Source organism: Panulirus ornatus, chromosome 7 (genome assembly GCF_036320965.1).
Source record: "Panulirus ornatus isolate Po-2019 chromosome 7, ASM3632096v1, whole genome shotgun sequence".
NCBI lineage: Eukaryota > Metazoa > Arthropoda > Malacostraca > Decapoda > Palinuridae > Panulirus > Panulirus ornatus.
In genome coordinates, this window is record NC_092230.1 from 19,714,184 (window position 1) to 19,786,272 (window position 72,089).

The 72,089-nt window shown below is 40.3% G+C and overlaps 1 protein-coding gene and 2 long non-coding RNA genes across 3 annotated transcripts in view; 2 read left to right on the forward strand and 1 right to left on the reverse strand.

The window, feature by feature from the left end:
• The first annotated feature begins 8,511 nt into the window (after nucleotides 1-8,511).
• LOC139749444 (uncharacterized) lies at nucleotides 8,512-14,967 on the forward strand. The gene is made up of 2 exons (XR_011712973.1): nucleotides 8,512-9,651; nucleotides 9,692-14,967. It is a non-coding gene; the product is annotated as an uncharacterized lncRNA (long non-coding RNA).
• Nucleotides 14,968-22,940: 7,973 nt separating this feature from the next.
• On the forward strand, nucleotides 22,941-44,831 carry LOC139749445 (uncharacterized). Its single transcript, XR_011712974.1, has 3 exons — nucleotides 22,941-23,832; nucleotides 23,976-24,188; nucleotides 42,796-44,831. It is a non-coding gene; the product is annotated as an uncharacterized lncRNA (long non-coding RNA).
• Nucleotides 44,832-71,539: 26,708 nt separating this feature from the next.
• LOC139749447 (pseudouridylate synthase RPUSD2-like) overlaps nucleotides 71,540-72,089 on the reverse strand; it is a 623,283-nt gene continuing 622,733 nt past the window's right edge. The window contains exon 14 of the mRNA XM_071663310.1: nucleotides 71,540-72,089. This exon is cut by the window's right edge and continues 5,169 nt beyond it. The gene's annotated coding sequence lies outside the window, so the exon portion shown is untranslated.

Genomic DNA, 72,089 nt, shown 5'->3' on the forward strand with positions numbered 1-72,089 from the left:
CGGCCAATCCCAGCTCGTGATTTTCAGCGGTGACGTGATTGGTCAGTGTGTGTGCACACCCTCTGCGTCAGCCAATCAGAGAGTGTTGCCTGTTACAAAGCTTATTCTCTTTTTTCCAAACATGTTTATTTACATTTTTTAGCATAACTAATCACAAATGTAAATAGATGCATGATTTCCCATGTACTAGAACAAATAACTGAAATGAAGTTTACTTTCGAACAACAAATTGTAAATAATGAACATTCAAGCTCCGCTCCCTAAGAGATAGGCCTTACCTTCCTTCTTTGCACAGAACACTTACAACAGTTTCACGGTGTCCTGTACCACAGTTTTTTTTGTGTGTTTTTTTCCACATCTAATCGTAGAACAATCTACGAATACCTAACAGGCTTCTAGAAACAAAACTGTAACACCAGCACAGAATGAAAAAGGCCAGTCCATATAAGGTGGGGAAAATACATAAATGACCGCCCCCGCACTCTCTCTCTCTCTCTCTCTCTCTCTCTCTCTCTCTCTGTTCACGTTGCTGCGGCCGCTGGACAGACAAACCATCCCTTCCCATCCCCTCCACTTCCCCACCCATCTCCCATAGTTCTAACCCCACAACACACTCCTCTAGCCTCAAACACCTTCTCCATAGACACTCCCCATAACCCCGCAGTAACCCATTCCTGATGACTTCGGTAACCTCATCCCTAATGATAGGCAGCCGCCTTACACACACACACACACACACACACACACCTCCCAGCCTAAGCCAGGTACCCATTTACAGGCCACCCCGAGGGAAGGTTGAACATCTGATCAGGGTTAGGTGTAGGCCGACTGCCACGCCGTGGATTCGAACCTATATTGGCCCAAGCTGACTCATGGTCAGTAACGAGAATCAACCACAGTGACCCGTGTGTGTGTGTGTGAACAATAATAATAATAATGATAATGATTTTCAATTTTCCAAAAGAAGGGACAGAAAAGGGGGCCAGGTGAGGATATTCCCTCAAAGGTCCAGTCCTCTGTTCTTAACGCTACCTCGCTAATGCGGGAAATGGCGAATAGTATAAAAGAAAAATAATAATAATAATGAACTGTATTAAATTCAGGCAGCCACTCGGCTGAAAGTAAATAGTTGATTATTACAGAACTGTGTGTGTGTGTGTGTGTGTGTGTGTGTGTGTGTATGTGTTATTCTATATGTTCTGCTAGAACTAATATATTAATTGATGTCAGTCGATTATTTGAAACTAGCGGGTATTCTACTCGCGTGGAGGGGAGAGTGGTGGTCCTAGACGCCCGCTGGGTGGAGTGTTGGCAAGAAGTATCGTGGCTTGTGTAATGGTTCTGTCTCGGAAGTGCTGAAGCTTCATTGGCCCGGTAGTGGGGAGGGAGGTATGTCAAGGTTGTTTTTTGCCGGTGGGGCGGGGAGAGAAAAAATTTGTGGGGCGATATATAGGAAAAAAAAAAAAAAGGAATGTAGAGGAAAAAATGTGAAGAGATGGATAGGAGTAGAGAAGTGTATGTTGTGACTTGGGATGGTGAGGGATGGCAAAGATGAGGAGTATACACAAGCACCAGGTGAGAAATATATGACGAGACAACTTTATGTCTACCCGGTTTATGATCTTTGAACATCAACGAAAATGTACTAATAGAACAGATGTACTTGAAGGGATAAGGTTAAGTTGTGTAATGAGACGAGTTCAATAAAAGAGGACAAGTATACTGTGCACAACATCGAAAAGATTCTGACGCTGGTGGAGGTAACCTAGGAATCGTGGTAGGTGGCTGCTGGGTGTACCGGGTCCACACGATCAAGGTTAGAGCAGATGGGCGGGTGGTTGGCGCGGCCCGGTGGCCTTCACTCTCTTGTTGACTTGGATGGACTTCGTGGGTACGGGAGAGTCTACTGAGCGCCAGTATAATGCTTTTTTTTTTTTTCTTTTTGTCCTTTGATGCGACAGTGTGACCCTTGGGTATCATGTGCCCTTGATCAAAGACTCGTAGTGTGGTTAGTAAGGGTAGTAGTTCAGTTAATCTGACCAACGTAACGAACCTTGACCAGGGAGGATGAGGAGGGGACTATTTCCCTCACCGAAACCTCTCGTTAACACGAGCAGGGTAGGTGGGTGTCGGGGTTAGCAGCCAATCCTCTCCAGCCAATTAACGTCTTGCTTTCAAATTTCTCGCGTAGCAACAGTGACCCAACTGTCTGACTGAGAGAGCACCTCATTTACGTAGTTATCATGTTGCCACCTGCCTCTGAACAGATGATCTTTACTTCTCACGTCCGCATGTCCAACGACCTATAAGCGAACGCTGTATTTACTGACGGTATCTCAGCGGTCACCCAACTCAGCGTTTAAAAACTCTCCTACGAATAAACTTGCGCACGTCGACGTCTTGCTTCGCATACAGACTCCTGTAAGGATAGCTTTAGCTTAATCAGCAACGCATACATCCTGGCCCTCTCCCTGTACCTTCATCAGGTAATCAGCTCAGTACTTACATCCGTTTTCATGGCGTCAGTGGCCCAAACAGCAGCTCCTCCATGCTGATTCTCACCTGCTTATGGCCACCAATTAGCACCCAATTAGCAGGGTGCTTCAGAACAAACTCTTACATATGATTTATGAACGTACACACTATAAAAAAAATGGGGTGATCTTAACGCTTTATGTGTACAACATTGTGACACCATGGACGAAGTATTTTGAGAAATACCCATCAGTCTGGCCTCAAAATGGTAGCCCTGTAATCATGACATTGCAATATATTGTTAATAAATGTTATCGTCTCCAGCGAAATAACACGAGTCGTATTGATCATTTCGAAATTCATCAGACCCGTCCGGGAAGATACACTTTTTTTTCTATTAACCTTGTGTGAGTAGATGTTGATACGGGCGAGACTCAGAACTAAACCGGTATGTAAAAACGCGTGTTTTAGATACGTCTTGACTTCACGTTTTAGTCCAAACGAACCGAATAAGCCGTGAGCGCCCGAACGAGTCGAGAGTGCACGAACGAACTGAACGAGCAAACAGTGCACGAACGAACCGAACGAACTATTTGATCAGCAGGCTCGCTGTATTCTGCGCGTTCGCCTGTGTTTGCCTTCTTCACGCCACCTTTTCCTCAGGACGAATATGACGGTGGCAGCAGATGCTTTTCTACATTGTTTATTGCTAAGCCAAAAAGTAGAGGAAATAAAGGAGAAAGTCTTTAACACGACAATCTTCTGAACGCAAAATTATGTTGCTGTTGAGTGAAATGGACCATGGAAAATTGACACCTTTACACGAGTGACAGCATAAGATTTTGAAATATACATATTAACCTTGTAGGGCTCAGAATTGTGAAGAATGCACACTTCCGTAGAGCCATAACGGTCATAGGTCGTCTAGCTGGAAAGATACGCTGTTTGGCCTTCGGGAACCCATATAGCAACCTGCAGTGTTTATTCATATCCAAGCAAAGCATTTGTATGATAGTAGTAGAAACATGCAGCACTTTGATTGAAGCAATGATTTCATCAAGATGATAATGATAATAATAATAATAATAATAATAATAATAATAATAATAATAATAATAATAATAATAATAATAACATACTACCTTAATATTAGTAATGTAGTGAATGGAATAAAAAAAAACTAGAATTACAACTTGCAGAATATCAGTCTTATTCTTTTTTAAGAAGACAAAGTAACTCTTTTCAACTCAGTTCTTGTCAGTAAACAATTGACTTTGGGATTCAATCTAAGGCATCAACGGACAGCATGGGCTAGGATTCATCCTGAGATTGGGAAGACGTGGGCGCAGAGGAATGGGCTGTGTGTTTGTCACTTGAGACCAGTGAACCTGGTGAAGGAAAGGTGAAGAAGGTTGAGCTGAAAGTTGCAAAAAAAAAAAAAAAAAAAAAAAAAAAAGTAGTTTCCACATCGAAATTTTCATTATCAGCATCGAATAATTTGTAATAGATGTGATGTTCGAGTTTGGGTCTCCTTCCCTTACTACAGTTTCACAGTTTGTTGGCCACGTAGACGCCGCAGTCATTTGGTTGCGTGGTAGCGCTTGCAGCCGCGAGTTTTAGAATGTTAAAAGCTTGCCCTATCCGTGGGTCCTCTCCTGACTCCTGGACTCAAGCCCGAGTTGTTAGTTGGCGGTGCAATGATTATCTAGGGCGTTTTATCATTGTTTTGTTTATCGTTTTGTAGCGGTGTCGGTATACGTGTCATCAGCTGTTATCTCTTGTTGGCTGACTGTCTCTTCAGGCTTGTCATCAGGTGGAGTACGACCTTAAAACGCGAGCGATAGTTGTCGGAAACATGTGGCACACACACACACACACACACACACACACACACACACACACACACAAAGGGAGAAAGAATACTTCTCACGTGTTCTGTGCGTGTCGAAGAAGGCGACCAAAAGGGGAGGGAGCTGGGGTGGAAATCCTCCTTTCCCGTTTTTGATTTTCCAAAAGAGGGAACAGAGAAGGGGGCCAAGTGAGGGTATTTCCTCTAAGGCTCAGTCCTCTGTTGGTAACACTACCTTGCTAACGCGGGAAATGGCAAATATGTATGAAAAGATTATATATATATATATATATATATATATATATATATATATATATATATATATATATATATATATATATATATATAATAATTTCATACATATTTGCCATTTCCCGCGTGGCATGAGAAGAGTGGGAGGTGGGTTGATTAGAAAGGGTAGTGAGTGGTGGGATGAAGAAGTAAGAGTATTAGTAAAAGAGAAGAGAGAGGCATTTGGACGATTTTTGCAGGGAAAAAATGCAATTGAGTGGGAGATGTATAAAAGAAAGAGACAGGAGGTCAAGAGAAAGGTGCAAGAGGTGAAAAAAAGGGCAAATGAGAGTTGGGGTGAGAGAGTATCATTAAATTTTAGGGAGAATAAAAAGATGTTCTGGAAGGAGGTAAATAAAGTGCGTAAGACAAGGGAGCAAATGGGAACTTCAGTGAAGGGCGCAAATGGGGAGGTGATAACAAGTAGTGGTGATGTGAGAAGGAGATGGAGTGAGTATTTTGAAGGTTTGTTGAATGTGTTTGATGATAGAGTGGCAGATATAGGGTGTTTTGGTCGAGGTGGTGTGCAAAGTGAGAGGGTTAGGGAAAATGATTTGGTAAACAGAGAAGAGGTAGTGAAAGCTTTGCGGAATATGAAAGCCGGCAAGGCAGCAGGTTTAGATGGTATTGCAGTGGAATTTATTAAAAAAGGGGGTGACTGTATTGTTGACTGGTTGGTAAGGTTATTTAATGTATGTATGACTCATGGTGAGGTGCCTGAGGATTGGCGGAATGCGTGCATAGTGCCATTGTACAAAGGCAAAGGGGATAAGAGTGAGTGCTCAAATTACAGAGGTATAAGTTTGTTGAGTATTCCTGGTAAATTATATGGGAGGGTATTGATTGAGAGGGTGAAGGCATGTACAGAGCATCAGACTGGGGAAGAGCCGTGTGGTTTCAGAAGTGGTAGAGGATGTGTGGATCAGGTGTTTGCTTTGAAGAATGTATGTGAGAAATACTTAGAAAAGCAAATGGATTTGTATGTAGCATTTATGGATCTGGAGAAGGCATATGATAGAGTTGATAGAGATGCTCTGTGGAAGGTATTAAGAATATATGGTGTGGGAGGAAAGTTATTAGAAGCAATGAAAAGTTTTTATCGAGGATGTAAGGCATGTGTACGTGTAGGAAGAGAGGAAAGTGATTGGTTCTCAGTGAATGTAGGTTTGCGGCAGGGGTGTGTGAGTCTCCATGGTTGTTTAATTTGTTTATGGATGGGGTTGTTAGGGAGGTAAATGCAAGAGTTTTGGAAAGAGGGGCAAGTATGAAGTCTGTTGGGGATGAGAGAGCTTGGGAAGTGAGTCAGTTGTTGTTCGCTGATGATACAGCTCTGGTGGCTAATTCATGTGAGAAACTGCAGAAGCTGGTGACTGAGTTTGGTAAAGTGTGTGGAAGAAGAAAGTTAAGAGTAAATGTGAATAAGAGCAAGGTTATTAGGTACAGTAGGGTTGAGGGTCAAGTCAATTGGGAGGTGAGTTTGAATGGAGAAAAACTGGAGGAAGTGAAGTGTTTTAGATATCTGGGAGTGGATCTGGCAGCGGATGGAACCATGGAAGCGGAAGTGGATCATAGGGTGGGGGAGGGGGCGAAAATTCTGGGATCCTTGAAGAATGTGTGGAAGTCGAGAACATTATCTCGGAAAGCAAAAATGGGTATGTTTGAAGGAATAGTGGTTCCAACAATGTTGTATGGTTGCGAGGCGTGGGCTATGGATAGAGTTGTGCGCAGGAGGATGGATGTGCTGGAAATGAGATGTTTGAGGACAATGTGTGGTGTGAGGTGGTTTGATCGAGTGAGTAACGTAAGGGTAAGAGAGATGTGTGGAAATAAAAAGAGCGTGGTTGAGAGAGCAGAAGAGGGTGTTTTGAAGTGGTTTGGGCACATGGAGAGGATGAGTGAAGAAAGATTGACCAAGAGGATATATGTGTCGGAGGTGGAGGGAGCAAGGAGAAGAGGGAGACCAAATTGGAGGTGGAAAGATGGAGTGAAAAAGATTTTGTGTGATCGGGGCCTGAACATGCAGGAGGGTGAAAGGAGGGCAAGGAATATAGTGAATTGGAGCGATGTGGTATACCGGGGTTGACGTGCTGTCAGTGGATTGAATCAAGGCATGTGAAGCGTCTGGGGTAAACCATGGAAAGCTGTGTAGGTATGTATATTTGCGTGTGTGGACGTATGTATATACATGTGTATGGGGGGGGTTGGGCCATTTCTTTCGTCTGTTTCCTTGCGCTACCTCGCAAACGCGGGAGACAGCGACAAAGTAAAAGAAAAATATATATATATATATATATATATATATATATATATATATATATATATATATATATATATATATATATATATATTGGAAAGGATCACAATTTTGCGAGTGATCAAGATATTCCTATGAGTCCACGGGGAAAATGAAACACAAAAAGTTCCCAAGTGCACTTTCGTGTAATAATCACATCATCAGGGGAGACAGAAGAGGGAAATATAACAGTCAGTTGATATACATCGAAGAGACGAAGCTAGGACGCCATTTGGTAAACATGTGATTGTCCAAAACATACAACGAGCGTTCATAACCTTATCATTTTACAAATCTTATCAACAATAAAGTTATCTAATTTGTGTAGACCATCACTAATATTAAGATTATAATTCTTTGTGTATTTAATAATAGAAGATTCAATGATATTTCTCTTGGTAATAGAGTTAGAGTTAACAACTGAGATGGTGTTACTCCAGTCAATACAATGATCATAGTTTTTAACATGATTAAACAAGGCATTTGATTCTTGCCCCGTTCTTATCCTATATTCATGCTGCTTAAGTCTAACAAAAAGATCCTTACCAGTCTGACCAACATAAAATTTATCACAGTTTCCACAAGGAACTTTACAGATGCAACCAAGAGAATTTTCTGGTGAATTCCTGATTAAGATATTATTTATAGTATTATTGTTGCTAAAGGCAACATCTACATTAAAGGATTTAAGCAACATGGGAAGCAAAGTGAAATTATTATTAAAAGGGAGAACTAAAAGATTCTTGGTCACAATGAGAGGTTTGGGCTCAACTCTATAAAATGATTTCTTTGCTAACTTATGGAATTTATCAATGAAAGATCTAGGGTACTTTAACTTAGATCCAATAGAATATATCTTCTCAAACTCATCATCAATAAACTCTGGACTGCAAATACGTAATGCCCTAAGGAACATAGATTGAAATGATGATAATTTAACTCTGTCATGTTGAGATGAGTAATAATGGATATATGAGCATACATTGGTGGGTTTTCTGTATATGCTAAACTTAAACTTGTTTCCTTGTCTATGGATCATGCAATCTAAAAATGGTAACATACCATTATTTTCAGTTTCTACAGTAAATTTGATGGAAGGTACTAAATTGTTAAGTATGGGGAGAAATGTTTGTAAATTTTCATTTGTTGGCCAAACACAAAGAACATCATCTACATACCTAAACCAAATTGCATTAGAAGGTAAGATATCCTTTAGTGATTTTGTTTCAAAAAATTCCATATAAAGATTACTTAGTACAGGTGAAAGAGGGTTATCCATTGCAATACCAAATATATATATATATATATATATATATATATATATATATATATATATATATATATATATATATATATATATATATATATATATATATATTCGCCATTTTCCGTGTTAGCAAGGTAGCGTTAAGAACAGAGGACTGCGCCTAAAAGGGAAAATCCTCACTCAGCTCCCTTCTCTGTTCCTTCTTTTGGAAAAGTAAAAACTGGAGGGGAGGATTTCCAGCCCCCCATATATATATATATATATATATATATATATATATATATATATATATATATATATATATATATATATATAAAGTATTTTTTCTGTTCTATCATCGCCAGACCTTCACAATGACCACTGCCAGCTTCCTAACGTGTCTGCGGCTCCCGTCTGACCATCAGTAGCTTTCCTTATCAGAAAGGGATTGAGGAAGGCCTACGTCGTCTATCCAGTTGCATGAATTTGAACGAAATTGCACATTTCTGTTCTTAATCCATATTTTACGGTCGTCACTACCAATACCCCTCTACGGGAGCAGTGGATCGCTTCCGAGTATCCATCTTAGTGAGGTTACGCCCCATTGTCTGGGGTGGTACACCACCCCAGACAATGGGGTTGGGAGGGAAAAAAAATATGCGGCCTTCTTAAAAAGTGTAGACCAGCAACTTACCAGTAAAGTGTATCACAGTAGGGCAGGGCTCACACGCCGAGTTCGCTTCTCCTGCCTACAGTCGGTCAACTCCCAGTGAGAGCAACAGCCTTGTGTAAACTGTCGTCTGCAATTCTGAGATGTACCAATAACTTCCAACACCTTAAGCAAAAAAAAAAGGGGGAAATTGACAGAAAGCACCAACGGGGGGAAAGACAACAGCTAAAACGCGACTATGTCTTCTGGCGCGATCTGTTCAATAGGCCGATGCCATTTTGTTTTTGTTTTTCTGTAGCCCACGAAGCATTTTCTGGAACAACCCGCCTAATGAAGCCTCATTCGGGGAACCATGCGATGGGAACAGATGAATGGTATTCAATATGCACCTCAGTCGGGCAAGATTTTTTGTTTTTCATTTTAATCCCCTCTTCAGTTTTTCGATTTCTGAGAAAACCAGGTCCGGAGGGAAGTGTATTACCGGGGCTGGTGGGTTCCGGGAGTTGGTTAGCGAGGATGTTGTCCCAGGTCTGACGGGAATTAATTGTATTACCGGAGAATTTACCGGCGGCCTTGATGAGCTTGTCAGTGTTCCATTTTGTAAACATTATTAGAAGACTGATTGCGGGGTGTAAGTTAGTGTGGGCAATAAATAGGTTATTAATATTTGTAGACCAGCTCTTGTTAGGAAGTAATCTTACTGACAGATCAAAATATCTTGAACTCCTGACACGCTGGTCTTACCAGCAAGTATCCTTGTATTGAGACAGAGCTGCCTGGCCTCCGAGATGAGTGTGTCATGTCACAAGTGACACACAGTGAGTCAGGTGAAGTGTGTCATGTCACAAGTGACACACAGTGAGTCAGGTGAACTCTCCAGTGTTGTAGTCAAGTAGTAATGACTACAGAGATTTTGAATTCAATATCCTGCCAGATTTTGATTTATCTTTTTGACAAGGAGGTAAAATTTAGTGAGTGGTTTACGTAAACATTTTGCTTTACATCCTCATTTCATAGATAAATTCTCCTCTGGTGGATCAGAAGGGAATGCTACATTGTAAATATAGAATTAGGTTAACTTGTATTTAGGTTATACTGAAGGACCTAATTTCATTGATTTTCCTTTCAACTGGGCAGGTTTGTTATGGCCCTCTCTATTCCCTCTCTCCCTTCATATTACTCTTTCTCTCCCTTTCCTCCCTACACAAGAGTGCTGGGTCGCTGTGTTCATGTAACTTGACCTTTTCCATTAACTTTGGGGTCAGTGATGGGCCCGTATAATACTCTCTCTCTCTCTCTCTCTCTCTCTCTCTCTCTCTCTCTCTCTCTCTCTCTCTCTCTCTCTCTCTCTCTCTCTCTCTCTCTCTCTCTCTCTCGTTGGCGAGGACAGGGAGTCCTCCGGTGCTCGAGACTGGATGAGGTCCTGATCAAGTAAGTTAGTGCATCAGCCCTGTGTGTACGTATATCAGTCCTCAAACATTTTACTTGGTGTTAGTTATTATGATTAACGAGACGTTCCCGCTATGATTATTTGTGATTAATGTTAGCTTACTTTTTGTTTAGGTTAAACAAACTTATAGTGTATATCCGTCATCCTTTTCATGTAAAAGCTAACAACCCTAGGGCAAAATATTTCAGGAAAAAAGGAAAAAAGATAAAGAAATGTCTGTAAGGCAACATTCCAACTATGCGCCAACAGTTCACTTACGCAAGATGCTTCCCCAACCTTTCCACTAACCTTCTACCTCTGTCGTGGCAGACTTCTTATCATCACCTTGAACTAACTCCAACTTTCCTCTAAGCAACACCAAGCCCATCAAGAACCCCACACCATGTATCAAGGTATTCAATGTTATACATTTTGGTCCGGTTTTATTATCATTATTATTATTACGTAAATTATGTCTCAGGCACACAGGAGTAGAATTTGATAAAAGTTTTCAGCATGCCAAGCATCTTGAGAAAGCTAATTGGCTTGTAAATAGAGGAGTCACTAATGGAGTATTAGAATATAGTCTCAACCGTATTGCTTACTATTTGGTAATTGTGGTTTTTGGCATTACTTTTTAATGAAAACGTCTGATTCTCGGATTTTGTGCAGTAGATTTGAAATGCATCATTTCGGAGGAGGAGAGTAGAGTAAGGGGTGATCTGAGCGCAACATGTAAGTTTTTTTTTTATGGAGTAAGTGAAGTAATGGAACTGTGAATGCTGACATCATAAAAAAAAGTTTAAATATTTGTATGATAGAAAACCATCGAATGCAGACCACCTTCCCTGTGTTGCACATGTGGGTAATTATATAAGTAGAATGTGGAGAAGATTTAGGCTCAAAAGTGGACGATAGAAATATAAGTGATAGAGGAATGAACAAGGGTTCCGGGGGACGGAGAGATGGCTAGGAGCTGGTGAAGGATAAGGTGGGAGAGAGACAGAGAGGGAGTGTGGGTGAGGGGATTGTGGAGGGCGCATCTTGGCAGCATCACCCCAGCTACGACTCCCCCACCCTTTCCCCTTGGTATGATAATTGCCTTGAACTTGACATTACAAAACACTCCCACTCCATGCGCTCCACCCACGCAGTAGGTTCATGACGTAACACACTCTTCACTTTCGCACCACACACACTACTACACCCCACATCACACTGTACACTAACCACTCACTGTCTTGTTTGTGGCGCTACCTTGCTAATGCGAAAAACGGCGAAGCATTATATAATATTATTTATTCATTTATTTATTTATTATGCTTAATTGCTTTTTCCCTCATCAGCGAGGTAGCGTCAGGAAACGACAAAGAATAAGTAAGTAACGAGTAAGTAATGAAAGGTAAGAGAGATGTGTAGTACTAAAAAGAGTGTGGTTGAGAGAGCAGAAGAGGGTGTATTGAAATGGTTTGGTCACATGGAGAGAATGAGTGAGGAAATATTGACAAAGAGGATATATGTGTCAGCGGTGGAGGGAAAAAGAAGTGGGAGACCTAATAGGAGTTGGAAGGATGGAGTGAAAAAGATTTTGAGCGATCGGGGCCTGAAGATACAGGAGGGTGAAAGGCGTGCAAGGAATAGAGTGAACTGGAACGCTGTGGTATACCGGGGTCGACGTGCTGTCAGTGAAGCGTCAGGGGTAAACCATGGAAAGTTTTGTGGGGCCTAGATATGGAAAGGGAGCAGTGGTTTCGGTGCATTATACATGACAGCTAGAGACTGTGTGAACGAATGTGGCCCTTGTCTTTTCCTAGCGCTACCCGAGTGCGGGGGGTGGGGGGGGGGGTGCTGTTTTTCATGTGTGGCGGGATGGATGAAGGTAGCAAGTATGTATATATACATGTGTATATATGTTTATGCCTGTGTATGTATATGTATGTATACGTTGAAATTTATAGGTATGTATATGTGCGTGTGTGTGCGTTTATGTATATACATGTGTATGTGGGTGGCTTGGGCCATTCTTTCGTCTGTTTCCTTGCGCTACCTTGCTAATGCGGGAGACAGCGACTAAGTATAATATATACATATATATATATATATATATCATGCAAACCTCCAACAGCCAGGATCGAACCCGGGACCCCAGTGCCACAGGCGGGAATGCTACAGTTAGGATATCCCGCCTGTGGCACAGGGGTTTCCGATTTCGATCCTGGCTGTTGAAGGTTTGTATGTTCTATGAAGGTGCGCGTTCACATGAACTTTATTCGTATATATATATATATATATATATATATATATATATATATATATATATATATATATATATATATATAACATATACACATGTGCAGATTCATACTTGCCTTCATCCATTCTGGCGCCACCCCGCCCACAGGAAACAGCATAGATGGATAGATAGAAATAGGTAGATAGATAGACATTGTTAAGCTAGAGATCTAAGGTCTCGTGCAGAGTGGGATCGAGATGCGTAAGCTGCCATCTGCTAAAAAAGCTGAGCTGGTCCACAATTTTCTTCATCTTTCGAGCCGCGTCAGTGACGGTGGGTTATTATTAACTATTCAAGTAAGGCTAAGAAATTTACCAGTAGATAACGAAGTTTCATTGACGCTCATCTCTACAGTCCTGACAGTTAAGCCTTGAAAAATTTGTGACAAACTTACATTAATATCGTATGATTATAATCCTTGTACAATAGCGTTGTTAAACTGGAAGCGTATCTTACACTTAACCTTCAGCAATATGTACATAGATTGATCTTACCTCACTCTTGTGATTTTCTTGGTTTTTCTTAGGCTGTATTGAGATTTACCCTTGCAGCAATGTTCTGTCGTAAAACATAAAAATATCCTATAAAGGAAAACCCTTGCCGTAGTATCTTTTTACAAATAAAAGCATCCTATCATAAATTAGTTTACCAAAATCATTCGTAAGACCTCGCAGCAATATCCTCTACAGTGTTTGGTATGGTTAAACCTTACAACAATCATATGGATAAGCTTGCTACAGTGCTATGTTGTTTGATTATCTTTGCAACATTTGTTTAGTACTGTTGTTGGCATATGGAGAAGTTTTGGGACCTGGAGCCAAAAGGTCGGATGGCCTTTTCAGCCCCCTCATACTATCGGGCCTTGGAATTATTTGAGAGAAATAAAATTTTCTCATTTCAGGGCCCCAACATTATCGAGCCCTGCAGTAATGGTATTGTGGTATATGAGTATGATGATTTCACTTGTTTCGGTATATAACGTAATCACGTTGGATGTTTATTACCAATACTAGTATTTAGGGGCTTTTCCTACCCTTCCTCAACAGCCAAATTCTTAGGGTTGGACCGTGCTAGATGACTGATGGTCGTTTGAATGAGTGATAAAATGATTGGTGAACTGACTGCCTTAATGAGTCGACGTACGTCCTTGACTGATAAGATGATGTATGGACAAACTATGAGCTGACCAACAGTTTTGATTGTCAAAGTGTTTTTATAAGTAATCTGCGTTTATCGTAGACAGACACCGATATTTCAGTTATCTTATTATTATAACTGGCTAGCTGATAATTCTGATAATAATATGAAGATCCATTGACCAATTGGCGACTCAGAATGATAATGAAATCGTAGGAGCTGACTGATAAGTGACAGGCAGATATATGACTGAGAAATTCTCCAATGACAGTTGAACATTTTTACGAGAATGAGTTAATCGGTGAACTAATTGAAATGGACTTAGTCGCCTGACATAGGCTGTTAAATTGTCCAGTTTAGGAAGTGATTGAGTATGGATTCATAAACTGATTGTAGGGAATTGAATGATTGATAAACTAAATTAGCATAATGTCATTTGGCAGAGCTGTTGACCTGAGTAACATGGCAAGTTGAATGACTAGATAATAAATGATAAGTGTATTCACCCACATTCTTCAATTCTGCTCCCTCTTCTCTCTCGATCTGCATCCTGTGGCAGCTTCCTCAACAAACTCAGCCTTGGACAGGATATCTCAGTGGGATACACAAAATCATGTTAAGTTTAATGCCTCCAAGACCCAATTTCTACCTATCTCCCTATCGAAAACTCCTTACAACTCTCGTCTCTCCTTTGACGGTTGTAATTCCACCTCTTGATTTAATGTACATTTTTGGCATTACTGTAATATCCTCTCTTGGAAACCCAACATTACGGGAATAGCTAAATCTGTCTCTAAGAAACTGGGTGTCCTTTTTAGATGTAGAAACTTCTCTTCTTAACAGTTGCATCCCTCTTAGATCTTATTATTCAAAACAGTTTAAAAATGCTGACTGTAGAGAGCGTTGATAAAATAAACACACATCCAGTTTTACAGGGAAACTAAAACTTGCTATATACATAAAAGCAAATGCATTATACATTGCTTGCAATATGTTGTTTTGAATGTTTCAAGTTTATTAGTGATCCTGACCTATTCATTTATTGAAGTGTGAGAAGTATAAATTTGGGTTTGGTGTTTAGAGATGTCACTGTCGACTTTTACCTAGAGGTAGTGGCGTCTACATAGCTTGGTCCGAGTATATCAAACTAAACAGTTACCCCTGGACATAAGCCTGGGCTAATGTGTTAAGGGGTCGAGACCCATCGTAAATGAAGACGGTTGGGATCGTGACAGAGTATATTCTATAAACAGTTTATATGGAAGAATAGATATAGCCTAGACAGGAACAATATTAGAATAAAAAATTACAAAAACGTATGCGTTTGGTTCTGGTCTATGGAAAGGTTAAGTCTGGATATGGTGAAATGGGGATGACGAGGAGTGAGACTGTGGCAGCAAGTCTTGGAGAAAAATCCCAAGTCAGTAATGACATGAGAGTCGATGCCATGTTGGAGAGTGGTCAACAAGCCAGCATGAAAGAATTCAAGGATAACTTAGCTGACCTAGCGTTTATAATGAAGGTGTTGCAGGAAGATAAGGCTACTCTTCTTAGACAGCTGGAGGCCAGGGCCCCTACGAAATAAAGCACCGGGAAGTGTTGGCCAGAGCTGGAGGGTACCAGATCGGGCTGATAACAGAATGGAACTCATCAGAGCCTCTCCCTCCAACCACCGTCCGTCTACCTCCTCCGGGGAGCAGGGGGCTGTAGCCAGCATAGTCGGGCAGCCTGAGGTGGTATCCACCTTTGTCCTGGCCCGGGCGCCGCCCGTAACTGCTCAAAATCCCCTCCAACCACTGGCGGGCCTGCAGGAGGAAGAGAGAGAGGTAGCCGGTGGTAGGAGTGGTGAGGAATGCTGAGAAGTGGAAAGGGAAGGCAGACACAAAACGTCTGCCTAAAAGTAAGCCAAACAGTCGTCAGAAATCCCGGAGGGTCCTAATTGTTGGTGATAGTTTGGTGAAGTATCAAGATAAGTCTTTTTGTGGGAAGGATAGGGGAAAATAGGATGAGGGTATGTTACCCTGGGGCGAGGATAAGAGATATAGTGGATAGGATGGACGATATCATGTCAAATAATGGGAACAAACCCATTATCTGTCTCAGCGTAGGCAGAAGTGATATCGGCAGAAGCAGATCCACGGAAATTCTGCAGAAATATAAGATAGCGTTAGGTTAGGTTAGGGAGAAGGGAATAATCCCGGTAGTGTGTGGCATTCTTTCTTGGAATAAGGGTAGGGGAGGGATAGTTCGCTCAGAGAAATGGGCGATTGTTGCAAGGATGAGAGCTTGCCTTTCCTGGGTCGTCGACACGTATGCCCGAGATGAGGTACATTTATCAAGGTTGAGGGTTAGTTTTGTGGCGGCTGAATTAGAGGTGAGAGGGTCGTTTCTGGGGTGGCTGCTTTTTTGCGTCGTTGAGGGGGAGTGAAGAAGGAAATATTGGTAATAATGCAAAACAAAAACAAAAAAGCGGGAAAGAGCGTAAGACAATTAAAGGAAAGGAAGACAGGGATCTCGGATGGAGGTTATAACGTATACTATGCAAATTGTAGGAGTTTGCGTAAGTTCGGAAAACATACACATAATATGCTTGACAGAAACTTGAGCAGATAAATAAAACAAAGTTAGAGACCGAGTATCAAAATTAACGTATTCCATCTATTTACGACCGAGAGGAGGGACAGAAAAGGTGGCGGCGTTGCTGTGTATGTGAAAGAGGGAAATGGGTGTTACCAAAATGACTTAAAGGCTGCTGTAGATAAAAAAAAAAAAAAAAAAAACTCTTTAGGTTCAAAAAGAAAATCGTGAAAAAACGGTATTGGGAGTAATATATAGACCACCAAAGCTGGACAGTGACAAATAGAAACTATTGTCGAATCAAATAAGGAAAGTCTGTAAAGTATGTATAGCAGGTGATTTTAACTTCAGTATGATTAACTGGGATATTCATACAGGAATTCAGGAATCAGAGGATTTTATCAAAACTTGAGGGCTGTTTATTAAGTCAGCACATTGACGTAGAGACGAATTTGCTTCTTACGAATGAGGAGGTAAATGATGGAAAGTATAGATGTGGGTGGTGTTTTAGGAAATAGTGATCACTATGAAATTGGATTTTTATTGAAAAGTAGAATTTCCATGACTTAGAGTAAATGAATTGTTCCCGACTTCTGTAAGGCTAATTTTGAAGAATTTAGAAATGGCTTCAGAACCGTTGACTGGATGGGCTTAATGGGGAAGGTGAGGTCACTGGAGGGGGAGGGGTGATAGCGTAGAGGGCGGAGACAGGCTCGAGGAAGGTGAGGTTAGGGATGGACGCTCTTGGAGTGGTGGCAATGTCAGTGTGAGAAGATCGGGAGTCTTGCGGAGGGTGTGTGTGTGTGTGTGTGTGTGTGTGTTGTGTGTGTGTGTGTGTGTGTGTGTGTTGTGTGTGTGTGTGTAGAAATAGGAAAAAAGAATGGTCTATATAAGAGAGCTAGGAAGGGGGAGATCACCCCAGCAGTCAGTTATGACATTAAAAGGAAGTTAAAAGCGAAAACCAGGAAGGTGACAAGGAACTATGAAATAAAAGTAGCAAATGAAGCAAAAACTAACGTAAAGTTTTTTTTCCAGATGTTTATTACTTAGGTGACGGATAAATCTGGACCAATCAAATCATGGGGAAGAGTTAATTAACAATGATTTGGAGATATGCGAGGTATATGATAGGCATTTTTTTGTTAGTGTTTACGAAGGAAGACGAAAGTAACATACCACCTGCTGAGACAATTTGCAAGGGGGATGAAAATGGGAAACTTAGCGACTTTGAAATAACTCAGGAGGATGTGTTCAAGAAATAAAGAGTATGAAGGCAACTAAGTCACCAGCGACAGACAACTTAAATGCGAGGGTGTTAAAGGAATGTAAAGAAGAAATTTGCTCTCCATTACTTTATATATTCAGTAAATCTTTCGAAACTGGTTTCGTCCCTGAACAATGGAAGGGAGATAAGTTATAAGAACACTACAAGTGGCCTGTTGGCCCATGTTAGGCAGGCCCTGAGTCAGACTGGACGTGGGGAAGCACTGATTTAGCAATAGGATGATTGGTATCTGGAATAACTTGCCAGATGCAGTGGTTGGGGCTAGCTAGAACTTTGAATTGTTTTAAGAAGAGGTTGGATAGGTATATGAGCTCTGTGGGGGGTGGTGGTAGGAAGGACATGTTATTGGGCACTGGTGAGGACATGGAAGTGTGTAGATCTGGTTCCAGAAACGAACAGACACACGTAGAATCTTAAAGTATTAGCTAGGTGTTCTTAATGTTCTTTCCTCAGTTCTCGCGTCTGTAGCAAAACAGTTGTGTGTGTGTGCTAGGTACAGTGCGTATTCCTCTTGGGAGTCGATCATCCACATGTAGCCATTTTCGTGAATATTTGTTTTCTTGAGTTTTAGTTTTTATAGGCAATATCTCTATTTTTTTCTTTTTTGTAAGTGATGTGGCAGAATTTATGGTGAAATCAAACCATACGTCGTGGGAAACAGTGTGCTCGCCTTCAAAGATGGTCCTATGATTTAGGTTGCGTTGAATGAGCTAATTTTCCTTGAAAGTTTGAGTCACGCATTCACAAACCACCGCCCATGTAAAATTTTCTTGATTATTTAGGTGAAACTACGAGAATGGCACAGTGTGAAAAAGAAAACATGCCGTAGCAACCATGGATCTTTTTTTCAGATTTAAGCATTATAGTCATAACTACACATGTCATGTGTACTTGATTTTATGTGGATTTGCATACCTACTGTGCAATCATTTCTTTGTGTTTGAATACTCTGCTGATATGACCATTCCATATGATAATCTTTATGCATATAGCATTTATGTGTGAGCTCTTACTTATATTTTCTGTTACTTTTGTTCTTACGTGGACAACTTTTATATATTTATGTTTATGTTTAAGTACTTCAATATTTCTAAGTTTTCGTTAATTTTTTTTTCTATTTTATGTTATTCTACGTTGTGTTGCATTTTCTTCGCTTTATTTTTATAGTGTTATTTTAGTTTATAATAGTGCATGGGTTACATGTATATTTCATCTTTATGTTGTGATTTTTTTTTATTTTACATGTATTATTATTTTTTTCATTAATTTTGTTCATTTCTTTTCTATTTTTCTCTATATGTTAATTTGGAATACACGTAGAGGATTGCACTGTATACTCTTAAGTTCTGTAGTTTACAGTACACGATTTTTCTTTGCAAACGTGTCTTGTGGCATGATCCTTGTACCATGTCCCTCTGAGTTATGGCATAGTGCATTGTTGTCTGTTCTCGGCTTCTGCTTTTCTGTATCATACCACCTATTATGACAGCAGTCTATGAACAAATAAAATCTTACTGAGTTTACTCCCCTTGGTCAGTGATAAATAATATATGATTTATAAAAAGAATACGTATTGCACAAACAAAAATAAATTGCAAATGTGATATATATATATATATATATATATATATATATATATATATATATATATATATATATATATATATATATATATATACCCTTAAAATTGACAGTAATTTTGCGTGGTGTCAAAAGATGACGCTGTACGTTTTTTTCTTTTTATTTGTATAATGTATTGGTTCAATACATTAAATCGATAAAATTTCATAAGTGGGTCTCTGCTTGAATGGTTACGAAAAAAAATAACGATTACATTTGTAATAATCTTTTCCGTAGCCATTCAAATAAAGACCCTATTCAGAAATATTTGTCAAGATTTAATGTACCGTATTCCTCCTCGTCCTTGTACTCCACCCAACCCACGAGAGCCGCCCACCGGTGTCCCCTGGGGCGTGGACATCTGGTGGACGATAACCCCTGTTGACGGGGTCGGACAAAACACAAGTTACCTTCACCTGACCCCTACAACCACCTGCCACCCTTCCACAAACACACCCAGCAGCTTTGTTTGTTTGATCTTTAGGGGTATACGATGGATATGACCGTTTATTATGCATATAAATATTCATTTATCCTTCTGTAGTAGCGACAAGCACTAGCGAGGACATATCATCCTAGTTAGCGATGTTTATACAGTATCTAAAATGAAACTCTTAATCACTTACCTACTTGGTTTATAGGATAATCACAAAGGTCCATATGAAACTCACATGTAAGTATTCGCTGCGTTCATTCCTCTACAATGTCAAAGTAGCGAAAACTTTTGTCAGGGCTTTCCTCATTATATATACCCTGCCAGACCACTTTGGCTCCGCCCATCCCTGCATATAGACGAAGCCAGCCAATAGGAAAGACCTCCTATAACAAAGGTCGGACTTTCTGCCAATAGCCGTCGGTGTTGGTCGCCAAGGGTGAAAGCTTTCAGCTCGATAATTGGTACGCGTCTCGGCCTATTATTATCTGATGACCTTACGCTCGGTAGCTACTGGGGCAGGCCAGACCAGGCCCTGGAATACAGATGTATGTACTTTTAACATAAAAGATATGATTATCTACTAATTTGTGTAGTATTTCGTGTATGAACTCTTCCATATATATATATATATATATATATATATATATATATATATATATATATATATATATATATATATATATATATATTACTAACTCTACTTTGTAAACTTGTGATTTCTTTAGATATAATTTCTAGGCCTAAGAACTTTTGTCTGACCATGACCATATAACCGCATGACAAAGCATATCATTCCAAGTTTTTGCCGTTCAAGAGACGGAGAAATTTTTTATTTCAGAATCAATAGCAATCAGACCTAGAAATTAAATATAATGTAAGGTCGCTGATTTACAACATAGTAATTTCTATAAATAGTTGAAAAGTAAGGTTCCTTAATATAATATATATGTAAAGCAAGTCAAAATACGATATGTATACAAATCACTTGATATATTCAAGTTTCGTACATCTCTGCCGATCTTCGGAAATTTGTTGAAAAAATGTCTTAATATAAGATTTATTAATATAAGATTTAAATGAAAGATGATTCATACAAGTTGATTAGAAAATTAACATGTCTTATGCAAATGAAGTATAATTATAAAACGTAAATGATTGTAAGAATTTCACAGTATTTTTTCATATAACAAAACATAACGTATATATAACTTTTAATCAATGTTATGTATAATTTCATGTGAACATTGAGAGAGGGAGTCGCTTATACTGCTTAAATACTTGCGATTGTTTTATGTGAATATTCTTTGACTTTGCAGCCGTATAATAATTCCCTTCTTGTTTTATGATTACACTTCATGTGGATAAGTTTTATATAACTTTTAAACCACTTGTATGTATCATATTGTATTTCAGTTGCATTATATTTTTTTTTTCAAGAGACTCTTGACGATAGATAGGGGTGCATGAAACGAGTGGAATAGAATGACTGATTTAAATATTGTACTTTGGGGGAACATCAGCTGCTGATATATATATATATATATATATATATATATATATATATATATATATATATATATATATATATATATTTTATACTGTTCGCCATTTCCCGCATTAGCGAAGTAGCGTTAAGAACAGAGGGCTGAGAGAGAGAGAGAGAGAGAGAGAGAGAGAGAGAGAGAGAGAGAGAGAGAGAGAGAGAGAGAGAGAGAGAGAGAGAGAGAGAGAGAGGTTACAGTGGTGCAGATGATCTAGTATAAGTAAAATATCACAAGACAATGAAACACGATAAGTTCTCAAGTGCAATTTCGTGTAATGATCACATCATCTTGGAAGATACAAGTATGAGATAGAAGACGGAGAACAGTTAGTTGATATACAAGGAAGAGACGTAGCTAAGACGCCAGTGGTAAACAAGCTGGAGATATCTTCCTTGTATACCAACTGACTGTTCTACGTCTTCTATCTCATTCTTGTATCTCCCCGACGATATATATATATATATATATATATATATATATATATATATATATATATATATATATATATATATATATATATATATATCCAGTCACGGACAAAAGACTACATTAAGGCCGGACCTTAATTGAAATATAGGGAGTTTAACGATAGGGTCTTAGTTCTGAAACTTTTTCTGTGATCATTAGTAAAATTTTTGACATGGTAACTGAATGGAACTGACATACAGTTTTGGTTGGGCAGTCAGCACACAGATACAGGGTTGCCATGAAGGCTGACCTCAGATTTAAAGTACTGTAGTTGTAGATAATTTTTTTTTTCATTTTTGTTTATAATTTATAATTTTGATGCATAATTTTGTGTGGTGTGGAAATGGGCCACAGAAGGTTTATACTATCGAGTTGAATGATAACATTAAAAAAGTATCATTTCTTATTATTTGGAATATTTTGTGCATCTACTGTGAATACAGAATTGCAAGTGAACTTTGTTCTTTAAATGATTCGAGGAAAATACTGGTAAAGTAGAGATAAAGAAAAGAAATAGTAAGTATTTCAGACGGTATTTTTTTTTAATGTTTTTTGTGCTTCCGTCTCTGCCCAGGTACGCAGGTCTGACCTCACTCTAAGATCATGGTTGATTTGTATATAAAAAAGAAGTCCACATTATTTTAAGATAATTTATTACTACAAGGTTTCGTCTGCTGTTAGCTCTTAGAGGAAAGCACATCACCATGGATTCTGAGGTATTGTTGAACAGTATATTTTACGTATAGGTGATATATTTCATCTGCTCATTAGGTCTGATCGCTTATATGGCGTGTTTTGCAGACTTTGCTTAGAAAGTATATTACTCAGGTAATCGTTCCTGAATATCTCTAATGTGTTTGTTCATATGTTAGGTTTACAAGTAGGACTCTCGTTCTTGCTTGGGGGGTTTAAATTTTCTTTTACCTAGTTTTCATCGGAATCAAATTGATATCATTTACATATCTTAAATCCTCTACAGGAATACCTCAGTCATTCCAGAAGTGATGTTGTGTTTCATTCATCTTGTAATACTGTAATGCTTGTATTCTCCCGGTATGTTCAGAGACGAATTTGTATTTAATGACATTTTCAGATGTTGCTGAAGAAGCGTGCATTAGAAGCAGAAATTTCTTTCCACCGTGAGAGTAACCAATTAACAATGCCATTTTTATTTTGCTGCATTTGTGATCGCGGCTGGGGAAGCTTAGCATGCTCAGTTGACAGAATATTTGGGACTGCTGCCTGATTAACTTGCATAGTATGAGGAAGGTAAACTGTAGAAAGATCCAATCCAATTGCAGACAAGTGTTTGTGATCAATGCCGTGCTCATTCATAATCAATATAGTTAGATCTTCAGAAATGTATAGCTTTCTTGCGTCACTCTTGAAATCATAATCGACATATTTGTCGCGGGTATGATGGGTGAGGTCAGAACGGCTGGAAGGGAGGGATAAGCTGGGCCAGGTGGAGGGATTATTGGTCACCTGGGAGTGATTAGAATGGGAGGGGGCAAGGGTAAGCGTCGTATGGATCTTCTGCTTCTCACCATAGTCTGTTTCTCTGGTGCTGTGACCTTCACTCGCAACTGTTATGACCTTTTCTCTTCCTCCCAACTTCGTCGGCTCATATACTTCCTGGGCCCCATACCCAGAGGACAAATGTGCTGTATTCTTAAGCCCAACCTCTCCTCTCTTTATCCCTCTCCCTCGTGATTTCAATCCTTCTTATCTACTTACTATCCTTCCTGCCTCTATCCCTTTCGTAGTGGTATAAACGAAGGAACCGCAGGGGTTTGGTAAAACAGGGTAGCTGCGTGGCTCTAGTCACTTACAAAGAATAGCTTTGTAATTATTGACCGATATTGGGTATTTGTACCCGTCTTGCCTCTGTTCCCGGAGATGGTATTTCCGGGAGAAGTACGTACGGAGGCGCAGCGCAACGGATATCACGTGTGAAACGTAGGCATTATTAATTAGCGTACCTAAATTTGCAAATTTACAAACTGACCTAATTTTAGTATCTACACACACGCCTAGGTGACATCGCCGGAAGTTATGCAAATTTATTCAATCATTGTCTTGAGAGATTTACATTGTCTACAGCGTTAACTAATTAGGTGACAGATGACATGCGAGCAACTCTGTGTTTGACAGGGCCTGTTGCAGGTACCCTCGCACAGTTATCTGAATTTCCCAAAATTCCATAAAGATGCATCCAGGTTTGTCATTTTGATTGCTTTACAGTTATCAGTAGGTTTCCCACATTGACTTGTATGATCAAAATCACCTGCATAGTAGATTGTAAACATAGGAATGAAAGCATAAATACAACTGGTATTTAGTCATGTCATGTGTGTTACAGATTGGAATACATCTTTAGTATTTCGGATGTTATTGTTGATTAAAAGTCAACACTGCACACCAGAGAACAGCTCATTCATCTCGTCTTGTATACGTGGAACACTTTCCTAAAGATTCCTACAGAAATGGACGCCTTTTACCAACAGAAGAAACGATACCAAGTAATTCAGAATCACCTAAAGAATCTCCACCTCATCGTTTTCTTCTAGTTTAGGTAAGGGTTATTAGTTTTGGTGAATTTAGGTTTGGTGGGTTTGATTGGAGGACAAACCACATTTAACCAAACGTAACTTAGATTCATTAGGTGATCCGTACTTTTGAATAATTTTCTAAAATATGTCTCTTGGAAATGGAAATATCAAAAACTTTTCCTCTAAAGTAAAAGGATATCTCCATTTAAATTTATTTTCACCTATTAGTATGACAATAATCTTGTTTGAGTGGAACTGTTTGAATGTAATGCAATGATCACAATGATATAATTTCCGCCAGAGGTAATGATGTACTTTCGAATAACTTCTAAAAATATGTCTCTTAATGAAATATAAAAATTTTCTTAATATAAAAGATATTATTTAAATTATTTTACTATTAGTATAAATATATTGTTTAGTAAATGTTTAATGTAATCAATGATAATATATTATAATTTCAAGTAATGATGATACTTTCAAACACCACATTCCCACATACTTATAATAAATATATTTAATATTATATTTATCTATTTTATATTGAATAATATATATATATTTATATTTATATTCTATATAATTTATATTATATATATATATATATATATATATATTATATATATATATATATATATATATATATATATATATATATAAGTATATTATAATATAATATATATATTAATATATGTAATCTTTTTTTAAATATGCCATTTGCGTTAGATATATAATACAGAGACTCAATATTTTTGAGAATATCTCACTCATGTTCTTATTGAAATTAAAAAAAAAACGAAGAAGATTTCCAGCCCGTCTCCTTTAGCGTTCTACGTAGCAGGGATACGGGAGTATTCTTATCCCTATCATGGGACATAAATTATATTTTTACAATATTTATATAAATAAAGTTATAATATTGTATATGGAAGGATTCACTAATTTTGAGTATGATAATTCTTTGTAAGAGTACGGAAAATAAACGATAAGTTAATGCTTTCGTGTAATAATACTCAGGGAGAACGAGAGAATTCAGTAGTTATATACACGAAGAATCGTAGCAGGAGCATTGTAAGATGAACTGTAAGAGACGAGGTATCATCAATTATTATGGACAAGAAGTAATTGTTACAATTATCAACAATAAGTTATCCAATTTGTATAGACGACTTCAATATAGATTAATTCTTGTGTATTGATAATAAGATTCAATGTATTTCTGTGGTACTGATTAATAAAGTGCATTACTCAGTCAATAATATCAGTTTACTGATTAACAAGCTTGATTCTTATGTTTATTTTATGTTGCTTAAGTCTAACAGAAATATCCTTACCAGTCTGCCCAACATGAAACTTATCACAATTTCTACATAGCACTTCATGGATGCACCCAGGAGAATTTTTTGGTGAGTTCCTGATTAAGACATTCTTTATAGTATTAATGTTGCTGAAGGCAACCTTTACATTAAAGGATTTAGGCAACATGGGAAGTAGAGTAAAATTATTATCAAAAGGGAAAACTAAAAGATTCTTGGTGTCAACGGGAGGTTTGGGCTTAACTCTATAAAATGATTTCTTTGCTGACTTAAGGGATTTATCAATGAAAGATATAGGGTACTTTAACTTAGATCCAATAGAATGTATCCTCAAACTCATCATCAATATACTCTGGACTGCAAATACGTAATGCCCTAAGGAGCATAGATTGAAATGATGATAATTTAACTCTATCATGTTGAGCAGTAATGGATATATGATACATGAGCATTGGTAGGTTTTCTGTATATGCTAAACTTGTTTCCTTGCCTATGGATCATGCAGTCTAAAAATGGTATCATACCAATATTTTTATTTTCTACAGTAAATTCAATGGAAAGTACTGAATTGTTAAGTAAGGGGATAAATTTTTGTAAATTTTCATTTGTAGGCCAAACACAAAGAAGATCATCTACATACCTAAACCACATTACATTAGAAGGTAAGATATCCTTTAGTAATTTTGTTTCAAAATATTCCATATAAAGATTACTTAGTACAGGTGAAAGAGGGTTACCCATTGCCATACCAAATTTTTGAGCATAATCTCCATTGAATTGAAATACAGTCTTTTATACACAATTTTATCAGTTCAGTGAAAACAGACTTTGAAACAGGTAAATGAATATCATCCAAGACATCAAACAAATATTCTAAAAGGTCATCAACTGGAACTTTTGTGAAAAGTGAGGAAACATCAAAGCTAACAAGTTTGAAATAAAAATTAACATTGATATTGTTAAGTTTGTTAACTAAATCTACATTGTTCATGATATTAGAATTTGATATCTTACCCACTAAGGGCTAAATAAAGAAACTAACCATTTTGACAATTTATATGTGATGGAGCCCACTAAGCTCACAATAGGTCTTGCTGGAAAAGTTTGTTATGTGTTTTGATAAGTCCATACATATATGGCAATGAAGGGGACAAAGATGACAAACTTTTGCTTTAGTAATATGTATATCATTGTCTTTTTTTAAAGTATTGATGCTCTTATAAAACTTTTAGGGCAATTAGGGTCCACTGGTTTTGACAAACAATGATATACATATTACTAAAGCAGATAAGGTTAATACTGTTGTGATTATGGACAAAAGTAATTATTTATCTAAAATGAATGATCTTTGAAATGACACAACATATTCTAAACTCAGTAATAAACTCTGAGAATCCCCTAGAAGCAGTTGATTCCCATTTCAATAAAGAAATGAAGTTGTTGTTGAAAGGTAATGGTTCTCTTATCAACAATTTGTCATCTTTGTCCCCTTCATTTCCATATATGTATGGACTTATCAAAACACATAAACAAACTTTTCCAGCAAGACCTATAGCGAGTTCAGTAGGCTCCATTACATATAAATTGTCAAAATGGTTAGTTTCTTTATAAAGCCCTTTAGTGTAAGATAAATTCTTATATCATTAACAATGTAGATTTAGTTAATAAGCTTAACAATATCAATGTTAATTTTGATTTCAAACTTGTTAGCTTTGATATTTCCTTGCTTTTCACAAAAGTACCTGTTGATGACCTTTTAGAATATTTATTTGATGTCTTGGAAGATATTCATTTACCTGTTCCAAAGTATGTTTTCACGGAACTGATAAAATTGTGTATAAAAGTCTGTATTTCAATTCAATGGAGATTATTATGCTCAAAAAATTGGTATGGCAATGGGTAACCCTCTTTCACCTGTACTAAGTAATTTTTATATGGAATTTTTTGAAACGAAATTACTAAAGGATATCTTACCTTCTAATGCAATTTGGTTTTAGGTATGTAGATAATGTTCTTTGTGTTTGGCCAACAAATGAAAATTTACAAGTATTTCTCCCCATACTTAACAATTTAGTACCTTCCATCAAATTTACTGTAGAAAATGAAAATAATGGCATGTTACCATCTTTAGACTGCATGACCCATAGGCAAAGGAACAAGTTTAAGTTTAGCATATACAGAAAACCTACCAATGTATGCTCACATATCCATTATTACCCATCTCAACATGACAGAGTTAAATTATCATCATTTCAATAATGTTCCTTAGGGCATTATGTATATTGATGATGAGTTTGAGAAGATATATTCTATTGGATCTAAGTTGATTTACCCTAGATCTTTCATTGATAAATCCCTTAAGTTAGCAAAGAAATCATTTTATAGAGTTGAGCCCAAACTCCCATTGACACCAAGAATCTTTTAGTTCTCCACTTTAATAATAATTTTACTTTAATTTCCCATGTTGCTTAAATCCTTTAATGTAAATGTTACCTTCAGCAACAATAATACTATAAAGAATACCTTAATCAGGAACTCACCAGAAAATTCTCCTGGGTGCATCTATAAAGTGCCATTAAGAAATTGTGATAAGTTTTATTATGTTGGACAGACTGGTAAGGATCTTTCTGTTAGACTTAAGAAACACAAATGTAGTGTAAGAACAGGACAATAAATCAAATACCTTGTTTGATCACGTAAAAACTATGATCATTGTATTGACTGAAGTAATGCCATCTCAGTTAACTCAAAATCCAGAACCATGAGAAATATAATTCAATCTTCTATTATTAGATACACAGGGAATTTTAATCTTGATATTAGTGAAGGTTTATACAAATTGGATAACTTTATTGTTGATAAAATTTGTAAACAAATAACCTTCTTGTCTTCATAATAAGTTGATGATATGCTCTTTGTCTGTCTTGGACTATCACATGTTTACCAAATGGTGTCCTAGCTACGTCTCTTCATTGTATATCAACTGACTGTTATATTTCTCTCTTATGTCTCCCCTGATGATGTGACTATTACACGAAAGTGCACTTGGGAACTTATCGAGTTTCAATTTCCCCATGGACTCATAGAATATTCAGTGTATGTATGGCTCATGGTGAAGTGCCTGAGGATTGGCGGAATGCATGCATAGTGCCACTGTGCAAAGGCAAAGAGGATAAAGGTGAGTGTTCAAATTACAGAGGTATAAGTTTGTTCAGTATTTCTGGGAAATTATATGGGAGAGTATAGATTGAGAGGGTGAAGGCAAGCACACAGCATCAGATTGGGGAAGAGCTGTGTGGTTTCCGAAGTGGTAGAGGATGTGTTGATCAGGTGTTTGCTTTGAAGAATTTATGTGAGAAATACTTAAAGAAACAAATGGATTTGTATGTAGCATTTATGGATCTGGAGAAAGCATGTGATAGAGTTGGTAGAGATGCTCTGTGGAAGGTATTAAGAGTATACAGTGTGGGAGGCAATTTGCTAGAAGCAGTGAAAAGTTTATGTTGAGAATGTAAGGCATATGTACGAGTAGGAAGAGATGAAAATGATTGGCTCCCAGTGAATGTCAGTCTGAGGCAGGGGTGTGCGATGTCTCCATGGTTGTTTGATTTGTTTATGGATGGGGTTGTTAGGAAGGTGAATGCAAGAGTTTTGGAGAGAGGGGCAAGTATGCACTCTGCTGTGGATGAGAGGACTGGGGAAGTGTCATTTGTTGTTCGCTGATGATACTGCGCTGGTGGCTGATTCGAGTGAGAAACTGCAGAAGCTGGTGACTGAGTTTGGTAAAGTGTGTGAAAGAAGAAAGCTGAGAGTAAATGTGAATAAGAGCAAGGTTATTAGGTACAGTAGGGTTGAGGGACAAGACAACTGGGAGGTAAGTTTGAATGGAGAAAAACTGGAGGAAGTGAAGTGTTTTAGATATCTGGGAGTGGGTTTGGCAGTGGATGGAACCATGGTAGCAGAAGTGAGTCACAGGGTGGGGGAGTGGGTGAAGGTTCTGGGAGCGTTGAAGAATGTGTGGAAGGTGAGAACATTATCTCGGAAAGCAAAAATGGGTATGTTTGAAGGAATAGTGGTTCCAACAATGTTATATGGTTGTGAGGCATGGGTATAGATAGGGTTGTGCGGAGAAGGGTGGATGTGTTGGAAATGAGATGTTTGAGGATATTTTGTGGTGTGAGGTAGTTTGATCGAGTAAGAAATGAAAAGGTAGGAGAGATATGTGGTAATAAAAAGAGTGTGGTTGAGAGAGTAGAAGAGGGTGTATTGAAATTGTTTGGTCACATGGAGAAAATGAGTAAGGAAAGATTGACAAAGAGGATATATGTGTCAGAGGTGTAGGGAATGAGTAGAAGTGGGAGACCAAATTGGAGGTGGAAGGATGGAGTGAAAAAGATTTTGAGCGATCGGGGCTTGAACATGCAGGAGGGTGAAAGGCATGCTAGGAATAGAGTGAATTGGAACAATGTGGTATACTGGGGCCGACGTGCTGTCAATGGATTGAACCAGGGCATGTAAAGTGTCTGGGTTAAACCATGGAAAGGTTTGTGGGGCCTGAATGTGGAAAGGGAGCTGTGGTTTTGGTGCATAATACATGACAGCTAGAGACTGAGTGTGAATGAATGTGGCGTTTGTTGTCTTTTCCTAGCGCTACCTCGCGCGCGTGTGGAGGGAGGGGGGGTGTCATTTCATGTGTGGCAGGGTGGCAACGGGAATATATATACACATGTACATGTGTATATATGTATATGTCTGTATATATATATATATATATATATATATATATATATATATATATATATATATATATATATGGGAAACAGAAGAAGGAGTCACGCGGGGAGTGCTCATCCTCCTCGAAGGCTCAGACTGGGGTGTCTAAATGTATGTGGATGTAACCAAGATGTGAAAAAAGGAGAGATAGGTAGTATGTTTAAGGAAAGGAACCTGGATGTTTTGGCTCTGAGTGAAACGAAGCTCAAGGGTAAAGGGGAAGAGTGGTTTGGGAATGTATTGGGAGTAAAGTCAGGGGTTAGTGAGAGGACAAGAGCAAGGGAAGGAGTAGCAGTACTCCTGAAACAGGAGTTGTGGGAGTATGTGATAGAATGTAAGAAAGTAAATTCTCGATTAATATGGGTAAAACTGAAAGTTGATGGAGAGAGATGGGTGATTATTGGTGCATATGCACCTGGGCATGAGAAGAAAGATCATGAGAGGCAAGTGTTTTGGGAGCAGGTGAATGAGTGTGTTAGTGGTTTTGATGCACGAGACCGGGTTATAGTGATGGGTGATTTGAATGCAAAGGTGAGTAATGTGGCAGTTGAGGGAATAATTGGTATACATGGGGTGTTCAGTGTTGTAAATGGAAATGGTGAAGAGCTTGTAGATTTATGTGCTGAAAGAGGACTGGTGATTGGGAATACCTGGTTTAAAAAGCGAGATATACATAAGTATAAGTATGTAAGTAGGAGAGATGGCCAGAGAGCGTTATTGGATTACGTGTTAATTGACAGGTGCGCGAAAGAGAGACTTTTGGATGTTAATGTGCTGAGAGGTGCAACTGGAGGGATTTCTGATCATTATCTTGTGGAGGCTAAGGTGAAGATTTGTATGGGTTTTCAGAAAAGAAGAGTGAATGTTGGGGTGAAGAGGGTGGTGAGAGTAAGTGAGCTTGGGAAGGAGACTTGTGTGAGGAAGTACCAGGAGAGACTGAGTACAGAATGGAAAAAGGTGAGAACAATGGAAGTAAGGGGAGTGGGGGAGGAATGGGATGTATTTAGGGAAGCAGTGATGGATTGCGCAAAAGATGCTTGTGGCATGAGAAGAGTGGGAGGTGGGTTGATTAGAAAGGGTAGTGAGTGGTGGGATGAAGAAGTAAGATTATTAGTGAAAGAGAAGAGAGAGGCATTTGGACGATTTTTGCAGGGAAAATATGCAATTGAGTGGGAGATGTATAAAAGAAAGAGACAGGAGGTCAAGAGAAAGGTGCAAGAGGTGAAAAAGAGGGCAAATGAGAGTTGGGGTGAGAGAGTATTATTAAATTTTAGGGAGAATAAAAAGATGTTCTGGAAGGAGGTAAATAGAGTGCATAAGACAAGGGAGCAAATGGGAACTTCAGTGAAGGGCGCAAATGGGGAGGTGATAACAAGTAGTGGTGATGTGAGAAGGAGATGGAGTGAGTATTTTGAAGGTTTGTTGAATGTGTTTGATGATAGAGTGGCAGATATAGGGTGTTTTGGTTGAGGTGGTGTGCAAAGTGAGAGGGTTAGGGAAAATGATTTGGTAAACAGAGAAGAGGTAGTAAAAGCTTTGCGGAAGATGAAAGGCAGCAGGTTTGGATGGTATTGCAGTGGAATTTATTAAAATAGGGGGTGACTGTATTGTTGACTGGTTGGTAAGGTTATTTAATGTATGTATGTATGACTCATGGTGAGGTGCCTGAGGATTGGTGGAATGCGTGCATAGTGCCATTGTACAAAGGCAAAGGGGATAAGAGTGAGTGCTCAAATTACAGAGGTATAAGTTTGTTGAGTATTCCTGGTAGATTATATGGGAGGATATTGAATGAGAGGGTGAAGGCATGTACAGAGCATCAGATTGGGGAAGAGCAGTGTGGTTTCAGAAGTGGTAGAGGATGTGTGGATCAGGTGTTTGCTTTGAAAAATGTATGTGAGAAATACTTAGAAAAGCAAATGGATTTGTATGTAGCATTTATGGATCTGGAGAAGGCATATGATAGAGTTGATAGAGATGCTCTGTGGAAGGTATTAAGAATATATGGTGTGGGAGGCAAGTTGTTAGAAGCAGTGAAAAGTTTTTATCGAGGATGTAAGGCATGTGTACGTGTAGGAAGAGAGGAAAGTGATTGGTTCTCAGTGAATGTAGGTTTGCGGCAGGGGTGTGTGATGTCTCCATGGTTGTTTAATTTGTTTATGGATGGGGTTGTTAGGGAGGTGAATGCAAGAGTTTTGGAAAGAGGGGCAAGTATGAAGTCTGTTGGGGATGAGAGAGCTTGGGAAGTGAGTCAGTTGTTGTTCGCTGATGATACAGCGCTGGTGGCTGATTCATGTGAGAAACTGCAGAAGCTGGTGACTGAGTTTGGTAAAGTGTGTGAAAGAAGAAAGTTAAGAGTAAATGTGAATAAGAGCAAGGTAATTAGGTACAGTAGGGTTGAGGGTCAAGTCAATTGGGAGGTAAGTTTGAATGGAGAAAAACTGGAGGAAGTAAAGTGTTTTAGATATCTGGGAGTGGATCTGGCAGCGGATGGAACCATGGAAGCGGAAGTGGATCATAGGGTGGGGGAGGGGGCGAAAATCCTGGGAGCCTTGAAGAATGTGTGGAAGTCGAGAAGATTATCTCGGAAAGCAAAAATAGGTGTGTTTGAAGGAATAGTGGTTCCAACAATGTTGTATGGTTGCGAGGCGTGGGCTATGGATAGAGTTGTGCGAAGGAGGATGGATGTGCTGGAAATGAGATGTTTGAGGACAATGTGTGGTGTGAGGTGGTTTGATCGAGTAAGTAACGTAAGGGTAAGAGAGATGTGTGGAAATAAAAAGAGCATCGTTGAGAGAGCAGAAGAGGGTGTTTTGAAATGGTTTGGGCACATGGAGAGAATGAGTGAGGAAAGATTGACCAAGAGGATATATGTGTCGGAGGTGGAGGGAACGAGGAGAAGTGGGAGACCAAATTGAAGGTGGAAAGATGGAGTGAAAAAGATTTTGTGTGATCGGGGCCTGAACATGCAGGAGGGTGAAAGGAGGGCAAGGAATAGAGTGAATTGGATCGATGTGGTATACCGGGGTTGACATGCTGTCAGTGGATTGAATCAGGGCATGTGAAGCGTCTTGGGTAAATCATGGAAAGCTGTGTAGGTATGTATATTTGCGTGTGTGGACGTATGTATATACATGTGTATGGGGGTGGGTTGAGCCATTTCTTTCGTCTGTTTCCTTGTGCTACCTCGCAAACGCGGGAGACAGCGACAAAGCAAAAAAAAAGAAAAAAAAATATATATATATAGATATATATATATATATATATATATATATATATATATATATATATATATATATATATATACATGTATATATATATATATATATATATATATATATATATATATATATATATATATATATATATATATTCATTGAAATGCATAGGTATGTATACTTGCATGTGTGGATGTGTATGTATGTACATGTGTATGTGGGTAGGTTGGGCCATTCTTTTGTCTTTCCTTGCGCTACCTCACTAACACGGGGAGACAGCAACAAAGTATAATAAATATAAATATATATATATTTTTTTTTTTTTTTTTTTTTTTTTTGCTTTGTCGCTGTCTCCCGCGTTCGCGAGGTAGCGCAAGGAAACAGACGAAAGAATGGCCCAACCCACCCATACATATGTATATACATACACGTCCACACCTGCAAATATACATACCTATACATCTCAACGTATACATATATATATATATATATATATATATATATATATATATATATATATATATATATATATATATATACACACACACAGACAAATACATATATACACATGTACATAATTCATACTGTCTGCCTTTATTCATTCCCATCGCCACCTCGCCACACATGGAATAACAACGCCCTCCCCCCTCATGTGTGCGAGGTAGCGCTAGGAAAGACAGTCTCTAGCTGTCATGTAATAATGCACTGAAACCACAGCTCCCTTTCCACATCCAGGCCCCACAGAACTTTCCATGGTTTACCCCAGACGCTTCACATGCCCTGGTTCAATCTGTTGACAGCACGTCGACTCCGGTATACCACATCGTTCCAATTTACTCTATTTCTTGCACGCCTTTCACCCTCCTGCATGTTCAAGCCCCGATTGCTCAAAATTTTTTTCACTCCATCTTTCCACCTCCAATTTGGTCTCCCACTTCTCGTTCCCTCCACCTCCAACACATATATCCTCTTGGTCAATCTTTCCTCACTCATTCTCTCCATTGACCAAACCATTTCAAAACACCCTCTTCTGCTCTCTCAACCACACTCTTTTTGTTACCACACATCTCTCTTACCCTATTATTACTTACTCGATCAAACCACTCACACAACATAATGTCCTCAAACATCTCATTTCCAGCACATCCACCCTCCTGCACACAACTCTATCCATAGCCCACGCCTCGCAACCATACAACATTGTTGGAACCACTATTTCTTCAAACATACCCATTTTTGCTTTCCGAGATAATGTTCTCGACTTCCACACATTCTTCAAGGCTCCCAGGATTATCACCCCCTCCCCCACCCTATGATTCACTTCCACTTCCATGGTTCTATCCACTGCCAAATCCACTCCCAGATATCTAAAACACTTCACTTCCTCCAGTTTTTCTCCATTCAATCTTACCTCCCAATTGACTTGACCCTCAACCTTACTGTAACTAATAACCTTGCTCTTATTCACACTTACTCTCAACTTTCTTCCTTCACACACTTTACCAAACTCAGTCACTAGCCTCTGCAGTTCTCACATGAATCAGCCGCCAGCGCTGTATCATCAGCGAACAACAACTGACTCACTTCCCAAGCTCTCTCATCCACAATAGACTGCATACTTGCCCCTCTCTCCAAAACTCTTGCATTTACCTCCCTAACAACCCCATCCATGAACAAATTAAAGAACCATGGAGACATCACACACCCCTGCCGCAAACCTACATTTACTGAGAACCAATCACTTTCCTCTCTTCCTACACGTACACATGCCTTACATCCACGATAAAAAACTTTTCACTGCTTCTAACAACTTGCCTCCCACACCATATATTCTTAATACCTTCCACAAAGCATCTCTATCAACTCTATCATATGCCTTCTCCAGATCCATAAATGCTACATACAAATCCATTTGCTTTTCTCAGTATTTCTCACATACATTCCTCAAAGCAAATACCTGATCCACACATTCTCTACCACTTCTGAAACCACACTGCTCTTCCTCAATCTGATGCTCTGTACGTGCCTTCACCCTCTCAATCAATACCCTCCCATATGATTTACCAGGAATACTCAACAAACTTATACCTCTGTAATTTGAGCACTCATTCTTATCCCCTTTGCCTTTGTACAATGGCACTATGCAAGCATTCCGCCAATCCTCAGGCACCTCACCATGAATCATACATACATTAAATGACCTTACCAACCAGTCAGCAATACATTCACCCCCGTTTTTAATAAATTCCACTGCAATACCATCCAAACACGCTGCCTTGCCGGCTTTCATCTTCCGTAATGCTTTTACTACCTCTTCTCTGTTTACCAAATCATTTTCCCTAACCTTCTCACTTTGCACACCACCTCGAACAAAACACCCTATATCTGCCACTCTATCATCAAACACATTCAACAAACCTTCAAAATACTCACTCCATCTCCTTCTCACATCACCACTACTTGCTATCACCTCCCCAGTAGCCCTCTTCACTGAAGTTCCCATTTGTTCCCTTGTCTTACGGACTTTATTTACCTCCTTCCAAAACATCTTTTTATTCTCCCTAAGATTTAATGATACTCTCTCACCCCATCTCTCATTTGCCCTCTTTTTCACCTTTTGCACCTTTCTCTTGACCTGCCTCTTTCTTATATACATCTCCCAGTCATTTGCATTATTCCCCTGCAAAAATCGTCCAAATGCCTCTCTCTTCTCTTTCACTAATAATCTTACTTCTTCATCCCACCACTCACTACCCTTTCTAATCTGCACACCTCCCACGCTTCTCATGCCACAAGGATCTTTTGCACAAGCCATCACTGCTTCCCTAAATACATACCATTCATCCCCCACTCCCCTTACCTCCTTTGTTCTCACCTTTTTCCATTCTGTACTCAGCACCTCTCAGCACATTAACATCCAAAAGTCTCTCTTTCACGCGCCTATCAATTAACACATAATCCAATAATGCTCTCTGGCCATCTCTCCTACCTACATACATATACTTCTGTATATCTCTCTTTTTAAACCAGGTATTCCCAATCACCAGTCCTTTTTCAGCACATAAATCTACAAGCTCTTCACCATTTCCATTTACAACACTGAACACCCCATGTATACCATTATTCCCTCAACTGCCACATTACTCACCTTTGCATTCAAATCACCCATCACTATAACCCGGTCTCGTGCATCAAAACCACTAACACACTCATTCAGCTGCTCCCAGAACACTTGCCTCTCATGATCTTTCTTCTCATGCCCAGGTGCATATGCACCAATAATCACCCATCTCTCTCCATCAACTTTCAGTTTTACCCATATCAATCTAGAGTTTACTTTCTTACACTCTATCACATACTCCCACCACTCCTGTTTCAGGGGTAGTGCTACTCCTTCCCTCGCTCTTGTCCTCTCACTAACCCCTGACTTTACTCCCAAGACATTCCCAAACCACTCTTCCCCTTTACCCTTGAGCTTCGTTCCACTCAGAGCCAAAACATCCTGGTCCCTTTCCTCAAACATACTACCTATCTCTCCTTTTTTCTCATCTTGGTTAAATCCACACACATTTAGACACCCCAATGTGAGCCTTTGAGGAGGATGAGCACTCCCCGCACGACTCCTTCTTCTGTTTCCCCTTTTAGAAAGTTAAAATACAAGGAGGGGAGGGTTTCTAGCCCCCCGCTCCCGTCGCCTTTAGTCGCCTTGTATGACACGTGAGGAATGCGTGGGAAGTATTCTTTCTCCCCTATCCCCAGGGATATATATATATATATATTTATTTATTATTTATTATACTTTGTCGCTGTCTCCCGCGTTTGTGAGGTAGCGCAAGGAAACAGACGAAAGAAATGGCCCACCCCCCCCATACACATGTATATACATACGTCCACACACGCAAATATACATACCTACACAGCTTTCCATGGTTTACCCCAGACGCTTCACATGCCTTGATTCAATCCACTGACAGCACGTCAACCCCGGTATACCACATCGCTCCAATTCACTCTATTCCTTGCCCTCCTTTCACCCTCCTGCATGTTCAGGCCCCGATCACACAAAATCTTTTTCACTCCATCTTTCCACCTCCAATTTGGTCTCCCTCTTCTCCTCGTTCCCTCCACCTCCGACACATATATCCTCTTGGTCAATCTTTCCTCACTCATCCTCTCCATGTGCCCAAACCACTTCAAAACACCCTCTTCTGCTCTCTCAACCACGCTCTTTTTATTTCCACACATCTCTCTTACCCTTACGTTACTCACTCGATCAAACCACCTCACACCACACATTGTCCTCAAACATCTCATTTCCAGCACATCCATCCTCCTGCGCACAACTCTATCCATAGCCCACACCTCGCAACCATACAACATTGTTGGAACCACTATTCCTTCAAACATACCCATTTTTGCTTTCCGAGATAATGTTCTCGACTTCCACACATTCTTCAAGGCCCCCAGAATTTTCGCCCCCTCCCCCACCCTATGATCCACTTCCGCTTCCATGGTTCCATCCGCTGCCAGATCCACATATCTATATATATACATATATATACATATATACACACATATATATACACATATATATATATACATACATATACATACACATATATATATATATACATATATACACACACATATATATATATATACATATATATATATTTTTTTTTTTTTTTTTTTTTTATACTTTGTCGCTGTCTCCCGCGTTTGCGAGGTAGCGCAAGGAAACAGACGAAAGAAATGGCCCAACCCCCCCCCCCATACACATGTACATACACACGTCCACACACGCAAATATACATACCTACACAGCTTTCCATGGTTTACCCCAGACGCTTCACATGCCTTGATTCAATCCACTGACAGCACAACCCCTGTATACCACATCGCTCCAATTCACTCTATTCCTTGCCCTCCTTTCACCCTCCTGCATGTTCAGGCCCCGATCACACAAAATCTTTTTCACTCCATCTTTCCACCTCCAATTTGGTCTCCCTCTTCTCCTCGTTCCCTCCACCTCCGACACATATATCCTCTTGGTCAATCTTTCCTCACTCATTCTCTCCATGTGCCCAAACCATTTCAAAACACCCTCTTCTGCTCTCTCAACCACGCTCTTTTTATTTCCACACATCTCTCTTACCCTTACATTACTTACTCGATCAAACCACCTCACACCACACATTGTCCTCAAACATCTCATTTCCAGCACATCCATCCTCCTGCGCACAACTCTATCCATAGCCCACGCCTCGCAACCATACAACATTGTTGGAACCACTATTCCTTCAAACATACCCATTTTTGCTTTCCGAGATAATGTTCTCGACTTCCACACATTTTTCAAGGCTCCCAAAATTTTCGCCCCCTCCCCCACCCTATGATCCACTTCCGCTTCCATGGTTCCATCCGCTGACAGATCCACTCCCAGATATCTAAAACACTTCACTTCCTCCAGTTTTTCTCCATTCAAACTCACCTCCCAATTGACTTGACCCTCAACCCTACTGTACCTAATAACCTTGCTCTTATTCACATTTACTCTTAACTTTCTTCTTCCACACACTTTACCAAACTCAGTCACCAGCTTCTGCAGTTTCTCACATGAATCAGCCACCAGCGCTGTATCATCAGCGAACAACAACTGACTCACTTCCCAAGCTCTCTCATCCCCAACAGACTTCATACTTGCCCCTCTTTCCAGGACTCTTGCATTTACCTCCCTAACAACCCCATCCATAAACAAATTAAACAACCATGGAGACATCACACACCCCTGCCGCAAACCTACATTCACTGAGAACCAATCACTTTCCTCTCTTCCTACACGTACACATGCCTTACATCCTCGATAAAAACTTTTCACTGCTTCTAACAACTTGCCTCCCACACCATATATTCTTAATACCTTCCACAGAGCATCTCTATCAACTCTATCATATGCCTTCTCCAGATCCATAAATGCTACATACAAATCCATTTGCTTTTCTAAGTATTTCTCACATACATTCTTCAAAGCAAACACCTGATCCACACATCCTCTACCACTTCTGAAACCGCACTGCTCTTCCCCAATCTGATGCTCTGTACTTGCCTTCACCCTCTCAATCAATACCCTCCCATATAATTTACCAGGAATACTCAACAAACTTATACCTCTGTAATTTGAGCACTCACTCTTATCCCCTTTGCCTTTGTACAATGGCACTATGCACGCATTCCGCCAATCCTCAGGCACCTCACCATGAGTCATACATACATTAAATAACCTTACCAACCAGTCAACAATACAGTCACCCCCTTTTTTAATAAATTCCACTGCAATACCATCCAAACCTGCTGCCTTGCCGGCTTTCATCTTCCGCAAAGCTTTTACTACCTCTTCTCTGTTTACCAAATCATTTTCCCTAACCCTCTCACTTTGCACACCACCTCGACCAAAACACCCTATATCTGCCACTCTGTCATCAGACACATTCAACAGACCTTCAAAATACTCATTCCATCTCCTTCTCACATCACCACTACTTGTTATCACCTCCCCATTTACGCCCTTCACTGAAGATCCCATTTGCTCCCTTGTCTTACGCACCCTATTTACCTCCTTCCAGAACATCTTTTTATTCTCCCTAAAATTTACTGATAGTCTCTCACCCCAACTCTCATTTGCCCTTTTTTTCACCTCTTGCACCTTTCTCTTGACCTCCTCTCTTTCTTTTATACTTCTCCCACTCAATTGCATTTTTCCCTGCAAAAATCGTCCAAAAGCCTCTCTCTTCTCTTTCACTAATACTCTTACTTCTTCATCCCACCACTCACTACCCTTTCTAAACAGCCCACCTCCCACTCTTCTCATGCCACAAGCATCTTTTGCGCAATCCATCACTGATTCCCTAAATACATCCCATTCCTCCCCCACTCCCCTTACTTCCATTGTTCTCACCTTTTTCCATTCTGTACACAGTCTCTCCTGGTACTTCCCCACACAGGTCTCCTTCCCAAGCTCACTTACTCTCACCACCTTCTTCACCCCAACATTCACTCCTCTTTTCCGAAAACCCATACTAATCTTCACCTTAGCCTCCACAAGATAATGATCAGACATCCCTCCAGTTGCACCTCTCAGCACATTAACATCCAAAAGTCTCTCTTTCGCACGCCTGTCAATTAACACGTAATCCAATAACGCTCTCTGGCCATCTCTCCTACTTACATAAGTATACTTATGTATATCTCGCTTTTTAAACCAGGTATTCCCAATCATCAGTCCTTTTTCAGCACATAAATCTACAAGCTCTTCACCATTTCCATTTACAACACTGAACACCCCATGCATACCAATTATTCCCTCAACTGCCACATTACTCACCTTTGCATTCAAATCACCCATCACTATAACCCGGTCTCGTGCATCAAAACCGCTAACGCACTCATTCAGCTGCTCCCAAAACACTTGTCTCTCATGATCTTTCTTCTCATGCCCAGGTGCATATGCACCAATAATCACCCACCTCTCTCCATCAACTTTCAATTTTACTCATATTAATCGAGAATTTACTTTCTTACATTCTATCACATACTCCCACAACTCCTGTTTCAGGAGTATTGCTACTCCTTCCCTTGCTCTTGTCCTCTCACTAACCCCTGACTTCACTCCCCAGACATTTCCAAACCACTCTTCCCCTTTACCCTTGAGCTTCGTTTCACTCAGAGCCAAAACATCCAGGTTCCTTTCCTCAAACATACTACCTATCTCTCCTTTTTTCACATCTTGGTTACATCCACACACATTTAGGCACCCCACTCTGAGCCTTCGAGGAGGATGATCACTCCCCGCGTGACTCCTTCTTCTGTTTCCCATTTTAGAAAGTTAATACAAGGAGGGGAGGATTTCCGGCCCCCCGCTCCAGTCCCCTCTAGTCGCTTTCTACGACACGCGAGGAATACGTGGGAAGTATTCTTTCACCCCTATCCCCAGGGATAATATACATATATACATACATATACACACACACACACACACACACACACACACACACACACGCACATACACACACACACACACACACATACATATATATACATATGAAAAATGTAAGATACAATTTAGAAAACAAACTTTTAGCTTGAAATGAATGAAAAAAATGAATGTCACATAATGGTTCAACCTCTGGCTATATATATATATATATATATATATATATATATATATATATATATATATATATATATATATATATATATGAACAACTGTCATGATTACAAGTGGTGAACATTGCTACAATTGTACATAGTATGTGTTGATTTTTTTGGCAACACTGATTCATTATTGAACTTAAAATTCAGTATCTTGAAAAATTTCCCATGTTAAATCTAACCAGGTACTTTGTACCAAAATGATAATACAGTGCAAATTTTATATCTAATGCATGCCATAAATATGTACACAGAGTACATTTTTATTTTCCTTACCTTACTCAGAATTTGGCCAATGTCAGAATATTGTCAACTCCACGGGAAATACAGGAACTGCAAAATATATGATTCAGTACTGTGTTTGAGAAGTTGTTGAAGGGGAAGTATACCCTAAAAACAAAACATTTTGATAGGATTTTAACATTCATAGTTAAGTATGTCTGGGACACCACAGTATGATTAATGTGCTTGATTCATTTAAGTTACTAGAAAATCTGGGACAGCATGGTAAATCTAGCAAAGTCTACTGACAGTGCAATATTTTTCATGCCGAAAGGTATTAGAAACAAATGGAAGCAAACATCTGGATACATTTTTATGGTAGTGCAATAAGAGCAGCCACTTAAAAAGAAATGATAATGACTTGTGTTAAGAAAGTGTAGCTATTCATTTAATAGTAATATTTGTACTGTGAGAGCAAACCTGTGAACAGGTCTGTATCAAAACTGTTAGGCATAAGTTTGGAAAATCCTTCATTGGAGATAGGTTGAGGCCTTTTACTCCACCTTTTCAAGAGCACCATGAATGGTTTTAGAAATTATAGAACAAAAAGTGGAGACTACATTGTAAGGTGGGAATATGTTGAAACATTTTTATAAAGAAGACAGCAAACAACATCAGGCTGGCACCCAAAATAACTGAGAAACATCCATGTTAACAAGGGTTTCTGATGTGTGTGTAAACCTTGGTGTTCAAATACAGTGTCCACCAAAAAAAAATCTTGTCTGCCTCCCCATTTCCAAAGGTGATGTTACATTTACATTTTGTTACTTTACGATTTCTGATTACCCTGTTGTCTATTGATTTTTTGTGTACCCATGTTGTCTTGTTTCCAGGTGAGAATTCAAGCTCTCTTCTTAGAAAGATGACAGCCAACTAGTATGAAGCAAGGGTGGAAGAAGTACAGCACCCAGAAGGAAAATTCCCGAAGTGAAGTGGCAGCGTGGAATAGTAAAGAAATACATCATCCTCAAAAGATAGCCTGAGCCACTATGAAGTGAATTGCAGGAACTCACATCATTAGGACCACTAGTCTTAGTGACCAGATGTATGATGATTTCACCCTATGAATGTCATATGCTTGTACCCACAATGATTCTTAGCTATGTATCACCTTTGAAAATATATCAGGGACTCAGACAAGGCTATTTGCGAACACTGTACTTATCTATACTATAGCAATAGGGTTATCTCATGTAGCACACATGGTTTGCTGAACTCAGATGCTGTCTACATAGCTGATTGGATATACAAAGTAGATGATTTGCTTGGCTGTTTTGATATTCAAGTCTTTACCATTATAAAGAATTAAGCTGAGTATTTAGTATAGACTCATGTTGCAGTAAAAGGAAGGTAACAAGCTTAAATAGAATTGCAGTGAATGTGGGGATGCAGTTATGTGATGAAGTGTTTGAAATGTTTAGAGAACTACTATTATAGGTTGTACAATTAGTTGTTAGATATAAGGTAGTGAGATATAAGAATAAAAAAGCAATGCATGGTGGACTGAAGATATTAGAAATGCTGTGGATGAGAAGAAAAAGGCATAAGGTAGATTTGGTAGATTGCTCGATAGGAATGTACCTGCGGAAGTTCAGCAAAGGAGGAGGGAAGAATATAAGATATGTAAGCAGAATGTTAAGAAGCTGATTGAGGAAAACAAAGAAAGAGTTGATAAGATTTTGGAAGGAAATTAAGTGAAGATTTTTGGGATAATAAGAAACTATACTGGAAGAAGGTGAAAAAGGAATGAGGTGGATGTGAGAGTGGAAATGTTGATGTGAGAAGTAAGGAAGGGGAGTTGCTGAACTGAAAGGAAGAAGTGAAAGAAAGATGGAAAGAGTATTTTGAAGAACTGATGAATGTGGGAAAAGCAGAGGCAGGAGTTGTTACATGTATGGGTATGGAGAAGAGAAGGAAAAGATACAAGTGCAAGGGCCTGTAACACAAAAAAGGGAGGTAAGAAGGGCAATATTGAGGCTGAAGGTAGGAAAGGCACCTGGAGTGGATGAGATTATGGTTGAAATGCTGAATTATGGAGTAGAAAGTGTGATAAGAGTGGATACACCTTATATGTAATTTAGCATGGAAACAGAAGGTTATTCCTGAGGATTGGGTGAAAACTATTATTGTTCCAATATTCAAAAGAAAAGGTGCTAAGGATGTATGTAACAACTATAGGGGAATAAGTCTGTTTGTTAACTATACCAGTTAAAGTGAATGCAAGAATGTTGATTGACAGAGTGATAGAAGTGACTGTATGTAGAATAAGTGAAGAGCATGGGGGTCTTAGGAAAGGCAGGAGATGTGTGGATCAGATTTTTGTAATAAAGATGCCTGTGGAAAAGTATTTAGCTAAAGGCAAGTTGTATGCAGCTTTTATGGATGTGGAGAAAATTTATGATTGTTGAGTGTAATGCTTTGTGAGCGGTGTTAAAGATACATGGTATAGGGGAACAACTGTAGAGGAGCTAATGCGTATATAAGAGCAGATGGAGAGCTAAGTGAAAGTTTTAGGATATGTGTCGGTGTGAGGTAGGACTAGGTGATGTCACTGTGGCTTTTTGATATTTATATGGATGGAGTGATAAGAGAGATGAAAGCTAAACCAGGGAAAAGGGATGCAGAGGTGGAGAGTAGCAGTGAGATATGATGGCTCGCCACGGCTCGTGGCAACCCCATTTGCAGATGATATGTTGCTTGCTGAGAAAGAAGAGGAATTGGAAAAGGTCGTAAGTGTGTTTTATGATGTTTGAAAGCGTAGATGATTTAAGGTAAATGCAAGTTAAAGTAAAGTAATGGTGTTTGAAAGGAGACAGTGAGAGTATAGATTTTGTAAAACCATATAGAGTGAAAGAAGAAAGTGTATTAAGTTGTGCTTTGGATATGGGGGGAGGGAGAGAGACTGGAAGAAGTGAGAGAATTTAAGTATCAAGGAGTGTGTTGGGTAAGTGTGGTCAAATGGAAGGAGAAGTAAGGGAGAAAGCAATACAGGTCCCTTAATACAATGATTAAGGGTAGAGGGGTATGGAAGTGAAGAAAGGATTAAGGGACAGCATAGTCCTCCCAACCCTGACTTATTCAGCTGAAACATGGACATGGAATGAGTTACAGAGGTCAGAAATCTAGGGTGTGGAAATGAGCTATTTGAGAAGAGCATGTGATGTGACTAGATGGAATAAGGAAAAAGAATGAAGGGATGTATAAGAAAAGAGATGTGGTATGGCAGGGAATGCAAAGGGAATGATTTGAGGGAGTCCCGGGGGCCAAATGAAGTCCTTGAGATGAAATACCTGAGTCAGTCGGGGTGCTTTTCTGAGCCTACAATCAACACAGGTATGTATCTGTGGTGCTTAAGGGTGTCTTGGGAGCCGAATGAAGTCATTGAGATAAAATACCTTGGTAGGTTTGGGTACTTTTCTGAGCCTAAAATCAATGTAATACTTTGAGGTGGTTTGGGCATGTGGAAAGAATGCAAGACTGGGAGTTCATAAGGAGAGTGTATGATAGTACAATTAAAGGGGTTGATGCTAGAGGAAGACCACATGTGACATGGGCAAATAGAGTGGAAGAATACTGGAGGGAGAGAAACAGAGGAAGAGTGCATGGAATGGTGTAAGGACAGGGATAAGTGGAGAGTTGTTTGCCATGGCCACACCTTGATGGGAGTTCCTGGAGGTAATGGTTGTCACAGATATAGATAGATAGATAGATAGATAGACAGCAAGAAGTAACATATTAGGAAATATACTGGACAGATGGTGTTCAGCTGAAGAGAGGTCACTACAGAGATGACAAATGTTGGTATTGTGAAGAGAAAAAGGGGAAGGTCTTTCAGAGAGGGAAATGTCTTCAGAGGTGCTGATACTACTGCTGTCTGAGTCCTTCCTCTCACTGGCAGTGGAGATTCTTAACACCCCATGAAGCCGAGAACTAGGGGCCTTAGATTTAGAAATAATTTGCAGACAGGAGATGCCAATGGAACTTATGGGTAAAATATAAGTGCAGTATGAGTAGGAGTATGGTGCTTGTAAAGAGATGGCATGACTATCCTGGTAGTCCTGTATTGATGAGAAAGAATGTAAGACCAGCAATCCTAATTTTGAGAGTGTAAGATGGTTCCAGGTGCCACTTCAGCACTCCTCAGTCAGGACAGTAGTACCACCTTGGGCGGCTGCTGTCAACCCCGCTACCTAATGGATTGCCCCAAGGTGGAGGGAACAAGGAGAAGCAGGAGACCAAATCGGAGGTGCAAGGTTGGAGTTAAAAATATTTTGAGCGATCGTGGCCTGAACTTACAGGAGGGTGAAAGGCTTGTAAGGAATAGAGTGAATTGGAACGATGTGGTATACTGGGGTCTACGTACTGTCAGTGGACTGAACCAGGGCATATGAAGCATTTGGGGTAAACCATGGAAAGGTCTGTGGGTCCTGGATGTGGATAGAGAGCTGTGGTTTCAGAGCACTACACATGACAGCTAGAGACTGAGTGTGAACAAATAAGGTTTATTCATCTGTTTTCCTGACGTTGCCTCGCTGAAGCAGAGGGCAGCGATGCTGTTTCCTGTGAGATGGGGTAGCGCTGGGAATGGATGAAGGCAAGCAGGTATGAATATGTACATGTGCATATATGTATATGTCTATATATGTGTATGTGTATAACTTGATATGTCCATGTATGTTCGTGTATGGGCGTTTGTTTATTTAAGTGGATGGGACATTCTTTGCCTGTTAACTGGTTCTACCTTGGCGATGTGGGAAATGGCGATCAAGTATAATGAAAAAATTAAATGTAGACATATATTGCTTATATATTTATCATACTTCTTCACTATTTCCCGCATCAGCAAGTCAGTGCCAGGAAACAGATGAAGAAGGCGCATCCACTCATACACACACACACACACATATATATATATATATATATTTATTTTTTTTCATTATGCTGTGTTGTTGTCTCCCGCATTAGTGAGGTAATGCAATGAAACAGACAAAAGAATGGCCCAACCCACCCACATACACGCCCACACACGCACATATACATACCTATACATTTCAATGTATACATACATATACATACACAGACAAATGCATATATACACATGTACATATTCATACTTGCTGCCCTCAGCCATTCCCGTCGCCACCCTGCCACACATGAAATGGCACCCCCTTCTCCCTGCATGCATGTAAGGTACTGCTAGGAAAAGACAACAAAGGCCACATTTGCTCATACTCAGTCTCTAGCTGTCATGTGTAATGCACCAAAACCACAGCTTCCTTTCCACATCTAGGCCCCACAAAACTTCCCATGGTTTACCCCAGACACTTCACATGCCCTGGTTCAATCCATTGACAGCACGTCCACCCTGGTATACCACATCATTTTAATTCACTCTATTGCTAGCATGCCTTTCACCCTCCTGCATGTTCAGGCCCTGATCGCTCAAAATCTTTTTCACTCCATCCTTCCACCTCCAATTTGGTCTCCCACTTATCCTCATTCCCTCCACCTCTGACACATATATCCTCTTGGTCAATCTTTCCTCACTCGTTCTCTCCATGTGACCAAACGATTTCAATACACCCTCTTCTTCCCTCTTATCCACACTCTTTATATTACCACACATCTCTCTTACCCTTTCATTACTTCCTCAATCAAACCACCTCATACCACATATTGTCCTCAAACATCTCATTTCCAGCACATTCACCCTCCGCACAAACCTATCTATAGCCCACGCCTCGCAACCATATAACATTGTTGGAACCACTATTCCTTCGAACATACCCATTTTTGCTTTCAGAGGTAATGTTCTTGCCTTCCACACATTCTTCAATGCTCCAAGAACCTTTATCCCCTCCCCCACCCTGTGACTCACTTCAGCTTTCGTGATTCCTTCCGCTGTTAAATCAACTCTCAGATATCTAAAACACTTCACTTCCTCCAGTTTTTCTCCATCCAAACTTACCTCCCAATTGACTTGTCCCTCAACATTACTGTACCTAATAACCTTGCTCTTATTCACATTTACTCTCAGCTTTCTTCTTTCACACACTTTTCCAAACTCAGTCACCAGCTTCTACAGTTTCTCACCCAAGTCAGCCACCAGCGCTGTATCATCAGCGAACATCAACTGACTCACTTCCCAAACCCTCTCATCCACAACAGACTGCATACTTGACCCTCTCTCCAAAACTCTTGCATTCACCTCTCTAACAACCCCATCCATAAACAAATTAAACAAATCACACACCCCTTCCTCAAACCGACATTCACTGGGAACCAATCACTTACCTCAATTCCTACTCGTACACATGCCTTACATTCTTGATAAAAACTTTTCACTGCTTCTAGGAACTTACCTCCCACACCATAACTCTTAATACCTTCCACAGAGCATCTCTATCAACTCTATCTTATGCCTTCTCCAGATCCATAAATGCTACATAAAAAAGCAAACACCTGTGCCACACATCCTCTACCGCTTCTGAAACCACACTGCTCTTACCCAGTCTGATGCTTTGTACATGCCTTCACCCTATCAATCAGTACCCTCCCATATAATTTCCCAGGAATGCTCAACAAACTTACACCTTTGTAATTTGTACACTCACCTTTATCCCCTTTGCCTTTGTACAATGGCACTATGCATGCATTCCGCCAATCCTCACGTACTTCACCATGAGCCATACATACATTGAATATCCTCACCAACCAGTCAACAACACACTCACCCCCTTTTTTAATAAATTCCACTGCAATTCCATCCAAGCCCATTGCCTTACCAGCTTTCATCTTACGCAAATCTTTCACTACCTCTTCTCTGTTTACCAAACCTTTCTCCCTGACTCTCTCACTTCGCACACCACCTCGACCAAAACACCCTATATGTGCCACTCTACCATCTAACACATCCAACATACCTTCAAAATACTCACTCCATCTCCTTCTCACATCACCACTACTTGTTATTACCTAGCCCCCTTCACCGATGTTCCCATTTGTTCTCTTGTCTTACGCACTATATTCACCTCCTTCCAAAACATCTTTTTGTTCTCCCTAAAATTTAATGATACTCTCTCACCCCAACTCTCATTTGCCCTCTTTTTCATCCCTTGCACCTTTTACTTGTCCTCTTGCCTCTTTCTTTTATACATCTCATAGTCATTTGCACTATTTCTGTGCAAAAATCATCCAAATGCCTCTCTCTTCTCTTTCACTAATAATCTTACATCTTCATCCCACCACTTGCTACCCTTTCTAATCTACCTACCTCCCATGTTTCTCATGCCACAAGCATCTTTTGCACAAGCCATCACTGCTTCCCTACGTACATCCCATTCCTCCCCCACTCCCCTTACGTCATTTGCTCTCATCCTTTTCCATTCGGCACTCAATCTCTCCTGGTACTTCCTCACCCAAGTCTCCTTCCTAAGCTCACACACTTTCACCACTCTCTTCACCCCAACATTCTCTCCTCTTTTCTGAAAACCTCCACAAATCTTCACCTTTGCCTCCACAAGATGATGATCAAACATCCCTCCAGTTGCCCCTCTCAGCACATTAACATCCAAAAGTCTCTCATTCACGGGCGTATAAATTAACACGTAATCCAATAATGCTCTGGCCATCTCTCCTGCTTACATATGTATACTTATGTGTATCTCTCTTTTTAAACCAGGTATGCCCAATCACCAGTCCTTTTTCAACACACAAATCCACAAGCTATTCACCATTTCCTTTTACAGTGCTGAACACCTCATGTACACCAATTATTCCCTGAACTGCCACATTACTCACCTTTGCATTCAAATCACCCATCACTATAACCTGGTCTCGTGCATCAAAGCTGCTAACACACTCACTCACCTGCTCCCAAAACACTTGCTTCTCATGATCTTTCTTTACATGCCCAGGTGCATTGGCACCAATAATCACCCATCTCTCTCCATCCTTTTTCAGTTTTACCCATATCAATCTTGAGTTTACTCTCTCACAGTCTATCACATACTCCCATAACTCCTGCTTCAGGAGTAGTGTTACTCCTTCCTTTGCTCTTGTCCTCTCATCATCCCCTGACTTTACTCCCAAGATATTCCCAAACCACTCTTCCCCTTTACCCTTGTGCTTCATTTCACTCAGAGCCAGAACATCTAGGTTCCTTTCCTCAAACATACTGCCAATCTCTCCTTTTTTCTCATCTTGGTTACATCCACACACATTTAGACACCCTAATCTGAGCCTTCAAGGAGGATGAGCAGTCCCTGCGTGACTCCTTCTACTGTTTCCCTTTTTAAAAAGTTTAAATACATGGAGGCGAGGGTTTCTAGCCCCCACTCCCGTCCCCTTTAGTTGCTTTCTACGACACGCAGGGAATGCATGGGAAGTATTCTTTCTCCCCTATCCCCAGGGATATATATATGTATGGATGTGTGGATCAGGTGTTTGCTTTGAAGAATGTATGTGAGAAATACTTCGAAAAGCAAATGGATTTGTATGTAGCATTTATGGATCTGGAGAAAGCATATGATAGAGTTGATAGAGATGCTCTGTGGAAGGTATTAAGAATATATGGTGTGGGAGGCAAGTTGCTAGAAGCAGTGAAAAGTTTTTATCAAGGATGTAAGGCATGTGTACGAGTAGGAAGAGAGGAAAGTGATTGGTTCTCAGTGAATGTCGGTTTGCGGCAGGGTTGCATGATGTCTCCATGGTTGTTTAATTTGTTTATGGATGGGGTTGTTAGGGAGGTGAATGCAAAAGTTTTGGAGAGAGGGGCAAGTATGCAGTCTGTTGTGGATGAGAGGGCTTGGGAAGTGAGTCAGTTGTTGTTTGCTGATGATACAGTGCTGGTGGCTGATTCGAGTGAGAAACTGCAGCAGCTGGTGACTGAGTTTGGTAAAGTGTGTGAAAGAAGAAAGCTAAGAGTAAGTGTGAATAAGAGCAAGGTTATTAGGTACAGTAGGGTTGAGGGACAAGTCAATTGGGAGGTAAGTTTGGATGGAGAAAAACTGGGGGAAGTGAAGTGTTTTAGATATCTGGGAGTGGATTTAGCAGTGGATGGAACCATGTAAGTGGAAGTGAGTCACAGGGTGAGGAAGGGGGCGAAAGTTCTGGGAGTGGTGAGAAATGTGTGGAAGGCGAGAACATTATCTCGAAAGCAAAAATGGGTATATTTGAAGGATGAAGGAATAGTGGTTCCAGCGATGATATATGGTTGTGAGGTGTGGGCTATAGATAGGGTTGTGTGGAGGAGGGTGGATGTGTTGGAAATGAGATGTATAAGGACAATAAGTGGTGTGAGGTGGTTTGATCGAGTAAGTAATGAAAGGTTAAGAGAGATGTGTGGTAATAAAAAGAATGTGGTTGAGAGAGCAGAAGAGGGTGTTTTGAAATGGTTTGGTCTCATGGAGAGAATGAGTGAAGAAAGATTGACAAAGAGGATATATGTGTCAGAGGTGGAGGGAATGAGGAGAAGTGTGAGACCAAATTGGAGGTGGAAGGATGGAATGAAAAAGATTTTGAGTGATCGGGGCCTGAACATGCAGGAGGGTGAAAGGCATGCAAGGAATAGAGTGAATTGGAATGATGTGGTATACCGGGGTCGACATGCTGTCAATGGATCGAACTAGGGCATGTGAAACATCTGGGGTAAACCGTGGAAAGTTTTACCCCATGGTTTACCTCAGATATTTCACATGCCCTAGTTCAATCCATTGACAGCACTTCAATTCTATTCCTTGCAAGCCTTTCACCCTCCTGTATGTTAATGCCCCGATCGCTCAAAGTCTCTTTCACTCCATCCATCCACCTCCAATTTGGTCTCCCGCTTCTCCTTCCCTTCACCTCTGACACATATATTGTCTTTGTAAATCTTTCCTCACTCATTCTCTCCATGTATCCAAACCATTTCAACACACCCTCTTCTGCTCTCTCAACCATACTCTTTTTATTACCACACATCTCTCTTACCCTTTCCTTACTTGCTCGATCAAACCACTACAGACCACATATTGTCCTCAAACATCTCATTTCCACACATCCACCCTAATCGCAAAACCCTATTTATGGCCCATGCCTCACAACCATATAACATTGTTGGAACCACTATTCCTTCATACATGCCCATTTTTGCCCTCCGAGATATCATTCTTGCCTTCACATATTCTTATACGCTCCCAGAACCTTCACCCCCTCTCCCTCCCTGTGATTCACCTCTGCTTCCATGGTTCCAGTGCTGCTAAGTCCACTCCCAGATACCTAAAACACTTCACTTCCTCCAATTTTTCTCCATTCAAACTTACCTCCTAGTTTACTTGCCCCTTAACCCTCCTGAACCTAATAACCTGGCTCTTATTCACATTTACTCTCAACTTTCTTCTTTCACACACTTTACCAAACTCAGTCACCAACCTGTGCAGTTTCTCAACTGAATCAGCCACCAGCGCTGTATCATCACCGAACAACAACTGACTCACTTCACGAGCACTGTTATTCAAAACAGACTGCATACTTCCCCCCTCTCCAAAACTCTTGCATTCACCTCCTTAACCACCCATCCATAAACAAATTAAACAACCATGGAGACATCATGCACCCCTGCAGCTAACCGACATTCACTGGGAACCAATCATTTTCCTCTCTTCCTACTCGTACACATGCCTTACATCCTTGGTAAAAGCTTTTCACTGCTTCAAGCAACTTACTTCCCACACCATATACTCTTAAAACCTTCCACAAAGCATCTTTATCAACCCTGTCACATGGCTTCTCCAGATCCATAAAAGCTACATACAAATCCATCTGTTTTTCTAAGTATTTCTCACATACGTTCTTCAAAGCAAACACCTGATCCATACATCCTCTACCACTTCTGAAACCACACTGCTTTTCTCCAGTCTGATGCTCTGTGCATGCCATTACCCTCTTGGTCAATACCTTCCCATATAGTTTCCCAGGAATACTCAACAAACTTATACCTTTGTAATTTGAACACTCACCTTTATCCCCTTTGCCTTTGTACAATGGCACTATGCCATACATACATTGAATATCCTTACCAATCAATCAACAACAGAGTCACCCCCTTTTTTGATAAATTCTGCTGCAGTACAATCCAAACCCATGGCCTTGCTGGCTTTCTTCTTCCACAAAGCTTTCACTACCACTTCTCTGCGTACCAAACCATTCTCTCTGTCATCAAACACATCCAACAAATCTTCAAAGACTCACTCCATATCCTTTTCACTTCATCACCAGTTGTGTTTACCTCCCCTTTTGCTTCCTTCACTGATGTTCCCATTTTTTCTCTTTCTTTCACAGTTTATTTACCTCTTTCCAAAACATCTTTTTTATTCTTCCTAGGATTTAATGACACACTCTCTCCCCAAATCTCATTTGCCCTCTTTTTCACCTCTTGCACCTTTCTCTTGACCTCTTGCTGCTTTCTTTTATACATCTCCCAGTCATTTGCACCACTTCCCGACAAAAACCGTCCAAACACCTCTCTCTTCTCTTTCACTAACAATCTTACTTCTTCATCCCACCTCTCACCACCCTTTCTAATCTGCCCACCTCCCACCTTCTCATGCAACATGCACCTTTGTGCGAGCCATCACTGCTTCCCTAAATACATCCCATTCCTACCCCAGTCCCCTTACATAATTTACTCTCACCTTTTTCCATTCTGCACTCAATCTCTCCTGGTAGTTCCTCACACAAGTCCCCTTTCCAAGCTCGCTTACTCTCACCACTCACTTCACCCCAGCATTCTCTCTTCTTTTCTGAAAACCTCTACAAATCTTCACCTTCGCCCCCACAAGATAGTGATCTTACATTCCTCCAGCTGCCCCTCTCAGCACATTAGCATCCAAAAGTCTGTCTTTTACACACTTCTCAATTAACACATAACCCAATAATGCCCTCTGGGCATCTCTCCTACTCACATGTGTATACTTATGTATATCTCTCTTTTTAAACCAGTTATTCCCAATCACTAGTACTTTTTCAGCACACGAATCCACAAGCTCTTCACCATTTCCATTTACAACACTGAACACCCCATGTACACAATTATACCCTCAACTGCCACATTACTCACATTTGCATTCAAATTACCTATCACTATAACCCAGTCTTATGCATCAAAGCTGTTAACACAGTCACTTAGCTGCTCCCAAAACACTTGCCTCTCGTAATCTTTCTTCTCACAACCAGGTATATAGGCACCAGGAATTGCCCATCCACTCTCAGTTTTACCCATATCAATCTAGAGTTTACTTTCTTACACTCAATCACATACTCCCACAACTCCTGCTTCAGGAGTAGTGCTACTCCTTCATTTGCTCTTGACCTCTCACCAGCCCCTGACTTCTCCCAAGATATTCCCAAACCACTCCTTCCCTTTACCCTTGAGCTTCGTTTTACTTATAGCCAAAATTTCCAAATTCCTTCACTCAAACATATTACCTCTCCTTTTTTCTCATCTTGGTTATATCCACACACATTTAGACACCCCAATCTGAGCCTTCTAGGAGGATGAGCACTGTGTGACTCATTCTTCTGTTTCCCGTTTTAGAAAGTTAAATACAAGGAGGGATGTTTCCAGCTCCTCACTCCCACCCCCTTTATTCATCTTCTGTGACACTCGGGGAATAAGTGGGAAGTATTCTTTCTCCCTATCCCTAGGTTTAAAAAGAGAGATATGTATATATAAGTATACATATGTGAGCAGGATAGATGGCCAGAAAGCATTATTGGATTACATGTTAATTGATAGGTGTGTAAAACACAGACTTTTGGATGTTAATGCACTGAGAGGGGCAGCTGGAGGGACGTCTGATCACTGTTTTATGGAGGCAAAGGTGAACATTTGTACAGGTTTCCCGAAAAGAAGAATGTTGAGGAGAAGAGAGTGGTGAGAGTAAGTGAGCTTGGAAAGGAGAATTGTGTGAGGAAGAACCGGGAGAGATTGAGTGCAGAATGGCAAAAGGTGAGAGCTAATGATGTAAGGAGAGTGGGGAGGAATGGGATGTATTTAGGGAAGCAGCGATGACTTCCGCAAAAGATGCCTGTGGCATGAGAAAGGTGGGAGATAGGCAGATTAGAAAGGGTAGTGAGTGGTGGGATGAAGAGGTAAGTTTGTTAGTGAAACAGAAGAGAGAGGTATTTGGATTATTTTTGCAGGGAAGTAGTGCAAATGACTAGGAGATGTATAAAAGAAAGCAGGAGGAGGTCAAGAGAAAGATGCAAGAGGTGAAAAAGAAGGCAAATGAGAGTTAGGGTGAGATAATAAAGAGATGTTCCGGAAGGAGGTAAATAAAGTGTGTGAGACAAGAGAACAAACGGGAACATCGGTGATGAGGGTACATGGGGAGGTAATAACAAGTAGTGATGATGTGAGAAGAACATGGAGTGAGTATTTTGAAGTTTGTTGAATGTGTTTGATGATAGAGTGGGAGATATGGGTGTTTTGGTTGAAGTGGTGTGCGAAGTGAGAGGGTCAGGGAGAATGGTTTGGTAACCAGATAAAATGTAGTGAAAGCTTTATACATACTTGTATGTATACATACTTGTATGTACATAGACATATACATATATACACATGTACATATTCATACTTGCTGCCTTCATCCATTCCTGTCGCTACCCTGCCATGCATGAAATGGCATCCCCCTCCCCCAGCACGCATATGAGGTAGCACTGGGAAAAGACAACAAAGGCCACATTCGTTCACACTCAGTCTCTATCTGTCGTTTGTAATGCACCAAAACAACTGTTCCCTTTCCACATCCAGTCTCCACAAAACTTTCCTTGGTTTACCCCAGATGCTTCACATGCCCTGGTTCAATCCATTGACAGCACATCAACCCCGGTATACCACATTGTTCCAATTCCCTCTATTCCTTGCGTGCCTTTCACCCTCCTACATGTTCAGGCACCGATCGCTCAAAATCTTTTTCACTCTGTCCTTCCACCTCCAATTTGGTCTCCTACTTCTCCTTGTTTCCTCTACCTCATTCTCTCCATGTGACCAAACCATTTCAATACACCCTCTTCTGCTCTCTCAACCACTCTTTTTATTACCACACATCTCTCTTATCCTTTACCCTTTCATTACTTACTCGATCAAACCACCTCCCACCACATATTGTCCTCAGACATCTCATTTCCAACACTTTCACCCTCCTCTGCACAACCCTATCTATAGCCCATGCCTCACAACCATATAACATTGTTGGAACCACTATTCCTTCAAACATACCCACTTTTGATCTTCGAGATAACGTTCTCACCTTCCACACATTCTTCTACACTCCCAGAGCCTTCGCCCCTTCCCCCCCACCTTGTGACTCACTTCCGATTCCATGGTTCCTTCTGCTGCCTAATCCACTCCCAGATATCTAAAATGCTTCACTTCCTTCAGTTTTTCTCTATTCAAACTTACATCCCAATTAAGTTGTCCCTCAACCCTACGGTACCTAATAACCTTGCTCTTATTCACATTTACTCTCAGCTTTCTTCTTTCACACACTTTACCAAACTCAGTCACCAACTTCTGCAGTTTCTCACCCAAATCAGCCACCAGCCCTGTATCATCAGCGAACAACGACTGACTCACTTCCCAAGCCCTCTCATCCAAAATATACTGCATGCTTGCCCCTCTCTCCAAAACTCTTGTATTCACCTCCCTAACAACCCCTTCCATAAACATATTAAATACCATGGAAACATCAAGCACCACTGCTGCAAACCGACATTCAGTGGGAACCAATCTCTTTCCTCTCTTCCTACTCGCACACATGCCTGACATCCTCGATAAAAAGATTTTAACTGCTTCTAGCAACTTACCTCCTACACCATATAATCTTAATACCCTCCACAGAGCATCTCTATCAACCAAACCACTCTTCCCCTTTACCATTGAGCTTCGTTTCACTCAGAGCCAAAACATCCAGGTTCCTTTCTTCAAACATACTACCTATCTCTCCTTTTTTCTCATCTCGGTCACATCTACACACATTTAGATACCTCAGTTGGAGCCTTTGAAGAGGATGAGCACTCCCCGCATGACTCCTTCTGTGGGGAATGCATGGGAAGTATCCTATCTCCCCCATCCATAGGGATAAATGAGAATGTATGTGAAATGTATGTGAGAAATTCTTAGAAAAACAGATGGATTTGTGTGGCATTTATGGATCTGGAGAAAGTATATGATAGGGTTGATAGAGATGGTTTGTGGAAGGTTTTAAGGGTATATGGTGTCAGAGGTAAGTTGCTAGAAGCAGTGAAGTTTTTACCAAGGATGTAAGGCATGTGTACGAGTAGAAAGAGAGGAACGTGATTGGGTCTCAGTGAATCTTGATTTGTGGCAGGTGTGCGTAATGTCTCCATGGATGTTTAACTTGTTTATGGATGTGGTGGTTAGAGAGGTGAATGCAAGAGTTTTGGAGAGAGGAGCAAGTATGCTGTCTGTTTTGGATGAGAGGGTTTAGGAAGTAAGTCAGTTGTTTGCTGATGATACAGCTCTGGTGGCTGATTCGGGTGGGAAACTGCAGAAGTTGGTGACTGAGTTTGGTAAAGTGTGTGAAAGAAGAAAGCTGAAAATAAATGTGAATAAGAGCAAGATTATTAGGTCACTAGGGTTGAGGGACAAGTTAAATGGGAGGTAAGTTATAATGGAGAAAAACTGGAGGAAGTGAAGTATTTTAGATATCTGGAAGTGGACTTAGCAGCGGATGGAACATGGAAGCGGAAATGAGCCAAAGGTTGGGGGAGGGAGCAAAGGATCTGGGAGCTTTGAAAAATGTGTGGAAGACGAAAATGTTATCTCTGCAAGCAAAAATGGGTATGCTTGAAGTAATAGTGGTTGCAATAATGTTATACGGGTGCGAGGCATGGCCTATAGATAGGGTTGTGTGGAGGAGGGTGGATGTGTTGTAAATGAAATGTTTGAGGACAATATGTGATGTGAGGTAGTTTGATTAAGTAATGAAAGGGTAAGAGAGTTGTGTGGTAATAAAAAGAGTGTGGTTGAGAGAGCAGAAGAGGGAGTGTTGAAATGGCTTGGACACATGAAGAGAATGAGTGAGAAAAGATTGACAAAGAGGATATATGTGTCAGAGGTGGAGGAAAGAACGAGAAGCAGGAGACCAAATTGGAAGTAAAAGGATGGAATGAAAAAGATATTGAGCGATCGGGGCCTGAACATAAAGGAGGGTGAAAGGCATGCAAGGAATAGAGTTGATTGGAACGTTGTGGTATACCGGGGTCGACCTGCTGTCATTGGATTGAACCATATATACACGTGTACATATTCATATTTATTGCCTTTATCCATTCCCATCACCACCCTGCCACACATGAAATAGCATCCCTCCCCACCCCTCCAGCTAGGTAGTGCCAGGAAGGGACCAAAAAGGCCACATAAGTTCACACTCACTCTCTAGCTATCATGTGTAATGCACAGAAATCAGAGCTTCCTTTCCACATCCAGGGTGAAAGGCATGCAAGGAATAGAGTGAATTTGAATGATGTGGTATACCTGGGTCGACTGCTGTCATTGGATTGAACCATATATACCCATGTACATATTCATATTTATTGCCTTTATCCATTCCCATCACCACCCTGCCACACATGAAATAGCCTTCTCCAGCGAGGTAGTGCCAGGAAAGGACAAAAATGGCCACTCAGTCTCTAGCTGTCATGTGTAATGCACAGAAATCAGAGCTTCCTTTCCACATCCAGGCCCCACAAAAGTTTCCATGGTTTACCCCAGACACTTCACATGTCCTGGTTCAATCCATTGACAGCACGTCAAACCCAGTATACCACATCGTTCCAATTCACTCTATTCCTTGCATGCCTTTTAACCTCCTGTATGTTCAAGGCCCCGATTGCTCAAAATCTTTTTCACTAAATCCTTCCACCTCCAAGTAGGTCTTCCACTCCTTGTTCCCCTCACCTCTGACACATATATCCTCTTTATCAATCTTTTCTCACTCATTTTCTCCATGTGTCCAAACCATTTCAACACACCCTCTTCTGCTCTCTCAACCACGCTTTTTATTACCACACATCCCGCTTACCCTTTCCTTACTTAATCAAACCACCTCACACCACATATTGTCCACAAACATTTCATTTCTGACACATCCACCCTCTTCCGCACAACCTTATCTATAGCCCATGCCTTGCAACCATATAATATTGTTGGAACCACTGTTCCTTCAAACATACCCATTTTTGCTCTTCATGATAACATTCTCGCCTTCCACACATTCTTCAACACTCCCAGAACCTTTGCCCCCTCCCCCACCCTGGGACTCACTTCCGCTTCCATGGTTCCATCCACTGCTAAGTCCACTCCCAGATATCTAAAACACCTCACTTCCCCACATTTTCTCCATTCAAACTTACCTCCCAATTAATTTGTCCCTCATTCACATTTACTCTCAAATTTCTTCTTTCACACACTTTACTAAACTCAGTCACCAACCTCTGCAGTTTCTCACCAGAATCAGCAACCAGCACTTTACCATCAGCAAACAACTAACTCACTCACTTCACAAACCCTCTCATTCATAACAGACTGCATACTTGTCCTTCTCTCCAAAACTCTTGCATTAACCTCCCTAATCACCCCATCTACAAACAAATTAAAGGCAAATGGAGACATCATACACCCCAGCCACAAACTGACATTCACCGGGAAGCAGTCACTTTCCTCCCTTAATACTTGTGCACATGCCTTACATCATTGGTTAAAACTTTTCACTGCTTCTAGCAATTTCCCTCCCACACCATATACTCTTAATACCATCCATAGAGCATCTCTATCAACTATGTCATATGCCTTCTCCAGATCCATAAATGTTACATACAAATCCATTTGTTTTTTAAGTATTTCTCACATACATTCTTCAAAGCAAACACCTGATCCACACATCCTCTACCACTTCTGAAACCACACTGCTCTTCCCAATCTGATGCTCTGTACATGCCTTCACCCTCTCAATCAATACCCTCCCATACAATTTCCCAGGAATACTCAACAAACTTATACCTCTGTAATTTGAACACTCACCTTTGTCACCTTTGCCTTTGTACAATGGCACTATGCATGCATTCCGCCAATCCTCAGTCACTTCACCATGAACCATACAAATCCTCACCAAACAGTCAACAACACAGTCACCCCTTTTTCAGTAAATTCCACAGCAATACCATCCAAACCCTCCGCTTTGCCAGCTTTCATCTTCCGTAAAGCTACCTCTTCTTTATTTACCAAACCATTCTCCCTGACCCTCTCACTTCACACACCACCTCGACCAAAACACCCTATATCTGCCACTCTGTCTTCAAACACATTCAACAAACCTTCAAAATACTCACTCCATCTCCTGTTCACTTCACCATATATATATTTGTTTATTCATTTATTATACTTTGTCACTGTATCCCACGTTAGCGAGGTAGCGCAAGGAAAGAGATGAAAGAATGGCCCAACCCACCCACATACACATGTATATACATAAACACCCACATACACACATATACATACCTATACATTTCAATGTATACATAAATATTCATACACAGACATTATTTATTTTATTTATTATTTATTTTGCTTTGTTGCTGTCTCCCGCATTAGCGAGGTAGCGCAAGGAAACAGACGAAAGAATGGCCCAACCCGCCCACATACACATGTATATACATACACGTCCACACACGCAAATATATATACCTATACATCTCAATGTACACATATATATACACACACAGACATATACATATATACACATGTACATAATTCATACTGTCTGCCTTTATTTGTTTCCATCGCCACCTCGCCACACATGGAATAACAACCCCCCTCCCCCCTCATGTGTGCGAGGTAGCGCTAGGAAAAGACAACAAAGGCCCCATTCGTTCACACTCAGTCTCTAGCTGTCATGTAATAATGCACCGAAACCACAGTTCCCTTTCCACATCCAGGCCCCACAGAACGTTCCATGGTTTACCGCAGGCGCTTCATATACCCTGGTTCAATCCATTGACAGCACGTCGACCCCGGTATACCACATCGTTCCAATTCACTCTATTCCTTGCACGCCTTTCACCTTCGTGCATGTTCAGGCCCCGATCACTCAAAATCTTTTTCACTCCATCTTTCCACCTTCAATTTGGTCTCCCACTTCTCCTCGTTCCCTCCACCTCTGACACATATATCCTCTTGGTCAATCTTTCCTCACTCATTCTCTCCATGTGTCCAAACCATTTCAAAACACCCTCTTCTGCTCTCTCAACCACACTCTTTTTATTTCCACACATCTCTCTTACCCTTACATTACTTACTCGATCAAACCACCTCACACCACATATTGTCATCAAACATCTCATTTCCTGCACATCCACCCTCCTACGCACAACTCTATCCATAGCCCACGCCTCGCAACCATACAACATTGTTGGAACAACTATTCCTTCAAACATACCCATTTTTGCTTTCTGAGATAATGTTCTCGACTTCCAAACATTCTTCAAGGCTCCCAGAATTTTCGCCCCCTCCCCCACCCTATGATTCACTTCCGCTTCCATGGTTCCATCCACTGCCAGATCCACTCCCAGATATCTAAAACACTTTACTTCCTCCAGTTTTTCTCCATTCAAACTTACCTCCCAATTGACTTGACCCTCAACCCTACTGTACCTACTAACCTTGCTCTTATTCACATTTACTCTTAAGTTTCTTCTTTCACACACTTTACCAAACTCAGTCACCAGCTTCTGCAGTTTCTTACATGAATCAGCCACCAGTGCTGTATCATCAGCGAACAACAACTGACTCACTTCCCAAGCTCTCTCATCCACAACAGACTGCATACTTGCCCCTCTTTCCAAAACTCTTCTCATTCACCTCCCTAACCACCCCATCCATAAACAAATTAAACAACCATGGAGACATCACACACCCCTGCCGCAAATCTACATTCACTGAGAACCAATCACTTTCCTCTCTTCCTGCCACAGACATATACATATATAAACATGTACATATTCATACATGCTGCCTTAATCCATTCCTGCCACCACCCTTCCACACATGAAATGGCATCCCCCTCCCCTCTGCTTGCGTGCGAGGTAGCTCTAGGAAAAGACAACAAAGGCCACATTTGTTCACACTCAGTCTCTGGCTGTCATGTGTAATGCACCAAAACCAAAGCTCCCTTTCCACATCCACGCTCCACAAAACTTTCCATTGATTACCCCAGACACATGCCCTGGTTCAATTTATTGACAGCACGTCGACCTGGGTATACCACATCATTCCAATTAACTCTATTCCTTGCACGCCTTTCACCATCCTGTATGTTCAGGCCCAGATCACACAAAAATTTTTTTTCATTCCATCCTTCCACAACCAATTTGGTCTCTAACTTCTCCTCGTTCCCTCCACCACCAACACATATATCCTCTTTGTCAATTTTTCCTCACTCATTCTCTCCATGTGACCAGACCATTTCAATACACCCTCTTTTGGTCTCTCAACTACACTCTTTTCATTACCACACATCTCTCTTACTCTTACCCTTTCATTACTTACTTGATCATACCACCTCACACACATATTGTCCTCAAACATCTCATTTCCAACAAATCCACCTTCCTCCACACAACCCTATCTATAACCCATGCCTCACAACCATATAACATTGTTAGAACTACTATTCCTTCAAACATACCCATTTTTGCTCCGAGGTAGCGTCCTCGATTTCCACACATTCTTCAACGCTCCCAGAACCTTCGCCCCCTCCCCCATCCTATGACTCACTTCCGCTTTTATGGTTCTGTCTGCTGCCAAATCCAATGCCAGATATCCAAAACACATCACTTCCTCCAGTTTTTCTCCATTCAAACTTACCTCCCAATTGTCCCTCAACCCTACCAAACCTAATAACCTTGCTCTTATTCAGATTTACTCTCAGCTTTCTTCTTTCACACACAATACCAAACTCAGTCACCAACTTCTGCAGTTTCTCACCCAAATCAGCCACCAGTGCTGTATCATCAGCAAACAACAACTGACTCACTTCCCAAGCATGTGTACGAGTAGGAAGAGAGGAAAGTGATTGGTTCCCAGTGAATGTTGGTTTGCGATAGGGGTGCGTGATGTCTCCATGGTTGTTTAACTTGTATATGGATGGGGTTGTTAGCGAGGTGAAATGAAGAGTTTTGGAGAGAAGGGCAAGGATGCAGTCTGTTGTGGATGAGAGGGCTTGGGAAGTGAGTCAGCTATTGTTCGCTGATGATACAGCACCGGTGGCTGATTTGGATGAGAAACTTCAGACATTGGTGACTGAGTTTGGTAAAGTGTATGAAAGAAGAAAGCTGAGAGTATATGTGTACATATGTATATGTCTGTGTATATATATATATATATATATGTATACGCTGAGATGTATAGGTATGTATATGTGCGTGTGTAGATGTGTATGTATATACATGTGTATGTGGGTGGGTTGGGCCATTCTTTCGTCTGTTTCCTTGCGCTATCTCGCTAACGCGGGAGACAGCGACAAAGTATAATGAATAAATAAATAAATATATATATATAGGGTGAATCATAGGGTGGGGGAGGGGGTGAAAGTTCTGGGAGCGTTGAAGAATGTGTGGAAGACGAGAACATTATCTCGGAAAGCAAATATGGGTATGTTTGAAGGAATAGTGGTTCCAACAATGTTATATGGTTGCGAGGCTTGGGCTATAGATAGAGTTGTGCAGAGAAGGGTGGATGTGCTGGAAATAAGATGTTTGAGGACAATATGTGGTGTTAGGTGGTTTGATCGAGTAAGTAATAATAGGGTAAGAGAGATGTGTGGTAATAAAAAGAGTGTGGTTGAGAGAGCAGAAGAGGGTGTTTTGAAATGGTTTGGTCACATGGAGAGAATGAGTGAGGAAAGATTGACCAAGAGGATATATGTGTCAGAGGTAGAGAGAACGAGGAAAAGTGGGAGACCAAATTGGAGGTGGAAAGATGGAGTGAAAAAGATTTTGAGTGATCGGGGTCTGAACATGCAGGAGGGTGAAAGGCATGCAAGGAATAGAGTGAATTGGAATGATATGGTATACCGGGGTCGACGTGCTGTCAATGGATTGAACCAGGGCATGTGAAGCGTCTGGGGTAAACCATGGAAAGATCTGTGGGGCCTGGATGTGGAAAGGGAACTGTGGTTTCGGTGCATTATTACATGACAGCTGGAGACTGAGTGTGAATGAATGTGGAATTTGTCTTTTCCTTGCGCTACCTTGCGCACATGAGGGGGGGAGGGGGTTGTTATTTCATGTGTGGCGGGATGGCGATGGGAATGAATAAAGGCAGACAGTATGAATTATGTACTTGTGTATATATGTATATGTCTGTGTGTATACGTTGAGATGTATAGGTATGTATATGTGCGTGTGTAGAAGTGTATGTATATACATGTGTATGTGGGTGGGTTGGGCCATTCTTTCGTCTGTTTCCTTGCGCTACCTCGCTAATGCAGGAGACAGTGACAAAGCAAAGTAAATATAAATAGATAAATAAATAAAATATTGGTGCCTATGCACCTGGGCATGAGAAGAAAGATCATGAAAAGCAAGTGTTTTGGGAGCAGCTGAATGAGTGTGTTAGCAGTTTTGATGCATGAGACTGGGTTATAGTGATGGATGATTTGAATGCAGAGGTGAGCAATGTTGCAGTTGAGGGAAGAGTTGGTGTACATGGGATGTTCAGTGTTGTAGATTTGTATGCTGAAAAAGGACTGGTGATTGGGAATACCTGGCTTAAAAAGAGATATACACAGGTATACGTATGTAAGTAGGAGAGATAGCCCGAAAGCGTTAATGGATTACATGTTAATTGATAGGCGCATGAAAGAGAGACATTTTGGATGTTAATGTGCTGAGAGGTGCAACTGGAGGCATGTCTGATCATTATCTTGTCGAGGCAAAGGTGAAGGTTTGTAGAGGTTTTCAGAAAAGTAGAGAAAATGTTGGGGTGAAGAGAGTGGTGAGAGTAAGTGAGCATGGGAAGGGATTTGTGTGAGGAAGTACCAAGAGAGACTGAGTGCAGAAAGGCAAAAGGTGAGAGCAAATGACGTAAGGGGAGTAGGGGAGGAATGGGATGTGTTTAGGGAAGCAGTGATGGCTTGCACAAAAGATGCTTGTGGCATGAGAAGCATGGGAGGTGGGCAAATTACAAAGGGTAGTGAGTGGTGGGATGATGAAGAAAGATTATTAGTGAAAGACAAGAGAGAGACATTTGGATGATTTTTGCTGGGAAATAGTGCAAATGACTGGGAAATGTATAAAAGAAAGAGGCAGGAGGTCAAGAGAAAGTTGCAAGAAGTGAAAAAGAGGGCAAATGAGAGTTGGGATGAGAGAGAATAAAAAGATGTTTTTGAAGGAGGTAAATAAAGTGCGTAAGACAAGAGTACAAGTGGAAATATCGGTGAAGGGGGCTAATGGGGAGGTAAAAACAAGTAGTGGTGATGTGAGGAGATGGAGTGAGTATTTTAAAGGTTTGTTGAATGTGTTAGATGATAGAGTGGCAGATATAGGGTGTGCAAAGTGAGAGGGTCATGGAGAATGAGTTGGTAAACAGAGAAGAATTAGTGAAAGCTTTGCGGAAGATGAAAGCCAGCAAGGTGGCGGGTTTGGATGGTATTGCAGTGAAATATATTGAAATAGGGGCCGACTGTGTTGCTGACTGGTCGGTGAGGATATTCAGTGTGTATGGCTCATGGTGAAGTGCCTGAGGATTGGCGGAATGCATACATAGTGCCATCGTATGAATGTAAAGGGGATAAAGGTGAGTGTTCAAATTACAGAGGTATAAGTTTGTTGAGTATTCCTGGGAAATTATATGGGAGGGTATTGATTGAGAGGGTAAAGGCGTGGACAGAGCACCAGATTGCAGAAGAGGAGTGTGGTTTCACAGATGTGGTAAAGGGTGTGTGGATCAGGTGTTTGCTTTGAAGAATATATGTGAGAAATACTTAGAAAAACAAATGGATTTGTATGTAGCATTTATGGATCTGGAGAAGGGATATGTTGAGTTGAGAGAGATGCTCTGTAGAAGGTATTAAGAGCATGTGGTGTGGGAGGCAAGTTGCTAGAAGCAGTGAAAAGTTTTTATCAAGGATGTAAGGCATGTGTATGAGTAGGAAGAGTATAGTGATTGGTTCTCAGTGAATGTTGTTTTGTGGCAGGGGTGCATGGTGTCTCCATGGTTGTTTAATTTGTTTATGGATGGGGTTGTTAGACAGGTGAGTGCAAGAATTTTGGAGAGAGGGGCAAATATGCAGTCTGTTGTGGATGAGAGGGCTTGGGAAGTGAGTCAGTTGTTGTTCGCTGATGATACAGCACTGGTGGCTGATTCGGATGAGAAGCTGCAGAAGCTGGTGACTGAGTTTGGTAAAGTGTGTGAAAGTAGAAAGTTGAGAGTAAATGGGAATAAGAGCAAGGTTATTAGGTACAGTAGGGTTGAGGGACAAGTTTTTTGGGAAGTGAGTTTGAATGGAGAGAAACTGGAGGAAGTGCAGTGTTTTAGATATCTGGGAGTAGATTATGCAGCGGATGGATCCATGGAAGCGGGAGTGAGTCACAGGATGGGGAGGGGGCGAAAGTCCTGGGAGCATTGAAAAATGTGTGGAAGACAAGAACATTAACTTGGAAAGGAAAAATGGGTATATTTGAAGGAATAGTGGTTCCAGCAATGTTATATGGTTGCGTTGAGGTGGTTTGATCGAGTAAGTAATGAAAGGGTAAGAGAGATGTGTGGTATTAAAAAGAGTGTGGTTGAGAGAGCAGAAGAGGGTGTATTGAAATGGTTTGGTCACTTGGAGAGAATGAGTGAGGAAAGATTGACAAAGAGGATATGTGTGTCAGAGGGGGAGGGAACGAGAAGTGGGATACCAAATTGGAGGTGGAAATGGTGGAGTGAAAAAGATTTTGAGTGATTGGGGCCTGAACATGCAGGAGGGTGCAAGGTGTGCAAGGAATAGAGTGAATTGGAACGATGTGGTATACCAGAGTCGACTTGCTGTCAATGGATTTAACCAGGGCATGTGAAGTGTCTGGGGTAAACCATGGAAAGTTTTGTGGGGCCTGGATGTGGAAAGGGAGCTGTGGTTTCGGTGCATTATACATGACAGCTAGAGACTGAGTGTGAATGAATGTGGCCTTTGTTGTCCTTTTCTAGCGCTATCTCACGCGTGTGCGGGGGGGTCATTTTCATGTGTGGTGGGGTGGTGATGGGAATGAATAAAGGCAGCAAGTATGAATTATGTACATGTGTATATATGTATATGTGTATGTATATGTCTGTGGCGGGGTGGCGACGGGAATGAATAAAGGCAGCATGTATGAATTATGTACATGTGTATATATGTATATGTTTGTGTATGTATATTATATGTATATGTTGAAATGTATAGGTATGTATATGTGTGTGTGTGTGAGGACGTGTATGTATATACATGTGTATGTTGGTGGGTTGGGCCATTCTTTCATCTGTTTCCTTTCACTACCTTGTTAATGTAGGAGACAGTAACAAAGTATAATAAATAAATATATATATATATATATATATATATATATATATATATATATATATATATATATATATATAGGGTGTTTTGGTTGAGGTGGTGTGCAAAGCGAGAGGGTTAGGGAAAATGATTTGGTAAACAGAGAAGAGGTAGTAAAAGCGTTGCGGAAGATGAAAGCTGGCAAGGCAGCAGGTTTGGATGGTATTGCAGTGGAATTTATTAAAAAAGGGGGTGACTGTATTGTTGACTGGTTGGTAAGGTTATTTAATGTATGTATGATTCATGGTGAGGTGCCTGAGGATTTGCGGAATGCTTGCATAGTGCCAATGTACAAAGGCAAAGGGGATAAGAGTGAGTGCTCAAATTACAGAGGTATAAGTTTGTTGAGTATTCCTGGTAAATTATATGGGAGGGTATTGATTGAGAGGGTGAAGGCATGTACAGAGCATCAGATTGGGAAGAGCAGTGTGGTTTCAGAAGTGGTAGAGGATGTGTGGATCAGGTGTTTGCTTTGAAGAATGTATTTAAGAAATACTTGGAAAAGCAAATGGATTTGTATGTAGCATTTATGGATCTGGAGAAGGCATATGATAGAGTTGATAGAGATGCTCTGTGGAAGGTACTAAGAATATATGGTGTGGGAGGCAAGTTGTTAGAAGCAGTGAAAAGTTTTTATCGAGGATGTAAGGCATGTGTACGTGTAGGAAGAGAGTAAAGTGATTGGTTCTCAGTGAATGTAGGTTTACGGCAGGGGTGTGTGATGTCTCCATGGTTGTTTAATTTGTTTATGGATGGGGTTGTTAGGGAGGTGAATGCAAGAGTTTTGGAAAGAGGGGCAAGTATGCAGTCTGTTGGGGATGAGAGAGCTTGGGAAGTGAGTCAGTTGTTGTTCGCTGATGATACAGCACTGGTGGCTGATTCATGTGAGAAACTGCACAAGCTGGTGACTGAGTTTTGTAAAGTGTGTGAAAGAAGAAAGTTAAGAGTAAATGTGAATAAGAGCAAGGTTAGTAGGTACAGTAGGGTTGAGGGTCAAGTCAATTGGGAGGTAAGTTTGAATGGAGAAAAACTGGAGGAAGTAAAGTGTTTTAGATTTTTGGGAGTGGATCTGGCAGTGGATGGAACCATGGAAGCGGAAGTAAATCATAGGGTGGGGGAGGGGGCGAAAATCCTGGGAGCCTTGAAGAATGTGTGGAAGTTGAGAACATTATCTCGGAAAGCAAAAATGGGTATGTTTGAAGGAATAGTGGTTTCAACAATGTTGTATGGTTGCGAGGCATGGGCTATGGATAGAGTTGTGCGCAGGAGGGTGGATGTGCTGGAAATGAGATGTTTGAGGACAATAAGTGGTGTGAGGTGGTTTGATTGAGTAAGTAATGTAAGGGTAAGAGAGATGTGTGGAAATAAAAAGAGCGTGGTTGAGAGAGCAGAAGAGGGTGTTTTGAAATTATTTGGGCACATGGAGAGAATGAGTGAGGAAAGATTGACCAAGAGGATATATGTGTCGGAGGTGGAGGGAACGAGGAGAAGTGGGAGACCCAATTGGAGGTGGAAAGATGGAGTGAAAAGGGTTTTGAGTGATCGGGGCCTGAACATGCAGGAGGGTGAAAGGCGGGCAAGGAATAGAGTGAATTGGATCGATGTGGTATATCGGGGTCGACGTGCTGTCAATGGATTGAATCAGGGCATGTGAAGCCTGGATGTGGAAAGGGAGCTGTGGTTTTGGGCATTATTGCATGAGAGCTGGAGACTGAGTGTGAGCGAATGGGGCCTTTGTTGTCTTTTCCTGGCGCTGCCTCGCGCACATTAGGAGGGAGGGGGATGCATGTGTGTATATGTGTGTTTCTGTGTGTGTATATATGTATGTACGTTGGGATGTGTGGGTGTGTATGTTTGGACGTGTGTCTGTGTGCATGTGTGTGGGAGTGGGTTGGGCCATTTCTTTCGTCTGTTTCCTTGTGCTACCTCGCAGGCGCGGGAGACAGCGACAAAGCAAAATAAAAATATGTATATATATATATATATATATATATATATAATATAATATATATATATATATATATATATATATATATATATATATATATATATATATATATATATATATAATTTACCGTATCATTCAAGTGAGGCAGATTATGAAAATAAATGAAGTAACTTCAGGTGCTGCGTAAGTTATTCCTGTATTTTCTTCTGAGTCGTTGATAACCATTATACATTAGTTAAGAACATTCACATGTTTGAGTTGGTGATGACATGTTCTGTGCAGCTTATTGTGTGTCTGAGAGTAGTTCTGTAACCAGCTATTTCCATCTCAGTAATGAGTTACGAGAGATTGGAAGATAGGGGGATGGTAATGTGGAATATAAACATTGATTATTAGATAAAAGCAAAATTACTTTAATTTTTTAATAATTGTACTATATTTTACTGATTATTTGCCATGCACTAATGGGTAGTTACAGTATTTTTCATTTTTCTTTGCTCATTATGAAATATATTGGTAAAACTAGAAAGCACATAAAAATTGACAAATTACAAACAATGATATAAGGAATAGTGTGCATTAGTGGCTGTTAGGTCTATGTACCCTCTTGATCCTCCTCAGGTAAAGCCATTCATGCATAATATTAATGAAAAATAGTACATTCAATTCTGTGAACAAAGTAGTTTTGTATGAATCATGAAAAAAAGTGAAAATACATATGTGAAGCTAGCTACAAATCTCAAATAGAAAAAAAATAATAGCTAAAAAGTAATGCTTACTTTGTGGCAAACACATGTTTAGCAATGTGAGTGTGACTTCATATTTGAATGTGTTGGATGATTATGTAATAATTATTATTGTAATTATGCATTCTGTTTACATTAGGTAGAAGAGTTTTTGAGATGCATTTCTATATTCAAGATTGATGGCTGAGAAAAGACTTTCTTGATAGAATTGCCCTTCCTTTTTATGATGCTAGTGCTACTTAAATATGTTTAGTAACTGCTAAAGTGTTTGACCCATACTTATGTTCATTCAATATCTAGTACAGGCTCATTTGTAGTAGGAGTACTTGTTGGATGCTTAGGCATAGCAATGACTGGTTTATGTAAAGTGTATAAATATAAGGGGATGGGGAGAAAGAATACTTCCCACGTATTCCCTGTGTGTCGTAGAAGGCGACTAAAAGGGAAGGGAGTGGGGGGCTGGAAATCCTCCCCTCTCGTTTTTTTATTTTTATTTTTTTTTTTAATTTTCCAAAAGAAGGAACAGAGAAGAGGGCCAGGTGAGGATATTCCCTCAAAGGCCCAGTCCTCTGTTCTTAACGCTACCTCGCTATCGCGGGAAATAGCGAATAGTATGAAAAAAAAAAAAAAAATATAAGAATGGCAACGATGCATCTTTACAATCTGATTTGGTAGGCTGTACCAGTTTGTGTTATAATAAAAATATGGAGATAACTTAGGTGCCTGCACTGTATCAGAATCGTGTTAAACTGCATTTATATCCTGACCCAATTGTATCAGCAAAGAAATCTATGTAATGCATCTTGAACCATGAAGAAAATTTATCATTTATCAATGTTTCTGCATGAGCTTTTCCATTGCTTAAGCAAACAGTGACATTTATACCAGTCAAAATAGGAGCTTTATCACAGAAATTTATGGAAGACTTGAATATTTTAGATTTCCCAAGAGTTTTCCATTTTCTGTAGCACTCAACCTTTATGATTCCTATTTCGTAATAATATCAAATGCATCTGGCCAAATGGAGTCTAATGAGTTTAATGTCCTGGAATTCACCTCTCAAAAGCAAACTCCATACTTTTTAATAGTCGATTTTCATGTAGTAAAACCAATGTCATTCATGCCACCTCCTTACCAAAAAATACCATTGCCAATTTATTCCAAAATAAGATCAATGTATTTTATGTGGTGGTATACTATATGCAGGTATTATTTAAGAATAGTCATGAGTAAGTGATACACAGTGTTTAGCACCCAAACCTTTATTAATATGTAACACTGAAATTTACTCCGGATTCAAACTTGTACAGTCATAAAACAATAAAACAATAGAGGAAAGAATTATACAGTCCTAATTGGGACACACAACTTTCCACCTGCTGAACAAAACAGTACAGTACATATTGCTATATATTTCTGCAACTGTACAGTATTATTTCCACAGCTATTTACAAGACCACAAACACAACCAAAGTCTTAAATTCTATAACAAAATTGAAATGTCTCACTTAAGAACATCAACCCTATCCCCAATTTGTGCTTGCAGACGTTAAGTACAGATCAAAAGAATGATTACAGACCTTGTGCATTAAATAAGAATTTACCACAGAAATAATCCACTGAAGGTGAAGTGAAATATAGAGATCTAGTTAGAAAATGAATGGTATTCTTAAAAAATTGTGATTACAAAATATTAAACAACGTTTGGATTACACTACAGAGCTAAGACACAAACTGACGATTGGGAAGGTTAACCGTACAACTTGATATGATCCATTCCTCTATAAAATAAGGGC